General features: G+C 53.5%; 3 protein-coding genes across 3 annotated transcripts in view; all 3 read left to right on the top strand.

Annotated features, from left to right (window-relative positions):
* Positions 1–837, top strand: part of LOC135326236 (olfactory receptor 14A16-like) — a gene marked incomplete at its 3' end in the record, with an annotated part of 903 nt that extends 66 nt beyond the window's left edge. The window contains exon 1 of the mRNA XM_064504086.1: positions 1–837. This exon is cut by the window's left edge and continues 66 nt beyond it. Within this exon, the coding sequence (XP_064360156.1) occupies positions 1–837 (837 nt within the window).
* Positions 838–6051: 5214 nt separating this feature from the next.
* On the top strand, positions 6052–6987 carry LOC135326228 (olfactory receptor 14A16-like). Its single transcript, XM_064504077.1, has one exon. The coding sequence runs from the start codon at positions 6052–6054 to the stop codon at positions 6985–6987; it is 936 nt and encodes a 311-aa protein (XP_064360147.1).
* Positions 6988–54495: 47508 nt separating this feature from the next.
* LOC135326227 (olfactory receptor 14C36-like) lies at positions 54496–55455 on the top strand. Its single transcript, XM_064504076.1, has one exon. The coding sequence runs from the start codon at positions 54496–54498 to the stop codon at positions 55453–55455; it is 960 nt and encodes a 319-aa protein (XP_064360146.1).
* The last annotated feature ends 14807 nt before the right edge of the window (positions 55456–70262 follow it).

Below are 70262 nucleotides of genomic sequence, written 5' to 3'. Positions count from 1 at the left end.
CTCTTGCACTTCTCGCTCTTCCTGGGCATCTACCTACCTGCCCTCCTGGGCAACGGCCTCATCATCACAGCCATAGCCTGCGACCACCACCTCCACACCCCCATGTACTTCTTCCTCCTCAACGTCTCCATCCTCGACCTTGGCTCCATCTCCACCACTGTTCCCAAATCCATGGCCAATTCCCTGTGGGACACCAGGGCCATTCCCTACTCAGGGTGTGTTGCTCAGGTCTTCTTCTTCTTTTTCTTATTTTCAGCAGAGTATTGTCTCCTCACAGTCATGGCCTATGACCGTTTTGTTGCCATCTGCAAACCCCTGCACTACGGGACCCTCATGGGCAGCAGAGCTTGTATGAAAATGGCAGCAGCTGCCTGGGCCAGTGGTTTTCTCCATGCTCTCCTGCACACTGCTAACACATTTTCAATACCACTCTGCCAAGGCAACACAGTGGACCAGTTCTTCTGTGAAATCCCCCAGATCCTCAAGCTCTCCTGCGCAGACTCCTACCTTAGGGAAGTGGGGATTCTTGTGATTACTGCGTGTTTATTCTTTGGGTGTTTCATTTTCATTGTGCTGTCCTACGTGCAGATCTTCACTGCTGTGCTGAGGATCCCCTCTGAGCAGGGCCGGCACAAAGCCTTTTCCATGTGCCTCCCGCACCTGGCCGTGGTCTCCCTGTTTGTCAGCACTGGCATGTTTGCCTACCTGAAGCCCCCCTCCATCTCCTCCCCAGCTCTGGATCTGGTGGTGTCTGTTCTGTACTCGGTGGTGCCTCCAGCAGTGAACCCCCTCATCTACAGCATGAGGAACAAGGAGCTCAAGGAAGCACTGAAAAAACTGATTCAAGTGGTACTAGTTCAGCAGGAATAAGCTGCCCATCCCTCTTCACAGCTGATTTCTAATTTTCTCAGACAACTCATGTGCTTTGGGCACCTATGTTTGTTCAGAGGTATTTAAATTCATCCCACTTCTCCAGAGGCACAAACCAAGTCTGTCTGACCCAGAGGCCTTCTGTGAATGTGTCTGTCACTGTGTCAGAGCTGGCCTGTCTCTAATAAAAGGGGATTTCCTCAGTGCTGTGTTTGAAAGTTGGTTTCTTCTTCCAAAAGCTGGAGCAAAGAATGCACTCAAGGACTTTCACCATGAAAAGGCCTCTTCCTTTTCAGACTCTCCATGGACCCAAGGCGATGAGCTCATGGGGTGCTGTGTTAGGGAATGAGGGCTGCATTCAGCTCTCACTTGTGGGTGCCCAGTGCTGTTGGAGGTGCTGAATGGTCAAGCGCTATCTGCCTGGGACTGTCTGCCCTGTGACAGGACTGGTGACAGATGTCCACAGTGGGGACCCTGCAGGCAGAGGGAAGGGAGCCTGCAGAGTGGTTCATGCCACCTTCATGGAAAAAACATATGCTGCATCTCGGGACACACCTGAACACAGCCTGAGCCATTTGAAATGTCCTGTGATTGTTCAGAGCATCATCTGCAGCCACAGACCCCTTGGTAGGGGGTTGTCAGGTGCAATGATGCCCGTCCAGCTGGGTCTGCTTCTCACCCCAACCACCACGGCCAGTGCAGAGTCACCCCGTGGCCCTGGGGCACCACAGCCCGCTCGCTCTGCAGAGCAGCACCACCAGCTCGGGGCCCTGCGGGGAGCACAGGGGAGGCTCCAGGAGTGGCCAGGCAGGCCAGCACTGATGCACTCCCTGGGTGAGGACACACAGCGGTGGGTTTGTGGGGCAGAGCCAGGTCTCGTGGAGGGGAAGCAAGACATGCCGGGTGCAGGAGAGTGGAGGCCATTTGCAGCCCTGGCTGCACAGCCCAGGTTTATGGGCAAGTCTTGCTGTGCGGCCAGCTCATTCCTGCTGGGCTCAGTGCCTGTATGGAGGGGAAGAGCCAGGCCTAGGCAGCCTCTCTCCTGGCCCAGACCCCAGCAGGCCCTGGGGACGGCTGTGTGCTGACCCCTGTGTGGGACATGGCCAGGGCTGGGCAAGGTGCAGAAACTGTGGGGGCTGCCAAAGCAGGAGGGCTGTGGGGAGATGGGGCACCAAAGACTGTCGCAGGGACTGTGCCAGGGGGATGTTGGCCTGGCCCATGAGCTCTTGTTCTTGCTCCAGCTGTTGCTGGAGCAGAGGCCGAGGACCACGAGGTCCCTCAGGCAAAGCTGTGCTCCTTGGGGAGCTGCCCTGAGCACCACAACAGGCAGAGCTGTCAAGATTTGTCAGAGGAGAACATGTTACCAAAGACCTCATGTATGCAAAGACTTTGATTGGAAGTGGTGACATGCTGGCATAGATAGCAGGTGGCAATGTAATGGTGAAACGAGGTTCCCCCTAAGAAAGCAAACCCTGCAGTGCCCAAGGCCAGGGAGAAACAGAGCTGGGCCATGCAGGAATGCCAGGAGAGGGGTTTGCTGCCTGAGCTGCCTCTGCAGCACCTTAGGGCCTGTGGCAGACTTGAACCAATCTCCAGGTAGAACAGGGTGTGACTGAAGAAGCCCCTGGGCCTGGGCAGCTTGTGATCCAGCCACCCTAAGGACACCGTGAGCCCAGTGCCTGTTCTTATCATATTGAGGAGTGAGAAGACATTCAGGGAGAGGAGAGCTAGAAGGGTTGGAGAGGGTAGAGACTAGAGCAGAGACCTTGCTGTGATGTGCCTCTCCCATTTAGGAAGTGCACTTGGATGCAGACAGTGCAGATTTTGCCTAAAGACAGTGCTGGGATTCATTTGTTTGGGCACAGGCAGGAAACCTGAGATGCCCTGGGACACTGGCCCGGCAACCACTCTGAAGGGGCATGCTTTTCCTGTAGGTCCCATGCTGTATCTGCTAGGGACACGTGGTTGTCCTGGACATCCCAGGCATCTGAAATGGCCCCACAGGCCTATTTCTGTGTCATTAAATGAAGTGTCTGCACTGAAGCACAATAGCTGTTTTTAACATTGGGATCTTCAGGTGTCTCAGCTTCCTAGTGAGATGAGCTGTGGTTGTAGTAGGTATCCAGGGTCATTTGAGACGACCAAGAAGATTCCTCACCTGGCCCCCACCTGATGCTCCAGAAGGATGTGGGTCTCATAGTTGCTCCATCAGAGCAAGCAGACACTGGCACATGCCTGGGACCACCTCTGCCTCTTCAGCTGTCCCCAGGTGTTTGTATGTGTCCAGCTGACTCCCACCCTCCATCTCCAGTGATTCCAATGGGAGCATAGACAAGGAGCTCCCATGCAGACACCTCTGTTGTGCTCACTTTGGCTTGGTAAGGGGAATCTCACCTCCAGTATGTTTGTGGGGTTCACAGGAGGGATCTGAATCCCACTGCATCCCAGAGGCTTCTAAACTGGCATGAGATACCCAGGGAGACTCATCTGCAACAACACCTGAACCATGTGTCCATGAGCTCCCTTCTTGTCCCTTTTCTAGGTGTCCTGCCTAGTTAAGAGACAGGAATAGGGCCTTGCAGAGTGGGACATTTCCACTATCATAGGTAGTCATCCTCTGATGAAATAAACTGCAGTGTTGGAATCTGTCTTTCTCCACTCTTTACCAAAGGAGAATAAGTGATTATTTTAGTCTACCTGAGTGAACATTTCCCAGGAGGAGGGAGCACAAGGGACAGAGAAATTGAGGACATCTGCCGGCCCCCTGCCCTTGAGCGGGGCCAGACTCCTGGGATGGAGGGAGCTCATGGCAACCTAGCAGCACTGGCCAGACACAGCTGTGTGCAGGAGCAGCTCCTCTGCCAAGAGCAGCAGGGCTGCGGGCACTGCCTGCTGCTGCTGACATGAGCTGAGAGAAGGCAGAGAGAAGTGGAAGGCAGTGTGGAGTGGGAGGACAGAGGAGAGCTCCTTGTGGGAGGAACCTTCACAGCCCCTGACACGGTAAGCGTCTGGCTTCAGGGCAATGCTACTGAGGTTCCTGGAGGGATTTTCTGAACCCAGTCCATCCTATAACTGACAGATTCATACATGAATTCAGTGACCTGTGGCAGGACAGGTTCATTCTCCTGTTGAGAAGGTGCTGCATGGATCAGAGGTGTCAGCAGTGCGAGCTCATGCACAGGTTATGTCCAAAGGGTCTTTTCAGAGGAAGGTCAAAAAAAGGCTAATGGAAAGGGAAGGAGCTTTCCTTTTAGTAAAAGCTCATTAGTACTACTAAAACTAGAAAAAAATATATCCTAATTTTGGCAGGGAGAAAAAAGGAAAGAGCCTTCTGGTTTGGCAAGGAACATGGACTCTGAAACCTTCACTCTCAGAGATCAATAGGTCTGTGAGAAACTCCAGCAAACCCCTTCAACCCCACCTCAGCCGACAGACAGCACTGGCAGCACCTTTATTGCCTTTTAAGAGCTTTTCTGACCTGCTCCTTAGGACCTGTGAGAACAGAGATACCTGTGCCCAGTGTCCTGTCCTGGGCAGTTTCTGTAGGGCAGAACTGAGCACACAGAGGGTGGGAAGGGGTCTGGGAGCACTGGCAGGGAAAAGATGTTGGGACAGAGAAAGAGCTGCCAGCAAGGACAGTGCCAGGCAGCAGAGATGGGCAGGGAAGGAGAGGGAACTGCTAACAATCATTATGGCAGGATGGATTTGAGCAAGTCTTGGTCAGTCCCTGCAATGCAGACGGCTTCTTCCGAGCAAGCCTCCCATGTCTCCTCTCCCACCCAGCAGAGTCTCTGCCTTGACAGCCATGGGGTGCAGGGCATGAGCTGCCTCCTCTGCAGCCAGACCTCTGGCAGAGGAGAGGGGCTTCTCTCCTACCATGGGCAAGTTTACTGCTGCCCAACAAAGGGGCTGAGAGTGACTGCCCTGCGATGTCACCGTCTGGGAGGCAGCATGCCCACCTGGGTAAGGTGAAGGCTTTCCCGAGTGCCTGTCTGTCTCTCTCCTTGCCTCCCTTGGCAGCAGGATCATGGTGTTGCTCCTTCTTTCCCCTCCTCTCCATGCTGCTCCTGTTCTTCTCTCGGGCTCCCTGGGGTTGGGGGTTTTTCAGCTGCAGTTGAGACACCTGCCCTGCGAGTTGTGCAAGAGAGGGGTCTGCACTGGAGCAGAGTGTCCGCAGCCCCTTTCTAGCCTGTGCAGCTCCAGGAAATGCAGTCTGTGGGATTAGGAATTGAGCTGACTGTCCCTTAAGGAGAGCCCATCGTCAGTCCTAATGGTCCTTTGACTGTTTCCCTGTTGGGTCCTGCCAGGCTGCGAGCTGCCCTCTAGAAAGGCACTGCTGTCTCACAGCATCTCTGTGATATCTGAGAGGCAAACAAAGAAGCTGCAGAAGTGCTGAGAGCATGGAGATTGTGGTGGGAGGCTGTATATGGGCATCTGAAAAGAGCCCTGTGTGTCCTTGGCTAGAAGGGGAGTGTAGAGACCTCCCTCTGGTGCCCTGAGAAAGGCGGAGAAGATTGGAGATCTGCTCTTTGAAACTGGACTCATCTGCTCCCAGATGTGGCTAGTTTCTTTTTAGGGCAACATATGAGTGTGATCATCCCCCAGCTCAAAGAGGTGGGAGCACAGGACAGCTGGGAACAAGACTAATAGACAGACAAGCTGTCCTCGCTCTGCACCAAGTGGCAGTGAATCTTTTTGTTTTTAAAGACTCATAGTAGAAATGCTGAGAATTTCTACCTTTGAGGAACACTCCTCAGGGGTAACAGGGGCATCTAAAAGAAAATAAACCCCATTTAAAAAATCCCTAAAACTCTGTTTATCAACCCTCATTCTTTAGAGCAGGTACTGAAGACATTGAAAAGCCCTTCCACAGGATGAATAGATTTTATTTGACAGAAATTATGAGACTCAGAGCTGTTTACCTGCATTCCCATGTTCCCACTACTGTCCAGAAGGACTTACTCCTCTGCAGCCCATGGACAGAGGCTTCTGCTCCTCACAGCACACTCAGGCAGCACAAATCAGAGCTCAAGCAAAGTACCTGCCCAGTGATCCTCCCAAAAAAGAGAGACGCAAAGTAGTATTTTCAATTAGATTTTTTTTCTTTTTCCTTGGAAGGTCTCCCCTAACTTGCCAATGTCTTTTCCTCCTTAGACAATCCCCAAAGCCCAGTGGGACCAAATGACCAACAGCAGCTCCTTCAACGAGTTCCTCCTCCTGGCATTCGCAGACACACGGGAGATGCAGCTCTTGCACTTCTCACTCTTCCTGGGCATCTACCTGGCTGCTCTCCTGGGCAACGGCCTCATCATCACAGCCATAGCCTGCGACCACCACCTCCACACCCCCATGTACTTCTTCCTCCTCAACCTCTCCCTCCTCGACCTTGGCTCCATCTCCACCACTCTCCCCAAATCCATGGCCAATTCCCTGTGGAACACCAGGGCCATTTCCTACTCAGGATGTGCTGCCCAAGTCTTTTTCTTCTTTTTCTTATTTTCAGCAGAGTATTCTCTCCTCACAGTCATGGCCTATGACCGCTATGTTGCCATCTGCAAACCCCTGCACTATGGGATCCTCCTGGACAGCAGAGCTTGTATGAAAATGGCAGCAGCTGCCTGGGCCAGTGGTTTTCTCAATGCTCTCCTGCACACTGCTAACACATTTTCAATACCACTCTGCCAAGGCAACACAGTGGACCAGTTCTTCTGTGAAATCCCTCAGATCCTCAAGCGCTCCTGCTCAGAATCCTACCTCAGGGAAGTCAGGCTTCTTGTGGTTAGTGGCTGTTTAAGCTTTGGGTGTTTCGTTTTCATTGTGCTGTCCTACGTGCAGATCTTCACTGCTGTGCTGAGGATCCCCTCTGAGCAGGGCCAGCACAAAGCCTTTTCCATGTGCCTCCCGCACCTGGCCGTGGTCTCTCTGTTCATCAGCACTGTCATGTTTGCCTACCTGAAGCCCCCCTCCCTCTCCTCCCCAGCTCTGGATCTGGTGGTGGCTGTTCTGTACTCGGTGGTGCCTCCAGCAGTGAACCCCCTCATCTACAGCATGAGGAACAAGGAGCTCAAGGAGGCACTGAGGAAACTGTTCCAGTGGGTCCAAGATCAGCACCAATAACTGTCCCATGTGCATCCACTTATCATTCCCAGGATATTTGGCCTCAAGACTGTATTGTTCAGAAAGTTCAAGAATGTGTTGTTCATTTCTCTTTTTTCTTACTTTTCTTTGATACGCTCTTGCAAAAAAAAAAAAAAAAAAAAAATAGGTTCATGCCACTCGTCCTCAGGAATCTCTTCTTTCAGTCTCACCCAGAGACTGTGTTGAAGCAGGAAGCCAGGCTTCCTCCTTCACCAGCAGAAATGGGGAAACCTCAGAGTCCCTGGTTTGAGTTGCCTTGGATGCCCTCAGGGCAATGAGGAGAGTTTTCCTTTGCAGTATCTCTTTCAGCACTGACACCAAGAAACCTCAGGGGCACAGAGTCAGGCTCAGACAAGTATAGTCAGGGTGAGACCACGGGTCCGGTGTCCATTAGGAGAGCTCAGCTCCCCTGGCCACAGTCAGGGTGTGATCTCACACCCCGTTTCTGCGAGGGTGGCAGCCAGCTGTCACCGTGGGCTGGTCCCTTCCCTCTCCTGTGCCCCAACACTACAAGTGGAGGGGGAGGGGAGGGGAGGGGAGTCAGGCAGCAGCTTGTGGGGACAGACTCCGTGCTGGACAGTATCATCCCCCCCACTGCCACAGCAGGCATTTCCTCACTGCAGCCTTCCCATGGGGGCTGCAGCTTTCCTGGAGACACATCCCCGCACAGCAGCAGGACTTCTTCTTTTTAGAGTTGTTTTCTTCATTTCCATGCTGACCTTCTGTGCTCTGTGGATATGGCCCAGGAGTTCTCATGACCTGGTGGTGGTAGGCTTGTGTTTCCATGTGCATGTGTCCTGGAAGTACAGGCAGGAGCAGGCAATGGGCACCCTTATGTCAGTCCTGGCCTCCAGAATAACATTTCCACAATAAAAGGGGATCTCCCCTGTGACGTGCCTGAAATCTGGCCTTTCTTCAGGAGATGGAGTCAACAATATGCTTGAGGGGTTGGATCACTAAGAGGTCTGGTGTTCTACTTCCGTACTCCATGGGCTCAAGAGGATGAGCTCAGAGTCCCTGGGTGATCTGTTAGGGACCGAGGGCTGCACTCAGAGCTCATTTCTCAGTGACCAGTGCCAGTGGGGATGGGGAATGGTGTCTGAAATGTCTGCCTGGGGCTGTCCCGCAGGTGACAGTGCTGATGAGAGATGCCCATCCTTCTGGAGGGGAATCTGAACCCCCAGGAGAGCTCAGGGGATCTCCAGGGTCAGCGTGTACCTGGGGGAGGGCAGTGAGTGGGGCCTCACAAAGTGAGGGATGGTCCACAGTGGAGTAACCAGAAGGTAGAGCACTAAATCCAGGTATGCATGGGGAAACGAGGGCTCTGCAATTGCAGGAGAGGCAGTGGGGACCCAGGAGTCCCAGGGAAGGGGCCCTGGAGAGTGATTCCTGCACCCTCAGTGAAACACCACAGGCTGGAGCTAGTGTCCCCCCAAACACATCTCCTGCTATTGCCAACATCTTGGGGTCCCTCTGAGCACTGTCCATGGGCACAGACAGGTGCCAGCAGTATCAGTGGTGGTGACCCCTGTCCAGCTGGGTCTGCTTCCCACCCCAACCAGCACGGTCCATGGCCCCACAGCAGGGCTGCTCCATGTGGGAAGCGGAGCCAGGAGCCGAGGGTGTCAGCAAGGCAGGTGGGGCAGGGACCCACTGATGAGAGGTGCCGTTCTGCAGAGCCTGGACAAGAGGAGCAGAGCAGGCTTGGGGATCCTAACCAGGGTCAGGCACAGTCCAGTGATGGCCAGATGGGACTGGAGGGCTCCTACAGCCCTGCTTTGTGTGGGAGGTTGGACTGGAGACCTCCAGAGATCCCTTCCCACCAGAACTCCTCTGTGAATCCATGAATTCTCAGCCTCTACTCTGGCACCACTGGCACGGGGACGAGAGCACCTGGGGCAGAGCAGAATGACCTCGTCTGGGAGAGCAGCAGGGGGAAGATCCCAACGCCCCTCCCTGGCTCAGCCTTGGTGTTTGGAAAACTCCCTCATGAACCCTGAGAGGCTCCATCTGCCTCTTCCAACCTCCCTCTGCTCCTCTCCCATCAGCCAAAGTGGAGTCCAGCATTGCCTGGGGACTCTCTTCCCCATAGGGAGCAGAGGGAGGATCTTCACCAGCCCCACGCTGACTTTTCCACCCCCAGCTTTTGCAGTTGCCTGTGCCTGGGTCTGCCCACTTGCCTTCACCATGGTCACAGCTGCACTGAAGCCCATGAAAATCTTGGTGCTCCCACCTTCGAGCTGGCATCCACCCTGAACCTGGAGCCTGATCAGCCACAAAGGCATCACCCCTCCAGTGCCCTGGCCCTGAAGCCGAGAGCAGAGGTCTTTGCCCCAATTTCCCTGCTCCTCCCCTGCTCCCAGCACTGCTACTGCCGTGCCCATGTCAAACCCTCCTGTCACCAGACTGCTCCAGGCCTGAGGCAGCTCCAGCTCCCTCCAGGGCTGCGCTGGAGCCTTTCAGGAGCAGGCTGAGGTGGGGCTGGCACTGCCAGGGTGGGTCGGGAGAGGGCAGCTCCCCTCTGCCACACTGGGGCTGGGGCTGAGGCTGGGGCTGGGGCTGGGCACAGCGTTGCCCTGGGGAGCTCCCTGAGGAGCCGCTCCGGGGGATCCTCCACCTCTGCCCTGGCAGCAGCACCAGCGCTCAGGGTGCCGGGGTGGAAGTGCACAGAGGGTGGAAGGGGCATGGGCTGCCCAGGGGGAGCATCAAGACCTTGTCCATGCATGCAGGGATGGAGTGAGGAAAGCCAAAGCTCGACTGGACCTGGAACCACAGACCTCAGATGTGGAAACGGCTAGGGTATTATTAAATGACTCTTAAATGATCCCCTGGAGTCTGAGGGGTCAAAGCACCCAGCCCCTGCCCAGCCCAGGCTGTGCCCAGCGTGAGGGTCAGCAGACTGCTGTGCTTCAGCGTCTGCTGCGTTCTGGTGCAGAAGAGAGGCCATGCAAGGCTGGTCTTTTCCCCTCCATCGGGATACGGAGACCTGCAGGAGGACGGAACTGGCCATGGACCACCTCACAGCTGGGTGAGCAGCCAGTGCTGGAAAGGGGTGATGTGAGGGGCTGCTCTGGGACGATGGCCCTGGGGCAGCTTCCCCACTGTGTCCGTGAAACACAGGGAACAACCTGGGCTCTTCTCTCCTGCACCCACCATGTCCTGCTGCCTTTCCCAGCAGACCTGCATTTGCCTGCAAGCACATGGCTGTGTGCTCCCACACTGCCCTTCACACGCAGGAGCTGCCTGCTGGCATTTGTCCTCTCCTGGGCCCTTTCCAGACCAGACCAGCCCCTCCCCAGCTCTCCCCACCTCCCCTGCCCTCTCCCCAGCCCACCCAGCAGAGCAGCCCAGGCTGGGGTGGCCCCACAGCAGTGCCTGTGGCAGGGGGCTGCAGAGCTCTGGGCACTCACCCCACTGCCCCAGCCCCTCTGCAGGGCACAGCAGCTGCTGGGGGGCAGAGAGGGGTGTCAGCCTCCCCATCAACCCCACACCTGGGGACCAGCAATGGCACAAGGCAATGGAGGCCAGGCACTCCATGTCTCCACTGCTCTCATGACCAGAGATCCTTCACCCTGGCTGCCTGCAGCCCCTCTGGGCAGCCCCTCTCCCCAGCACAGCACAAGAGTCCTGGCCCCGGGGCTCCTCAGGCAGCTCCAGTGACAGGGCAGCCTGCCCGGAGCTGACACACACAGAAACAGGTTTTCGTTTATTCCCCCCTGCCCAAGCACACAATTGCTCCTTTGCTCTTCTCTGGAGATGTCCCTGCTGCCCAGAGAGCCTTTCCCCAGCTGAGTGTGTCCGTGCTGTCCTGGCCATTCCTGCACCCCTGTCCTGTACTGCCCGCAGGGTCCCGGGCTGGCGGTGCTGGTTTGCAGGGTGACTGGCCATGCTGGTGAGGGCAGAGCCAGCTGGACCAGCATCAGTGCACACGACAAGCCCCTCCCCAGGGTCTGTGGCTGTGGAGGATGGATGGAGCAATCACAGGGCATTTCACATTGCTCAGGAGATGTTCAGGGGTGTCATTAGACCCAGCCTACTCCCTGTCCTGAGACTGCAGAGCCCTGATGTGGTGCATTCCCTGGTTTGGCCCTTTACTTTGTGTGACTCCACTTGGTTTGGGGAGTCTCCACTCACTGCCCATCCCAGGCACATGATGCCCTGGAGATGCCCTGTGCTCTCCAGTGGCTCCATATTCCCTTCCAGAAGGATGGGCATCTGTCAGCAGCCCTCTGGTATGTGGGACAGTCCCCAGCAGATATGTCTTGACCACTCACCCTCCCCAGGGGCACTGGGCACCCACAAGTGACAGCTGAATCCAGCCCTCATTCCCGCACATATCACCCAAAAAAGCTCATCCCCCTTAGCCTATGGAAATCACAGGCACAGCAACAGGGCCTTTTGGGGTGCAATTCCCTGAGCTCATTCTTGGCTCCCGCTTGGGAAGAAGAGCCCAAACTTCAGGCACAATACTAAGAAGATCTTCTTTTATTACAGAGATGATACTTGGGAGGCCAGCTCTGACACAGTCATAGCCAGATTCACAGAAGGCCTCTGGGTCAGATAGATGGGGTTTACACCTCTGCAGAAGCAGGATGAATTCAAACATTTGTGCACCAACATGGCTATCACAGACAGAACTCCCAAAGCACAAGAGCTGTCTGAGATTAATGGGGAATTGCTTGTGAGGAGAGATGGGCAGGTCATTACTGCTGAACTAGTACCACCTCAATAAGTTTCTTCACTGCGTCCTTGAGCTCCTTGTTCCTCATGCTGTAGATGAGGGGATTCACTGCTGGAGGCACCACCGAGTACAGAACAGCCACCACCAGATCCAGAGCTGGGGAGGAGAGGGAGGGGGGCTTCAGGTAGGCAAATGTGCCAGTGCTGACAAACAGGGAGACCACGGCCAGGTGCGGGAGGCACGTGGAAAAGGCTTTGTGCTGGCCCTGCTCAGAGGGGATCCTCAGCACAACTGTGAAGATCTGCACGTAGGACACCACAATGAAAATGAAACACCCAAACCCTAAACAGGCACTAACCACAAGAAGCCCAACTTCCCTGAGGTAGGAGTCTGAGCAGGAGAGCCTGAGGATCTGGGTAACTTCACAGAAGAACTGGTCCATGGTGTTGCCTTGGCAGAGTGGTATTGAAAATGTGTTCCCAGTGTGCAGGAGAGCATAGAGAAAACCACTGGCCCAGGCAGCTGCTGCCGTTTTGACACAAGCTCTGCTGCCCATGATGGTCCCATAGTGCAGGGGTCTGCAGATGGCAGCAAATCGGTCATAGGCCATGACAGTGAGAAGAGAATACTCTGCTACGAACAAGAAGAGAAGCAGAAAGACCTGGGTAACACATCCTGAGTAGGAAATGGCCGTCGTGTTCCACAGGGAATTGGCCATGGATTTGGGAACAGTGGTGGAGATGGAGCCAAGGTCGAGGAGGGAGAGGCTGAGGAGGAAGAAGTACATGGGGGTGTGGAGGTGGTGGTCGCAGGTTACGGCTGTGATGATGAGGCCGTTGCCCAGGAGGGCAGGTAGGTAGATGCCCAGGAAGAGCGAGAAGTGCAAGAGCTGCATCTCCCGTGTGTCCGCAAATGGCAGGAGGAGGAACTCATTGAGGGAGCTGCTGTTGGACATTTTGCTCTCTCCTGGCATGGGGGACTGTCCAAAGGAGAAAACACATTGAGAAGTTAGGAGAGACTCTTCAAGCAAAAAAAAAAAAAAATACCCAGTTGTTGCAGTTCTTATACAACCCCACACACTGCCTCTCTCTGTACTGAGAGCATCTTTGTGCAGCTCCCTTGCTTGAGCTCCACTTTGCACTGGCTGAGTGTGCTGCTGTGAGGAGCAGGTACCTCTGCCTGTGGGCTCCAGAGGAGTCAGTCCTGCTGTGCAGCAGTGGGAATTGGGAAATGGGGGTAACTAGCTCTGACATTCACCATTTCTGTCAGGTGAAATACACTCATTGTGTAGAAGGTATTTTAACCATCTTCACTCCCCATTCTAAAGAATGAGGTTTGAGGAACAGAATTTCTGGGATTTTGTATTTTAGTTTAGATGTCCTTGTCACCCCTGGGCAGTGTTCCTCAAAGGTAGAAATGCTTGGCATGTCTACTGTGAGTCCTGAGAAAAATGGATTCACTGTCCCTTGTTGCAGAGTGAGGAGAGCTAGTTTGCTATTAGGCTTGTTCCCAGCTGTCCTGTGCTCCCACCTCGTTGAGCTGGTGGATGATCACACTCATATGTTGCCCTAAAAGAAAACCAGCCACTGCTGAGAACAGAAGTCCAGTTTCAAAGTGCAGATCTTCAGCCTTCCTCCCTTTCTCCAGGCACCACAGGGAGGTCTCCACACTCCCCTTCTAGCCAAGCACACACAGGGCTCTTTTCAGATGCCCATATACTGCCTCCCACAACCATCTCCATACTCTCTGCATCTCTGCACCATCTCCATTTGTCTCTCAGCTATTACAGATATGCTATGAGACAGCAGTACCTTTCTGGAGCTCTCAGCCTGGCAGGACACCCCGGGGAAACGGTCAAAGGACCAGGAGGACTGCAGAGGGGCTCTCCTTAAGGGAGGATCAGCTCATTTCCGAACCCAACAGACTGCATTTCTTGGGGCTGCACAGCTTAGAAGGGAGCTGCAGACCCCTCACTTCCATGCAGACCCCTCTGTTGCCCAACTCGCAGTGGTGGTGTCTGAACTGCAGCTGAAAACCCATCCACCCCGGAGAGCCCGAGAGAGGAACAGGGGCAGCATGGACAGAAGAACCAAGGAGCAACACCATGATCCTGCTGCCAAGGGAGGCAAGGAGAGAGACAGAGGGACACCCAGGAAAGCCTTCACCCGGGAAAGCCTTCACCTTACCCTGCGGGGCATGCCACCTGGCAGAGGGTGACATCGCAGGGCAGTCACTCTCAGCCCCTTTGTTGGGCAGCACTAAACAGGCCCCTGGCAGGAGGGATGCCCCTCTCCTCTGCTGGAGGTCTGGTTGCAGAGGAGGCAGCTCATAGCCTGGATTTCACAGTTCTCAGGGCAGAGGGTCTGCTGGGTGGGAGCAGAGACATGGGGGGCTTGCTCAGTGCAATGTGTTTGCATTGGAGGGACTGACCATGACTTGCCCAAATCCATCCTCCCACGATGATTCTGTTAGCAGTTCCATCTCCTTCCTTGCCTGTCTCTGCTGCCTGGAGCAGTCCCTGCTGGGACCTTTCTCTCTCCCAACATCTTTTCCCAGGCAGTGCTCACAGACCACATCACAACTTTTGTGTGCTCAGATCTGCCCGACAGAAACCTCCCGGGACAGCGCACTGTCCAGAGGAATCTCTGTGCCTGCAGTTCCTAAGGAGCAGGTGACATAAACCCCAGGGAGACCACACAGCTGATGCTGATGCTGTCTGTAGGTGGAGGTGGGGTTGAAGGGGTTTGCTGAGCTTTCTCACAGACCTCCTGATCTCTGAGAGGGAAGGTTTGTGAGTCCCAGTTCCTTGCCAAAACAGAACACTCTCCTTTTTCCTCCCTGCTAAAATTAGGGAGAAAACGGAAAGCACAGACACCAGAAGGAAAGCTCCTTCCCTTTCAAGTAGCCCTTCTCTTGACCTGCCTCTTGCAAACACCCCTTGGACATGTCCTGTGCATGAGCTAGAGCTGTGCGCAGCCTTGACCCATGCAGCACCCTCTTGATGGGAGAACGAACCTGCCTGGCCAGGGGTCGATCCTCCCACCCAGAGCTTCTCCCTGCAGCACCGTGGGGAGCTCCCCAGGCAGGCTGAGTGCTGACCGTCGCAGGCGGCAGAGTCATTGCCCTCAGCACACAGCACCCTGGGGCACAGGGATGCCACTCTGAATCACTGCCCTGAGCAGACCTGGGTGCCCACCCCAGCAACACACTGCTGCAGTATCTCTGGAAGAAGGTAGCAGGATGCCCTGTCCCTGTGATACTGAGGCAGGGAATCCCTCCTCTGAAGCATCTCCTCCTCCTGCTATGCCCTGGAGAATCCAGGAGAGAGAGCGTTAAAATGCCTATCACCCCATGTTACGGGCTGCGTTCAGAAGATCCCTCCAGGAACCTCTGTAGCATCACCCTGCAGCCAGAGACTTACCGTGCAAAGGGCTGTGAAGATTCCTCCCACAGTGAGCTCTCCTCTGTCCTCCCACTCCACACTGCCTTGCACTTCTCTCTGCCTTCTCTCAGCTCATGTCAGCAGCAGCAGGCAGTGCCCGCAGCCCTGCTGCTCTTTGCAGAGGAGCTGCTCCTGCACACAGCTGTGTCTGGGCAGTGCTGCCAGGTTGCCATGAGCTCCCTCCATCCCAGGAGCCTGGCCCCACTCAGGAGCAGAGGCCCAGCTGAAGACACAAATTTCTCTGTCCCTCGTGCTCCCTCCTCCTGGGAAATGTTCACTGCAATAAACTAAAATAATCACCGATGGTCCCTTTCTAAACACTGAAGGAAGACTGATTCCAGCATTGCAATTTGTCTCATCAGAGGATGGTTATTTGCAAGAGGTGGAAACATCCCATTCTGGAAGCCCCTCTTCCCATCTCTTCAATAAGCAGGACACCTAGATGGGGACAAAAAGGGAGTTCACTTACACATGGTTCAGGTATTGATTCAGATGAGACAATCTGGGCATCTCATGATGGTTTAGAAGGCCCTGGGCTGCAGTGGGATTCAGATCCCTCCCATTATATCCACAAACACACAGGAGCTGAGATTCCCCTTGCCCAAGTTGAAGCGTGCACAACAGAGAGATCTGCCCATGAGCTCCTTGTCTATGCTCCCTTTGGAGTCACTGGAGATGGAGGGTGGGAGTCAGTTGCCCACACACAAACACCTGGCAAAATTTGAAGAGACAGAGATGGTCCAAGGCATGTGCCAGTGTGTACTTGTTCTGTTGTAGTGATTGTGTGACCCCCATCCTCCTGCAGCATCAGGTGGGGCTAGATGGGGAATTTCCTTGGCCATCTCAAAGGGCACTAGATGCACACTACTGTTAGAGCACCACTCACTATGAAGCTGAGACACATGGAGATGCCTACAGTGCAAACTGCTAATGTAATTCAGTGCAGACACTTGGTATAATGACATCAAAATAGTCAGGCAGGTCCATGTCAGATGCCTGGGTTTCTAGCACAACTGCATGGGTGGGAGCTATGGGAAAACAATGCCCTTTTGGAGTGGTTGCTGGGCAAACCCCCCAGGTTATCTCCGGTTTTTCTACCTATGCCCAGACAAATGAATCCCACCACTGCCTTTAGGCCAAGTCCATCCCATCTGCATCCAAGCGTGCTGCATAAATGGGAAAGGCACATCACACCAAGGTCTCCACTCTAGTCTCTGCACTCGCAAACCCTTCCTGCTCTCCGCCCCATGAACATCTTCTCACCCCCAGATGATATGAACAGGGAATGGGCTAATGATGTCCACAGAGTGCCTGGATCTCAGGCTGCCCAGGCCCAGAGACTTCTTCAGAGGCACCTTGTCCTGCCTGGAGATGGATTCACTTCTGTCACAGGCCCCATGGTGCTGTGAATCAGCTCAGGCAGCAAACCCCTCTCCTGCCATTTCAGCACAGCCCAGCTCTGTTTCTCCCTGGCCTTGGGCACTGCAGGGTTTGCTCTCTTAGTGGGAACCTCCTTTCACCATTACATTGCCACCTGCTATCTATGCCAGCATGTCTCTGCTCTGAAGTGGGGCCATTGCACACATGGTGTCTTTGGCTCTTGGTAACAAGTGTCACCATGACCAGTCAGGGTACTAGGGCAGCATACAGCAGGGGGAAGAAGGGAGAGGCCAAGGAGGAATTTAGAAATATTGTCCAACATCATAGGCTTGGTGTTAGGGAAGAAAAAGCTCCCCAAGGATTGACCCTCGCAGGGGATGTCAAGGGCATGAAGATAAGCTGCTACTGCTCCAGTAAGAATCAAAGAATAAAAAGGAAAATGTGGCCTCACTGCTAAATAGGACGGGGAATCCTCTAGCAGCAGATGCAGATAGGTCTGAGGAACTCAACCCATGGAACCCAGCTTCCATTTCCACAAGCAAGGTCTCCCGGGCTGTTGTGCCTTGAGTCAGGGCTCCAGAGGAGAAAAAGAGCCAATGGTGGATGAGGTTAGTGAGGGATTCCTTGTGAGAACTCAAACTATACCGGTCAGTGGGGCTGGATGGGCTGCATATGAGGATGCTGTGAGAGCTGACTGCTGTCACTGCAAGGCCACTCGCTACCATCTTTGCAAGGTTGTGGAGATGGGGCGAAGTCCCAATGACTGCAGAAAGGCAAATGTTGCATCCATCTTCAAAAAAGGCCACCAGGGCAACCTGGGAAGCTGCAGGCAGTTCAGCCTCACTTTGGTGAGGAGTGAGCCATGGAATGAATGCTCCCAGGTCACATTTCTGGGCACATGAAGGAGAATAAGGTGCCTGAGAGCACATAGCATGGATTTACCCAGGGAAGATTGTGCCACACCAACCTGATTGCCCGCTATGAAAAAATAATGGTATTTGTGGATGGAGAAGAGTAAATCTCTTCTTCCTTGACTTTAGCAAGGTGTTTGACACTGTCTCCCTCAATATTCTTGCATGCACGTTAGAATGTTATAGGCTAGAAGAGTAGACAACCGGATGCGTAGAAGCTGCTTGGATGGTCAGGATCAGAGGGCAGTGGTGAATGGGTAGCACTCTTCCTGGAGGCCAGGGAGAAGTGGAGCATCACTGATCTCTCCAGAAGCTTGTCTTGTTTATCATCTGTACTAGTTACATGCAGGAGGTAACACTCATCACGCTTGTGGATGACCCCAAAGTGGAGGCGGGGGGCCCAGTCATATGCTTGAGGGCTGCCATTCAGAGGGAGCTAGACAGGCAGGAGGAATTGGCTGTCAGTAACCTCATGGAATTCAACAAGGACAAATGCCAGGTCCTGCACCTGGGAGAAACCAACACCCCACAGTGTTACAGCCTGGGGCCTGAGTGCCTGGGGAGTAGGTCTATGGAAAAGGACTTGAGGATCCCTGTGGACAGAGGCAAAACATGAGCCAGCAGTGTTGCCTGGCAGCAAAGAAGGCCAGAAGCATCGTGGGCTGTCTGAGCAGGAGCACAGCCAGGAGGTCAAGGGAAATGTCACTCGTACGGTAGTGCTGTGGTGCTACAGGTCACCCAGAGGGAGTCTGTGATCAGCCCCTGGCTTTGTGTTTCAAGGAGAAGCAAGTGAGGACAGGGAGACATCAGGAGAGATCAGGAGATCCCAGGGTGAGAGCAAGGTGGAGAAGCAGGTTGAGTGTCTAGAGTCTGCAGGGAAACAGGCACAGGTTGGGGAAAGCATAGCACAGCCTGTGGTGGAGATGGCCTGGGGTACTACCAAGGCTGAGACCTCCCAACACAGCTAGGACTTTGTCCTCTTCCTATGGCTGGAGTCTCTGCCAACGAGGCCCATGAGAAGACACCATTCCTCAAAGCACTGTGGCCTTGCTGCCTCCTTGTCCCTTGGGAGCCCAGGAGGTGCCGTATCATGGTCTAGCTTTGGCACTGCACACCCCCACCTGCACACTGCCCCCAGGAAGAGCCCTGAGCAATGCAGGATGGAAAGGATCACCCTACCCAGGCGCTGGCTGTCAGTGCCTGGCTGCTCTGCTTGATAACACGCATCCAGGCTGACTTGGCATCACAGCCACCTGCACATTGCCTTTGCCTGCCTGCAATCAGGGCCTCCACCTTTCTGCTCTAATCAGCCCCTGGGGAGGCTTTGTTGGTAATGGCCCTCAGTGGGACCTGTTATCACTCCAAGAAACCTGGGATTTGCTTCTGACTGTAACTTCTTGAGCAGTTTGTTGAGTCTCTTCTCAGCAACTGTGTTTCATGGGCTCAGCACCAGATACACCCAAAGGGTCATTAAAAACCCTTTAAGGAGTCATGCCTCTTTCCATAATTCCCTTCAGTTTTTCAAGTCTTGTGTGGCTAATTAGAAAGATTTCAGGTGAAATTAGGCAGATTTCAATGAGCACCTGAAAACAAAAGATGTCAGCTTCTGAAGCTTTCTTTATTCTTCAGTTTTCAGAGTAAGCGATACCCACATTTTCCAATTCAGACTGACCCACTGGGTCTCCGAATGAAGTCTGGGCATGTAGGAGAAGCAGTATTTTTGATAGGAGACATGTATGGACAACCTTCCTCCCCAGCTCCTCAGCCCTGCCAGTTCCCTCATCAGCCACTGGGGACTTAGAGCACTCTGGTTAAAATCTAACCTTTTTCCTCTCAATTCTGTAGCTGAAGGTTACAGCTCATATGCACCTATTCCTACCTGCTTTCCTTAGAGAACTAGCTGCAGAGACACAGAAAGATTTGTCTTAATTGTGATCAAACAAAAATCAAATTTGAAACAGTTTGATAAAAGATAAAAGACACTCCTCAACTGTATGTCCAAGCTACCTCCAGTGAGCTCCACTGCCCACAAGACATAACCTTCCTTGAAATGGTTTTGACAGATAGATAGGAAGGGATAGACAAGAAGCAGAACAAAGGAGGTGGCTAAAGAGACAATGAGACTGCTGAAAGACGAGGCAAGCTTCAGGCTTCCAGAAGCTCAGAGCAGCAACTGGAGAATTGAGAGGTATCTGAATGAGTAAAGAGCAAGGGGAGGAGGGAGGAAAATTGGAAAACTATGGAAAGTGCATATGCCCAGATCGTCTGATGCAAAGATGACTTTAGAAATGATCAGTTTAATCAGGACATGTGGAAATATGTGAGAGATCACTGATATTTCATCCACAGCCTAATAGACAGAGCAGTGGAAACACAAAGTCAAGGGCAGATCAATATTTCTTCTCCCCAGGTTAAGACCCTTCCTGAAGATTTCTACCGTTTCATGACAGGAAAACATTGACTTTAAATTAGCCAATCATTTGAGCTGATGAAAGTGGTGTCATATTTTTGAAATCTTGAAAACAGTTCTTCACCTTTCCAGGCAGAGCTCAGGTGTCCAACCACAAGCACCCAGTGGCACTTGGAGAGGCCCCCGTGTCTCTGAGGCACCTGCCTGGGCCTGGCAGCTCTCACAGGGGACCTGCGGGAGACCGGAGCCCCTTGGAGCTGCAGAGGGAGACTGGGCAGAGGGGACCAGGGCACCTGCAGTGGCACCACATGTCCATGACCAAGTGACTGCTTCCCACCCAAGCTCTGAAAATTACTTTCCTTCTGAAAACAAAAAAAAACAAAGAAAAAACACGAAGTCCCCATAAAACACCACTATATTAAAGAAATCAAAGCGAAGGACCATAAGAACACAGAGAAGGTTAAAACCTGGAAACTGCAACCAAACATTCCTTCTCTTTGGATCATCCTCTTAATTTCTTCCTTGTTTCATTTTTTATTGACTGTTTCTAGACCTTTCTCTTATAATCAGGCCTGCACCATTAAAACAGATATTTTTGTGCCTCGCACAGAGTCCAGTGCACCAACCCCACCCCCAGCCCAGGGCTGTCCATGCCACTCCTCACTCTTTGCACAGAGTGAGTCACACTCTGAGGTGTCGGGCTCTCTCGACTGATAGAGGCAAGCAGGGTGACAAGCTTCAGTGAAATGCTGCATCTTTGGATGGCCAAATCTGCACAAACTTCAACATAGCTGTGTTAGAGTGATGTCCAAAAGCAGTCCCTAGTCATCTAGCCACACTGCCGTTTCCTTCCCTGCACAGTAAATGACATGCTACTGCATTTGAGGTGACATAGAGATGAGGCTGATCTCACCCAATGCCAGGCCATTTTAGTGCACATGTCTAATGCAATTGTCTGGACTTCCCTTTCTAGTCAAGGGAGAGAAATAAGTTGTCTCACTGAGAGGTCTTGAGAGACTTCTTCTGGTGACCACCTAATGCTCCAGAAAGATTCTCGTAGGTCCTGGTTCACATTTCCCAGCTCCCCATGGGCACACAGCCACCCCAGGGCATCTCAGGCAGCAATAGCCTCTATCTGTGGGCAAATGAATAAAGGCCTGAACACTGACTACTAGTCATAAGGTGAAACCTATTCAAAAAATAACTCTATGCAATTTTATCAATTGGAATGGATTTTTTATTTCTTTTTTTATTGTATATGTTACAGAAAATAGGCTTGTCGGCCACCATAACAGGGCCCGACCCTAGGTTCCCGCAGAAAAGTTTGGAGCCAACTCAAAACAAAATAAATAATTAAATATTAATGATGCATATGCAGTAATTACAGCTCAAGCTGGGTGCCTCCGAAGAGGGACCCTAACATAAACAAATCCTGGGCAATTATAGTTTTTTCAGCTTACATTTCCCACCCCTCATGCAGTAGTTAGATCAATAGTAATTTTTTGGTCTGGGGTCTCCTGCTCCTCATTGGGTCTCATCGTCATTCTGAGGTAAGCTGTTTTTCTCCTTATTCTTGGTTTTTTGCAGTCTCTGATGATGGTTGTACCTCTGTTTTTCTTGGGTCTTACTGTTGTGTCTTAAGGTCCTGAGGAGGAGGAGGAGGAGGAGATTCTAAATCATAACAACACTGCCCCAGCAGTGAGCTAAGGCTTTGTCCCTCAAGGTCCTAATGCCCTGCACTGGTCTTATTTCAAAGCCTTGACACCCTCCCTTTGGGAGTGTGAGACGCATTCCTGCAGACACCCTCCCTTTGGGAGTGTGAGACGCAGGAATGCAGACTGCTTGTAACTTCCTTATCTTCCCAGCTGGAACCAACTCTGAGGGCCTTTTCTTACTGGACTAAGTAAAAGTTCATTATTTTATCTAAGTGCGGCCTAAGACTTCAGCAAATTTAGCGCCTCATGCTAAGCAAGTTTTATAAAAGTTGTGCTAAGCGGCTACCTCTAGATAGTTTCAGTTCGCTATTCTTTAACACTGGTGAAGGCCCTCCCTCTCCTCCCCATGAGGAAGAGAGTGCCCAGGCAATGCTGGACTCCGCTTCGGCTGAGGGGAGGGGAGCACAGGGCAGGGTGGAAGAGGCAGATGGAACCTCTCGAGGTGCATGAGGGAGTTTTCCAAAGCCCAAGGCTGAGCCAGGGGCCGTTGGATCTTCCCCCTGAAACTCTCCCAACCAGGCTCGTTCTGCCCTGCCCCAGGTGCTCTTGTCCCTGTGCCACCTGTGCCAGAGCAGAGGCCAAGGAGCAGGAATGCATGGAGTCACAGAGGAGTTTTGGTGGGAAGAGATCTCTGGAGGTCTCCAGTCCAACCTGCCACACAAAGCAGGGCTGGTTGGAGCCCTCCAATCTTATCTGGCCTTTGCTGGACTGTGCCTGACCCCAGTTACCACCCCCAAACCAGGTCTGCTCCCGCTCTTGGTGCTCCTGACAACATACTCTTCCCGGCAGGAACCCTGTCACAAATGGTTCATGAACACTTGAGCTGTCATGCAGAAAAACCTGTTGTCATAACTATGCATCATAAAATCAGGCCCAAGTGCCTGGCTCACTTTTTTGCCCAGCTAAGACTTTCTGTGCAGTGTTACCTGGGTACAGGTCCCAAATCCAAAGCTCTCCTTACACTTTTAAATTGGCTGCCAGGCAGGAGTTGCTGCTATGGAGCTAGGGTCACCTTTTGTACCTACAACCTTCCCGGGGATCTGCTCAGGTCACAGCTTTTCTTGCCAAGGCTTTCCTGACTGTAGTGAGGGGGCAGGTCTGAGGCAGAGACAGGGAGTCAGGTCAGCAGGAGAGGGACAGGGTCAGGTCAGCACCTGAGAGGTGCAGGGCCAAGGACAGGCATGTCCACAGCTGTCGCGGCCTGAAAGGAGTCGTTCAGGACGACCTCCCTCCCCTTGGGGCCAAACGACCAAGTTCGTGATGCCCTTGGACTGAATTAAGGTGAAACGACACCAGCCAACCAGTTTTAAGATTTATTAACACAAAGATAGGGTATGTGGTCAAATAGGATAATTCAATGGCGAATACTGCAACTAGCTAGACAAAAACAGATCTTACCAACATTAAACAAAAGAGAGGGGGAAAGAGAGAGAGAGAGAGAGAGAGAGAGAGAGAGAGAGAGAGAAAGATATCACCACCCGTGGATCCAGCGGCGTCCTGTTGGTCCTCTTCCTTTGGGAGTCTCGGCAGTGGGGGGGGCTCCCGTCTGGTGGTAGGTGGGTCCTCTTCACCCTGGGTGTAAGTTTTGGTGGTGCGCGTGCAGTAATTACAACTCGAGTTGGGTCCGACCCTAGGTTAGCTCGGAATGACACGCGCGCAGTGGTTACAGCTCGAGTTGGGTACCTCCGAAGAGGGACCCTGAACAAAGAGATCCCTGGGCAATTATAGCTTTTTCAAATTAAGTTTCCCACCCCCCCACGTGGTAGTTCAGACCAATAGTAATTTTTGAGTCTGGGGTCTCCTGCTCCTTATTGGATCTCATCGTTGTTCCTAGGCAGGCTGTTTCTTTTCTCCCTTATCTTTTCTGTTGCAGTTTCTGCAGACAGGTGTGCCTTCCTTCCTCGGGTCCCACCATCATCTCTCAAGGTCTTGACAAAGAGGTGGTAACTCCAGCAATTAGCACCGTTTCAGCAGTGCACAGGAATGCAAATTGCTGGTAACGCCCTTATCATTCCCGCCTGCAGCAGCTCTGGGCCCTTTCTCACTGTACTAGGGAGTGCGGCCTAAGGCTTCAGCAAATTTAGCCACTCATGCCAAGCAGGTTTTATAGAAGTTGTGCTAAAAACGGACAATAATTTACAGTCCAGATCCCAAAGTCTCTGCCCGATTGCGGTCTCGTTCAGTGCAGGCTCGGTGTGTTCTGGGTGGTCGCAGGGAGACCATCTCGGGGGTCGCAGCAGCCCAGTCCTGTTTCCGCCAGGGACAGATGGCTTGTTCGGGGTTATGGCCTGCCTGCACCCCATGCACCAAGAAATGTTTAAGGCAAAAAATTCATTCATCTGTCCGCCACAACAGCACAGCTCAGGCATGGCCCAAGGACAAGGACAGCAGATCCCCAACATGGAGGAGGAGGCCCCGCAATGACACAGGACACTCTCTGTCTCCCCTGCTCTTGTGCCCAGCAGATCTCCCTCCCTCTCTGCCTGCAGCCCCTCCATGCCCACCCCGCTGCCCAGCACAGCACCAGAGCCCTGGCCCTGCAGCCCCTCCAGCAGCTCCTGCTGCCCCAGGGACAGAGCAGCCTGCCCCAAGCTGGTGACCAGAGAAACCTGCTTCTCCTTCTCATTTTCTCTGGATGCTGCCCTGCTTTTCTCCTGGGACATCCCCGCTCCCCAGAGAGCCTTTCCCCAGGCAAATGTGTCTGTGCTGGCCTGGCTGTTCCTGCACCCCTGCCCTGTGCTCCCTGCAAGGCCATGGGCTGGCGGTGCTGCTCTGCAGGGCGAGTGGGCTGTGGGGGCACAGGGTGACTCCTGACTCTGCACTAGCCATGCTGGTCAGGGCAGGAAGCAGACTCAGCCAGACAGGGCTCAAAACCACTGACACTGCTGGCGGGTGTCTGTGCTCAGAGTGACCCCAGGTGTTTGCAACGGCAGGAGATGTGTTTGGGTGGGCACTAGCTCCAGCCTGTGGTGTTGCACTGAGGGTGCAGGAATCACTCTCCAGGGCCCCTTCCCTGGGACTCCTGGGTCCCCACTGCCTCTCCAGGGATTGCAGAGCCCTCGTTTCCCCCTGCATACCTGGATTTAGTGCTTTCCCTTCTGGTCACTCCACCATGGACCATCCCTCATTTTGTGAGGCTCCACTCACTGCCCTCCCCCAGGTACACGCTGTCCCTGGAGATCCCCTGAGCTCTCCTGGGGCTTCAGATTCCCCTCCAGAAGGATGGGCATCTCTCATCAGCACTGTCACCCATGGGACAGCCCCGGGCAGGCAATTCAGAGACCATTCCCCATCTCCACTGGCACTGGTCATCAAGAAATAAGCCCTCAAACCAGCAATCAGTCCTTAACAGATCACACTGGGACTCTGAGCTCATCCCTTGGAGCCCACAGAGTTCACAAGCAGAACAACAAGCCCCTTTGTGGTGCAATGTTTTTGTGGTGCCTATTTTTGACTCCATCTTCTGAAGAAAGGCCAGACTTCAGGCACAGCACTGAGGAGATCCTCTTTTATTATGGAAATGTTATTCTGGAGGCCACGTCTGGCATAAGGATGCCCATTGCCTGGTCCTGCCTGAGCTCACAGGAATGCACAGGGAAGCACAACCCTACCACCACCATGTTAGGAGAGCGCTTAGGCCATATTCACACATGAGAGCGCAGCAGAGCAGTGTGGAAGTGAAGAGAGCAGCCCTGACAGGAGAAAGTGCTGGTGTGGTTGGTGGGCATGTCTCCAGGAAAGCTGCAGCCCCCACAGGAAGGCTGCAGCAAAGAAAACCTTGCTGTGGTAGTGGGGGAATGGTCTTGAGGAGCAGAGGGGCTGTCCCCAGAGGCTGCATCCAGACTCTCCTCTCCTCCACCCCTGCTCTGCTGTGAGCATTGGAGCACTGTAGGGAGAAGGGACCAGCCCACAGTGACAGCCAGCTGCCACCCTCGCAGAAGAGGGGTGTGAGATCACACCCTGACTGTGTGCAGGGGAGCTGAGCTCTCCTAATGGGCATGGGACCCATGGTCTCACCCCGTCTCTATTTGTCCAAGCCTGGCTCCATCCCTCTGAGTTCCCTTGGCGTCAGTGGCGAAAGAGGCACTGCAAAGGGAAACTCTCCTCATTGCACTGGGGGTGATTCAAGGGAGCTCAGACTAGGAGGCTATGAGGTTCCCCCATCTCTGCTGATGAAGGAGGAAGCTGCTTTCCTACTTCCACAGGGTCTCTGGGTCAGATTTAGAGGAGAGATTCTTGAGAAGCAGGATGAACCTAAGTATTTTCCTTTTAACACGAATATAACATAGAAAAGAGAAAGAAACGAAGAACCCATAGCCATGACCACAAATACCCTGGGAATGATGAGATGATGCACATGGGATAGTTATAGGTGCTGACATGGTACCCATTGGATCAGTTTCTTCAGTGCCTCCTTGAGCTCCTTGTTCCTCATGCTGTAGATGAGGGGGTTCACTGCTGGAGGCACCACCGCATACAGAACAGCCACCACCAGATCCAGGTCCAGAGCTGGGGAGGAGAGGGAGGGGGGCTTCAGGGAGGCAAACATGACAGTGCTGATGAACAGGGAGACCACAGCCAGGTGCGGGAGGCACATGGAAAAGGCTTTGTGCCGGCCCTGCTCAGAGGGGATCCTCAGCACAACACTGAAGATCTGCACGTAGGACACCACAGTGAAAACAAAACACCCAAAGCCTAAACAAATTCTAACCACAATGACCCCAACTTCCCTGAGGTAGGAGTCTGAGCAGGAGAGCTTGAGGATCTGGGGAAGTTCACAGAAGAACTGGTCCACAACATTGCCTTGGCTGTTTTGGATATAGGGTCCCCTTTTGGACCTACAAGCTTCTTCTCTTTGGATCCCAGAGTCCCTTGCCCGGACCTTCCTCACTGTAGTGTGGAGGCAGGTCTGAGGTAGAGATGGGGAGTCAGGTCAGCACTCCAGAGATGCAGGGCCAGGCACAGGCATGTCCACAGCATAACTCAGGCCAAGTCCAAGGACAAGGGCAGCAGATCCCCAGCAAAGGGGGGGAGGCCTTGCAATGATACTGGTCACTCTCAGTCTCACTCTCTGTCTCCCCTGCTCTTGTGCCCAGCAGATCCCCCTCCCTGTCTGCCTGCAGCCCCTCCATGCCCACCCCGCTGCCCAGCACAGCACCAGAGCCCTGGCCCTGCAGCCCCTCCAGCAGCTCCTGCTGCCCCAGGGACAGAGCAGCCTGCCCCAAGCTGGTGACCAGAGAAACCTGTTTCTCCTTCTCATTTCCTATGTCTGAATGCTGCCCTGCTTTTCCGCTGGGACATCCCCGCTCCCCAGAGAGCCTTTCCCCAGGTCACTGTGTCCATGCTGGCCTGGCTGTTCCTGCACCCCTGCCCTGTGCTCCCTGCAGGGCCCCTGGCTGGTGGTGCTGCTCTGCAGGGCGAGTGGGCTGTGAGGCTACGGGGTTATTCCACACTGGCTGAGCTGTTGGGGCAGGAAGCAGACCCAGCTGGACAGGGATCACCACCACTGATACTGCTGGCACAGCTCTGCGCTCATGGACTGTGCTCAGAGTGACCCCAGGGTGTTGGCAATGGCGGGAGATGTGTTTGGGTGGGCACCAGCTCCAGCCTGTCGTGTTTCACTGAGGGTGCAGGAATCACTCTCCAGGGCCCCTTCCCTGGGACTCCTGGGTCCCCACTGCCTCTCCAGGGATTGCAGAGCCCTCGTTTCCCCATGCATGCCTGGATTTAGTGCTCTACCTTCTGGTCACTCCACTCTGGACCATCCTTCACTTTGTGAGGCTCCACTCACTGCCCTCCCCCAGGTACACGCTGTCCCTGGAGATCCCCTGAGCTCTCCTGGGGCTTCAGATTCCCCTCCAGAAGGATGGGCATCTGTCATCAGCACTGTCACCTGTGAGACAGCCCTGGGAAGGTAATTCAGACACCATTCACCATCTCCACTGGCACTGGTCACTGAGAGATGAGCTCTGAATCCAACCCTCAGTCCCTAACAGATTACTGGGGACTCTGAGCTCATCCCCTGGCTCCCATGGAGTTCACAAGCAGAACACTGGATCCCTTGGTGGTGCATTGTCTTGAGCATATTTTTGACTCCATCTTCTGAAGAAAATCTGGACTTCAGGCAGGTCACATGGAAATGTTATTTTCATATTTTCATATAACATATAAATGTTATTTTTCATATTTTCAATCCAGATCTGGCATAAGGGTGCCCAGGGCCTGGTGATGCCTGAGCTCACAGAAATGCACAAGGAAGCACCATGTTACAAGAGCACTGAGGCCATATACACACATGAGAGCACAGCAGGACAGTGTGGAAATGAGGAGCAAAGCTCTGAAAAGAGAAAGTCCTGCTGCTGTTGGTGGATGTGTCTCACAGAAAGCTGCAGCCCCCATGCAAAGGCTGCAGCAAGGAAATGCCTGCTGTGGCAGTGTTGGGACGGTCCTGAGAGGAAAAGGGTCTGTCCCCACAGGCTGCATCCAGACTCTCCTCCCCTCCCCTCCTGCTCTGCTGTGAACATTGGCGCACTGGAGAGGGAAGGGACCAGCCCATGGTGACAGCCAGCTGCCACCCTCACAGGAGACGGGTGTGAGATCACACCCTGACTCTGGCAGGGGAGCTGAGCTCTCCTAAAGGACACGGGACCTATGGTCTCATCCCGTCTATACTTATACAAGCCTGACTGACCCCTTGAGGTCCCTGGGTGTCAGTGCCGAAAGAGACACTGCAAAGGGAAACTCTCCTCATTGCCCTGAGGGCATCTGAGGGAGCTCAGACTAGGAGGCTCTGAGGTTCCCCCACCTCTGCTGATGAAGGAGGAAGCCTGGCTTCCTGCTTCAACAGGTTCTCTGGGTCAGATTAAGATGAGAGATTCTTGAGGAGAAGCAGGATGAAGCTAAGTATTTTCCTTTTAAAATGAATATAACATAGAAAAGAGAAAGAAATGAACAACCTATAGCCGTGACCACAGATACCCTGGGAATGATGAGGTGATGCACATGGGATGGTTATTGGTGCTGACATTGGACCCATTGGATCAGTTTCCTCAGTGCCTCCTTGAGCTCCTTGTTCCTCATGCTGTAGATGAGGGGGTTCACTGCTGGAGGCACCACCGAGTACAGAACAGCCACCACCAGATCCAGAGCTGGGGAGGAGAGGGAGGGGGGCTTCAGGTAGGCAAACATGCCAGTGCTGATAAACAGGGAGACCACGGCCAGGTGCGGGAGGCACATGGAAAAGGCTTTGTGCCGGCCCTGCTCAGAGGGGATCCTCAGCACAGCAGTGAAGATCTGCACGTAGGACACCACAATGAAAATGAAACACACAAAGACTAAAAAGACACTAAACACAAGAATCCCCACTTCCCTGAGGTAGGAGTCTGCGCAGGAGAGCTTGAGGATCTGGGGGATTTCACAGAAGAACTGGCCCACTGTGTTGCCTTGGCAGAGTGGTATTGAAAATGTGTTCCCAGTGTGCAGGAGAGCATTGAGAAAACCACTGCCCCAGGCAGCTGCTGCCATTCTAACACAAGCTCTTCTGCCCATGAGCATGCTGTAGTGCAGAGGTCTGCAGATGGCAATAAAGCGGTCATACGCCATGACTGTGAGAAGGAAATATTCTGCTGAAATTAAGAAGAGAAACAAAAAGACCTGGGCAGCACATCCTGAGTAGGAAATGGCCCTGGTATCCCACAGAGAATTGACCATGGATTTGGGGACAGTGGTGGAGATTGTGCCAAGGTCGAGGATGGAGAGGTTGAAGAGGAAGAAGTACATGGGGGTGTGGAGGTGATGGTCGCAGGCTATGGCTGTGATGATGAGGCCGTTGCCCAGGAGGGCAGCCAGGTAGATGCCCAGGAAGAGCGAGAAGTGCAAGAGCTGCAGCTCCCGTGTGTCTGCGAACCCCAGGAGGAGGAACTCATTAAGCGAGCTGCTGTTGAACATTTGCTTCCTCTGGGCTGTGGGGGACTGTGCAGGGAGGAGAAGATATTGACAAGTTAGGACCGACTTTGAACAAAACCCACACCGTTTCTCTAAGCAACTGCCCACATGTCCTTTCTCCTTAACAGCAGGACCTTCCTTCACCTCCTCTACTTCTGCTCTAGTCTGTGCTTTCGGAGTCTGCCATGGGGAACAGGGTCCTCTGTCCACGGGCTCCAGAGGAGTCAGCCCTGCTTGTTACACACACACTCAGAATCAAAACAGGATGGTCAGTCATTGTGCAGTGACAAAGTGACCTTGCAGTGCTGTCAGCTGGAGTAGGTGAGACTCCTGAAACCCTGGTTAGCTTAGGTCTAATCCAGTTGGCTGGGGACCCACGTGACCACCCAGCACATGCATAATTCATTGCTCTTGATACACCTTAACTGCATAGTATGTGACTGCAGGAACACTTTGTATTTGACTCTTTACAAATGTCTTAGCTATGCACAATCAGATCACTGTTGCAGCAAGGATACTTTGGGACACTCCACCCAGGATATTTATCAACACATTTCGGCATACAAATTGGACTAGACACAGCAGGATTTGCCATGGGGCGGATTTCTAGAACCTTCAGAAATTCCCACCTGCAGGGCTGCCATAACTATTTAATTGTCTAGGTCCAGTCAATCATCTAGCTTCAAGCTGGTCCATCCTCTCATGAAAACCTGTCCATTTGTGCAGATGACTGGCCAGGAAATTCTCGGGCCAGGCAAGGAGCTAATGACCAAAGTGCTCTGGGTGTGCACACAAGTGTAGTCCTGATACGCAGCCAAACCACAAGTATGACTCCAGAACAAAACGGATTTTTCATATCTGAAACTCACCTGTAACTGCAGTTCCTTAGCTCTCACCAGATGATCTGCCACACTGGGTACATGGAGATAGCAAACAGCAGCATGTATTTGGACTGGGGTGGTGGGACAGTTTCTCACCACACATGGGGCACATCTATTGAAGGGATAGAAATCCTTGGCTTTTTCCATTCCTAGAGAATCCTGAGGGGCAAAAGTGTTTCTGTTGCATTGTCCAAAAGGGGATGTCTCCTTAGGGAGACTTGGCGCATTCCCCAGCCCTACAGACTGCATGGCCCAAAGACCCACAGGCTAGGAGGGGTCTTGGACCCCTCACTCCCATGCAAACACCTCCAGATGGGCACGCAGGAAAGCCTGCATCTTACTCAGCTGTGCAGTACATCCCCCTGCAGAGGAGGTTTTGCTCTCAGCCCCTCTGTCAGGCAGTGGTAAAGTGGGCACCTACAGGAGAGACGCACATCTGCTCTCCTGGAGGCTGGACTGCAAAGGAGGTGTCTCCTGCCCTGGATGCTGTGGCCTTGAGGGCAGAGGCTCTGCTGGGTGGCAGAGGGGACACAGGGGCTGGCTCAGCGCAAGGCATCTGCATTGCAGAAGCTGTCAGGGAATTGCCCACATCCCCCCTCCCACAGCCTTTCCTGTGAGAAGTTTCCTCTCCTTCATGCATCATCCTGCTGCTGCCTGGCACTGTCCCAGGGGCAGATACCTTCAGGTTTGCAGGTGCTAAGGAGCAACTAAGCCCAACCCTGAGGAGGCTAATAAAGATTATGGTGGTGCTGCTCATAGGCAGAGGGGTGGCTGAAGGGATTTGCTGAGGTTCCTTGCAGACCTTTTGATCTCTCTGTGAAACAGTTTAGGAGTTGCAGTTACTTTAAACTAAACAACTCTGTTTCCATTCCAGCCCTGTCAAAAGATGAGGAGATTAAGCACAGACTGAGGAAGGAAAGCTCTGCCCTTTGCAGGTATGACCAGCATAAACTTTCCTTGTGAAAAGTCCTCTTCAGAAAATGTGCTGGGGGTGAGCTGGAGCTGAGAGCAGCCCTGACCCATGCAGCACCCTCTCAAGAGGAGAAGGAACCTGCCCTGATGGGGGTCACTCCTTCCACCCACAGCTTCTCCCTGCAGCACCATCATGGGGAGTTCCCTGGGCAGGCAGAGTCACTGCCCCAGAAACACAGCACCCTGGGGCACAGGGACACTGCTCTGAAATGCAGCATTGGGCAGACCTGGGTGCACTCCCTGGCTTCACACCCATGCACTGTTCCTGGGAGAAGGTAGCCATGATGCCCTGTCCCTGTGATAGTGTGGAAGCTAATCCCTGCTGTAAAGCACCACCTGCTCCAAACAGGAGAAGCTGGCAGAGCCACCCTGACAGACCCTATCAGCTCTGGAAGGTGCCAGCTGCAGAAGAAACCTCTGGGAACCACAGCAGTGTTGCCCTGCAGCCAGAGACTTACTGTGTCAAGGGCAGTGAGGATTTCTGCTCAGAGTGTGCTGCTCTCAGCTGTCCTCCTGTTGCTGACTGTCTTTAACTTCTGAGTCGCTCATCTCATCCTGGCACCTGCAGACAGCACCCTGAGTCTTGCTGCTCCTTTAAGAGGAGCTGCACCAGGACAGAGCTGTGTCTCTGCAGCGCCTGCCAGGTTGCCATGGGCTCCCGCAGTCCCAGGAGCCTGGCCCCACTCAGGAGCAGAGGCCCAGCTGAAGACACAAATTTCTCTGTCCCTCGTGCTCCCTCCTCCTGGGAAATGTTCCCTGAAGTAGACTAAAATGATCACTGAGGGTCCCTCTCTAAGCACTGAAGGAAGACTGATCCAGCATTGCAATTTGTCTCGTCAGAGGAGGGTTATCTGCAAGAGGTGGAAATATCCCACTCAGGAAGCACCTATTCCTATCCCTTCACTAGGCAGGAACCTAAGCTGGGACAAGAAGGGAGTTCATTTACCCATGGTTCAGATGTTAATTCAGATGAGTCAGTATGGGCTTGGTTTAGAAGTCCCTGGGCTGGAGTGGGATTTAGATCCCTCCTGTGAACTCCACAAACACACAGAAGGTGGGATTCCCCTTCCCCAAACTGAAGTGAGCACCACAGAGGTGTCTGCATGGGAGCTCCTCGTCTAAGCTCCCATTGTAATCAATAGTGATGGAGGGTGGGAGTCAGCTGCTCACACAAACACCTGAGGACATGTGAAGAGACAGAGGTGGTCCCAGGCATGTGCCAGTGTCTGCTTGCTCTGATGGTGCAACTATGACACCCACATTTTCTAGAGCATGAAGTGGTGGCCAGGTGGGGAATTGCCTTGGCCATCTGAAATGACCCTAGATGCCTACTGCAACTAGAGCTCCACTCACTAGCAAGCTGAGACACAAGCAGATCTGTGCAATGCAAATAGCTAATGCAATTCAGTGCAGACAGTAGATTCAGTGACATAAAGGTAGGCCATAGGCAGGGCCATGTCCCGTGCCTGGGGTGTCCAGCACAACCACAGGTCTCTAGTAAATTCAGCATGGGACCTACAGGAAAGCCATGTCCTTCTGGAGTGGTTGCTGGGAAAGCACCCCAGAGCCTCCCAGGTTTCCTACCAGTGCCCAAACAACTGGATCCCACCATTGCCTTTAGGCAAAGGTCCATCCTGTCTACATCCAAGCACACTGCATAGACAGGAGGCACGTCACACCAAGGTCTCCACTGTAGTCTCTGCATTGTCAAACACTTCCAGCTTTTCTCTCCATTCTTTTTCTCTCATGCCCTCAGATGATATGAACAGGGACTGGGCTAGTGATATCCACAGGTTGGCTGGATCACAGGACATCCAGCTCCAAGGAATTCTTCGGTGACACCTTGTCCTTTCTGGAGATCGATTCACCCCTGTCACAGACCAAGCGGTGCTGCAGAGTCAGCGCAGGCAGCAAACCCCTCTCCTGCCATTTCAGCACAGCCCAGCTCTGTTTCTCCCTGGCCTTGGGCACTGCAGGGTTTGCTCTCTTAGTGGGAACCTCCTTTCACCATTACATTGTCATCTGCTATCTACACGAGCATGGCTCTGCTCTGAAGTGGGGCCATTGCACACATGGTGTCGTTGGCTCTTGGTAACATGTTTCACCATGACCGGTCTGTTCTCTGTGCCACAGCTGAGGTCTGCAGCCCAAGTATACACAAGTGCATGCAGCCTGGGGCACAGACAGGAGCAGATGGAGATGGACAAGCCAGAAAAGGGTGATGCTTTCCTGCATCTGGAAGCTGGAAATAAGGAGAAACTGATCAGGGATAGGATAGTGCCAGCTTTTCCTACAGTGACCATGAAAATGTGCAGTCAAAATCCTGGAGGGAGTGAGGAAGGACAGTAGCAGAGTACAGACTCTGGACTTCAGAGGAGCAGACTTCCTGGCCTGTTCAGGGGACTGGTGGGGGATCCCAGGGGAGGCAGCTCTGAAGGGCCCAGGAGCTCCGAAAGCCAGCAGGTCTTTAAGGACAGACCTGCCAAGCACAAGGATGGGCCATCCCGATACTTGCTAAAACTAGCAGACACTTCAGGGGACCAACTTGGCTAAAGAGGGACCTCACAGCTGAGCTCCAGGGTAATAGGGCAGCATACAGCAGGGGGAAGAAGGGAGAGGCCAAGGAGGAATTTAGAAATATTGTCCAGCATCATAGGCATGGTGTTAGGGAAGAAAAAGCTCCCCTACGACTGACACTTACAGGGGACGTCAAGGGCATGAAGATGAGCTGCTACTGCTTCAGTAAGAATCAAAGAATGAAAAGGAAAATGTGGCCGCCCTGCTAAATGGGACAGGGAATCCTCTAGCAGCAGATGCAGAGAGGTCTGAGGAACTCAAGCCCTTGTTAGCTTCCATTTCCACAAGCAAGGTCTCCCGGGCTGTTGTGCCTTGAGTCAGGGCTCCAGAGGAGAAAAGCAGCCAACAGTGGATGAGGTTATTGAGGGATTCCTTGTGAGAATTCAAACTACACCAGTCAGGGGGGTTGGATGGGCTGCATGTGAGGATGCTGTAAGAGCTGGCTGCTGTCACTGCAAGGCCACTCTCTACCATCTTTGCAAGGTTGTGGAGATGGGGTGAAGTCCCAACGACTGCAGAAAGGCAAATGTTGCACCCATCTTCCAAAAAGGCCACAAGGGCAACCTGGGGAGCTGCAGGCAGTTCAGCCTCACTTTGGTGAGGAGTGAGTCATGGAAGGAATCCTCCCAGATCACATTTCTGGGCACATGAAGGAGAAGAAGTTGCCAGGGAACACTTAGCATGGATTTACCCAGGGAAGATTGTGCCTCACCAATGTGATTGCCTGCTATGAATAAATAACTGCATTTGTGGATGGAGAAGAGTCAATGTCTTTTACCCAGACTTCAGCAAGGTGTTTGACACTGTCTCCCACAATATTCTTGCATGCACGTTAGAATGTTACAGTCAAGAAGAGTAGACGACCTGATGGCTGAAAAGCTGCTTGGATGGTCAGGCTCAGAGGGCAGTGGTGAATGGGTAGCACTCTTCCTGAAGGCCAGGGAGAAGTGGAGCACCACTGATCTCTCCAGAAACTTGTCCTGTTTATCATCTGTATTAGTTACACGCAGGAAGCAACAGTCATCATGCTTGTAGATGACCCCAAACTGAAGGTGGGAGGGCCTAGTCATATGCTTGAGGGCTGCCACTCAGAGGGACCTGGACAGGCAGGAGGAATGGGCTGTCAGGAACCTCAGAAAATTCAACAAGGACAAATGCCAGGTCTTGCACCTGGGAGAAACCAACACCCCACAGTGTTACAGGCTGGGGCCTGAGTGCCTGGGGAGCACCTCTGTGGAAAAGGACCTGAGGGTCCTGGTGGACAGGAGGCAAAACATGAGCCAGCAGTGTTGCCTGGCAGCAAAGAGGGCCAGAAGCATCGTGGACTGTCTGAGCAGGAGCACAGCCAGGAGGTCGAGGGGAATGATGATTGCCTTCTAGTCAGTATTCATTAGACCACGTAGAGAACACTGCATCTAGTGTCGGCTTCCCAGACCAAGAGAGAGGCTGATAATTGGGAGCAAATTCAGCTGAGGGTCTTCACAGTAGTCAGGGAGCTGGAGCACTTGCTCTGTGAGGAAATGGGGCTTGTTCAACTTGCAGAAGAGATGGCTTTGGAGGGACCTCATAGCAGCCTTCCAATGGCTACGAGGAGGTCATCCAGAAGATGGAGACAGGCTCTTCACCAGGGTGCACGGTGGGAGGACAAGAGACAATGGGCATTAGCTGAAAGAAGAGTCATTCATGCAGGAGATAAGAAAAAGCTTTTCCACTATGTGGATGGTCAAGCATTGGAAGTGGTTGCCCAGAGAGGCTGTGCAGTCTCCTGCCTTGGAGGTTTCCAAGACCAGACTGGATGGCTGCCGGAGCAACCTAGTCTGACCCCAGAGCTGACCCTGCTGTGAACAGGGAGATTGGGCCAGAGGCCTCCTGAGGTTCCCTCCTCCACCCTGAAGGAGTCTGTGATTCTTCCCACTCTTAATCTTCTCTTATTGATGTCAGGCAAAGCACGCAGGTTCCCTGTGACAGTGGAAGTAGGCCAGCTTTCTTGTCCTCCTCCAGGCAGAATTATTCAGATGCAGGGCATCTTGGCAGGAATCCCCCAAGCAGCTGTGAACCATCATTTGCTTCACTTTTAATTTCATTTTTTTTCCTGTTTTCTCCCCTTCTTAATTTGTATCTTTTACCATTCTGATTGTTCCCATACAGCCCACCACACCCCTGCTTACCCTTAGCTCATTGGCACTGTTTTGGTTTAGTTTGGGGTTTTTTGCTTTGTTTTTTCATTTTGACACAGATGAACTTTAGTCCAGAAGACTCTTGAGAAACTCAGGTGATTCGGACAACAGATACCTCATGAAGATTTACAAGAGAAGTGTCAGGTCCTGTGCCTAGGTGGGAATAATCCCATCCGTGAGGAGAGGTTGAGGGACCTCAGCTTCTTCAGCCTGCTGAAATGGAGGCGAAGGGCAGTAGAGTAGGAGCCTGTGACTGCTTGAAGGGTGGTTTCAGAAATGCTGGAGCTTTTCTTGGTAGTGGGAAACAGCATGAGAAAGAGACAAAGCCGCAAGCAGCAGCTTGTGGGGTTTAGATGTGACATTAGGAAAAGAAAATGTCACTCGTAGGGTAGTGCTGTGGTGCTACCGGTCACCCAGAGGGAGTCTGTGGTCAGTCCCTGGCTTTGTGTTTCAGGGAAAAGCAAGTGAGGACAGGAAGACATCAGGAGAGGTCAGGAGATCCCAGGGTGAGAGCAAGGTGGGGAAGCAGGTTGGGTGTCTACAGTCTGCAAGGAAACAGGCACAGGTGTGGGAAAGCATAGGATGGCCTGTGGTGGAGATGGCTGAGGGCACTACCAAGGCTGACACCTCCCAACACAGCCAGGTCTTTGTCCTCTTGGCTATGGCTGGTGTCTCTGCCAGCCAGGCCCATGAGAAGACACCATTCCTTAAAGCACTGTGGCCTTGCTGCCTCCTTGTCTCTTGGGAGCCCAGGAGGTGCTGTATCATGGTCCTGCACTCGGCATTGCACACCCCCACCCGCACACTGCTCCCAGGAAGAGCCCTGAGCAATGCATGATGGAAAGGATCACCCTGCCCAGGGGCTGGCTGTCAGTGCCTGGCTGCTCTGCTTGATAACACACATCCAGGTTGACTTGGCATCACAGCCACCTGCACATTGCCTTTGCCTGCCTGCAATCAGGGCCTCCAGGTTTCTGCTCTAATCAGCCCCTGGGGAGGCCTTCTTGGTAATGGCCCTCAGTGGGACCTGTTAACGCTCCAGGAAACTTGGGATTTGCTTCTGACTTTAACTTCTTGAGAGGTTTCTTCAGTCTCTTCTCAGCATCTGTGGTTCATGGGCTCAGCACCAAATACACCCAAGTGGTCATTAAAATGCAAAAAACCCTAAGGAGCCATGACTCTCTGCATAATTTGCTTCAGTTCTTCAAGTCTTGTGTGGCTAATTGGGAAGCTTTCAGGAGAGTACTGAAATTAGGCATATTTCAAAGAGCACCTGAAAATGAAAGATGTCTGCTTTTTAAGCTTTCTTTATTCTTCAGTTTTCAGAATAAGCAATACCCACATTCTCCAACTGATCCAGAGTGTCTTCTAATGATGTCTGGGCATGTAGGAAAATCAGTATTTTTGATAAGAGAAATGTACGGACAACCTTCCTCCCCAGCTCCCCAGCCCTATCAGTTCCCTCATCAGCCACTGGGGACTTAGAGCACTCTGGTTAAAAATCTAACCTTTTTCCTCTCAAGTCTGTAGCTGAAGGTTACAGCTCACGTGCACCAATTCCCAACTGCTTTCCTTAGAGAAGTAGCTGCAAACAGGCACAGAAGGATTTGTCTTAACTGCAATCAAACAAAAATAGAAATTGAAATAGTTTAATAAAAAAGATACTCCTCAATTGTATGTTCATTTCAATTTAATCAGGACATGTGGAAATATGTGAGAGATCACTGAGATTACATCCACAGCCTAACAAACAGAGCAGTGGAAAGACAAGGTCAAGGGCAGATCAATATTTCCCCTCCCGATATGCAGACTCTTCCTCAAAATTTCCATTATGTTATCATGGGAAAACACTGACATTAAAATTAGCCAATCATGTGAGCTGATGAAGGTGTGCTCATATTTTTTCTAATGTTGAAAACAGTTCTTCACCTTTCCAGGCAGAGCTCAGGTGTCCAACCACAAGCACCCAGTGGCACTTGGAGAGGCCCTGGTGTCTCTGAGGCACCTGCCTGGGCCTGGCAGCTCTCACAGGGGACCTGCAGGAGACCGGAGCCCCTGGGAGCTGCAGAGGGAGCCTGGGCAGAGGGGACCAGGACACCTGCAGTGGCACCACATGTCCATGACCCTGTGACTGCATCCCAGCCCAGGTCTGAAACATCACTTTCCCAGGGCAATAAGAACACAAAGAAGTTTCAAAAGCTGAAAGGTGTAAGAAAACTTTTTTTTTTTTGCTTTAGATAATTTATTAAATTTCTTTCTTCTTTCATTTCTACTGACCGTTTCTAAAGATTTCTTTTCTAATAAGGCGTACATTATTAAAAATGATATCTTTGTGTCTTGCACAAGTCCAGTGCCCTCAAATCACTCCCTGCCCAGGATCATCCTTGCCGCTCCTTGCTCTTTGCACACAGCGAGTTGCACCATGAGGTGTGGAGCTCTCACAGCAGATAGAGGAAAGCAGGCTGATCAGCTTCAGTGAAAATGCTCTATTTATCCATGGCCTAATTTGCACCAATCTCAATGTACCTGTATTACAGTGACATCTTAAAGGAGTCCCTAAATATCTAGCCACTCTCCCTTTTCATTCCCTGCATGGTCTATGAAGTGTGACTCCATTTTAAGCGACAGCAGGGATGGGACCCCTTCAGTGCAGATGTCTCTGGCTAACCCAGTTGTCTGGACTTCCCTTTCTAGTCAATGGAAAGAAAAAAGTTGTCCCACTGAGAGGTCGGGAGATGCTTCTGGTGACCAGCCAATGCTTCGGAAAGGTTCCCATAGTTCCTGGGTCACATCTCCCAGCATCACACAGGAACACAGCTACACAGGGCATCTCAGGCAGCAGTGGCCTCTGTATATGGCTAAAAGAGCCTTTGTGTAAAGTTCTTGTCATTGCTGAAATCTATACAAAAAATAGCTCTATGCAAGAACTGAAAAAAAATTCTTCATTTTCAGAACTTTGAACATTCTTTATCAATTCTAATGACTACTTTCTTTCTTTTTGATTGGCAGCACCATATGTATGCACTACAGAAATTACCCTATGTGAGTTTACATGTTTATATCTATGTATATGTTATTCTTCATGATACACTTCCTGGCAACACTCTCAATGGAGAAACTTTGTTCTGAGAAACTACTGTATTCAAATTGACATGTCTCCTCTCTCTTCCTCTGCCTCTCTGTCCTCTCTTCCTCTGCCTAGTCTCTCTTTACAGAGGCCTCATGGCCCCTCTGCCCTCCAGGGAAGTCTCCTGTCGGATCCTGCCAAGCAGATCCTGAATTAGCTGAAACACCTACCAGAATGTCACCCAGACTGCTGTGTCCTCTTCTCCTTCCTACAAGGTCTCCACTGGCTCATCACCTGCTCCAAGGCAAAGCCCTGTGCACTCCAGCCACCCCTTTGCACAGAGCACACCTGCACCTCCTCGCCATCCCAGCCTGCCTTCCTCTGGAGCCCAGTTTCATCCTGCCACGTGAGCTGTCCCACCCCGTGTGTGTAAATCCACAGGGATAGGGGAGAGTGTGGTGCCAGTAAAGGGGACACGGCTGGGATGTTGAATGTGGGGCCCAGAAAAGAGGACGACTCAGAAGAGGAGCAGGGAAGAAAAACATGGAAGTGACACCTTTGCAGTGTTGATGGTGAGGTCACCTCCTGTAGAGGAACCTCATGGGCTGGATTCTGGTAGGAGGCATTGTGAGGACAAGAAGAGAATCACACCACCTCTCATCCCATCAGGGATGATATACGGGCAGGAGGATGGGGAGAGGCAGGCAAAGGGGACATGACTACAGTGTTGATTGTGAGGTCACTTCCACTGCAGCAGCCTGATTGGCCCTCAGCAGATGTGCTGGCCAGCAGGCTTTGTGATGTCACCCAGTGCCTCAGAGAGCCCACCCAGCAGAAGTGACTGCCCTGGGGAGGGGAGGAGGTGATGCAGGTGACAGGGACCCATCTGGGTGCTGATTGTGAGGGCACCTCTGCTGCAGCCACCCCACCAGCCTACAGCCGGCAGGCAGGCAGGCACGGCTCACGGCCACCCTGCTCAGGACTCGCCCCTCTGCAGCGGACCTGCCACCAAGCAGTGCACAGCTCCTCGCCCAGATCTCCTCCAAGCTCAGTGTGCTGCCCCTGTGGACCAGAGACACCATGGACATTATCTGGAGGCTTCCTTTGGCAGCTCAACCTTCCCAAAGTAGTGTGTGATGTATTAATACCAGCCAGAGGGGTATTTTATAGTGTGCTACCAAGAAGGAACCATCTTGCAAGCTCCAATGTACAGTTTGATGATGGGTGGGTTAGATGAACTGTGCAAGGCCTGCTGCAAGACCTCTGGACCACTCTAAAAGGAACTGACCCTCACTTGCTTTTATCCACACCTCACTGCCAAGAGGGCACCTCTGGCCAAATTAGCCTCAGATGCACACTTGGGATTTCATCTCACAGGGGGTTCACTTGCAAAGAAGAGTCCCCGAGTGAGCTAAGACCCAGGCTGTGCCCGAAGTGATTGGGCAGGAGGTTCGGAACCTGCAGGCCTCAATCAGCTCAGTGACACATTACAGAATGTGCTCAGCTGAGTTGGACACCTGATCTGTCAGGTCAGAAATGACTCCCTTAGAGCAGACAGGAGCATGTGGAAAGGCGAGGAACATAATTCTGAGGGGACTTGCAAGTTATCTGCACAAAACAACTTCAGCTTTACAAGCTGGTTCTCAGCTATGACCCCTGAGGTATTTCCTGCTGACTTGCAGGAAAGTGCTTGAGCATCACGACTCACTGTGGTCTCCATCTGGGAGAAGTGGTTTTAAAGACCAATTATCTTCTGAAGAAATACTTTGTCTTTGGAAGTTTCCCTTGTTTTGGCCATTTTAAAAGCTAATGACTGTGGCACTGCCACGTTAAAGAGCGCCTCTGAGTGCTCCACTGTGGCAAGACATTTTCCATGTAACCGTGTGGGTGAAAAAAGTCCCACACGATCCAAACTGCTCTCTGCGGCCTCCTGCTAGATGTCAGCCCCTGGATGTCTGGTGTCAGAGCCCAGAGCAGTGCGCAGGGTGCAGGGAGCAGCAGAGAGACCTGAAGCAGCTTGGCCTTTGGCAGGAAGAGCTCAGGACCCTCTCTCCAGATATATTTCACTGGATTGGAGAGGGGGTTAATCAGAAGGTTAGATAAGGGCTAATTGGGGGATACTACTGCATTATAAGCAAAGAGTTTCTAGCGTCCTGGCGCATAAGAAAAGAGTGCCTGCACCAATTATGCATATGGGTCATATCCCCCCTTAGCCTTTGCTAATAGGAGAGGGAGGCAACTGCAGTGCCTCTAGCCTAAAAAAAACACCTGTGGTTAGACAGATCCCAGAGGTGATAACTTCAAAAATCTCCAACAAGGAACCCTTTCTGAAACACGACCTCTTGTACTCCAAACACTCTGAACTCCATATTTCTATGTATTTCAAAGTCTGTGTGGGATGTCTGGCTGCAGATCCTGGCAAGAGCTGAGGAAACTCAAGGCCTGAACCTCAGCGCACAGAAGGCAGCAGGTTGCCAGCATCCCTGGCTCTCGCCACCAGGGCAGCCTGGGCCTTGCGAGCCAAGTCACCTCCTCCCCTCCAAGGGCTCCCCCAGCTCCCCAGCCTGGCAGCACTCCCCACGCACAGCATTGCTCTCTCCAGACACCTCCTCCCACGCAGAGCAGCACCAAGACCCTGGGGCCACCACTCGTTCCCACCACAGGGCACCCCACCACTGTGACACACCACACCACCTGCCCCTCGCCTCATAGACGGTTGCCAGCCAACATGTGCCTCTGCATCAGAGACACACAGGGGACAGGACTAGACGTGGCAGCAGCCAGGGGACACACAAGGGCCCCAAAACACACAAAGGCCACCTCTCCAGCCCTTCCATTTGCTTCTAGTCCTCCAAGGCCTTGCAGCAGGGAATTCCTCTGCACATCCACAGCCCTGGTCCTCTTCACTTCCCACCTCCAGCAAGCAGAGTGGAAGTGCTCTCACAGGGGCTCAGCAGGACAGCTCTTGCCTCTCTTTTTGCCTCAACTTCTCTGGACAGAAGGCCTCTGTACGCATGTGGCCCAGGCCTTTTGGGTGGGGGGGACATTCTGTCTGTCTCCTGCTAGAGCCTTTGCAGCCATCTGATAGGTGCCACACAGGCAAGCGTGGCACTCAGGATGGTGCAGCCCACAGAAGAGGGGTTTGCTCTGGGGTGCTCCCCAAGAGTTCAGGAACCCTGGTGGCACCATGGCTGGAGTCACCACACTGTGCAGTTGCTGTAGCCTAGTGGCACACCCTCCAACGACCCCATGATCACTAAACAAACCTAGTCAGCAAAGGGGAAGTGACACCACAGACTCACACCACAGGCATCGAGGTACTGTGGAATTCTCCACTGAAGGACCTGTTGATGTGCGTACTGTTATCGACTGAGTATGGTTGTCTGTTGAGTATACATACTGTTGTCAACTGAGCACTGGGTTTTCTCTTGGTATGCCTGTTGGTATTGACTGGGGCCATACAGCTGTTGTGTAACCGTGGTCTGGCATTGTTTTACTGGATGATGAACTAAGCCCGAGGCTCCTGCTGGCCTATCAGCTTCTCACCCAGAAGGCACCTCACAGGCACCTTTACAGCCAGGTGCCTGCTGCAGCCCTGGAGGCTGCTGGGACAGGAGGGACCTCAGAGTCAGTTCCCAGCCAGGGGCCAGCTGCTGGCCTGCCAGCTGCTCTGCCTGCAGTGACCTCACAAGGCACTTCCCAGGCAGGGGCCTGCTGCTGGCCTATCAGGGACTCAGAAGAGATGACCTCACAGTCCCCTTCACAGCCATGTGCCTGTCACCGGCCTACAAGTCTCTGAGACAGCAGTTACCGCACGATAACTTTCCCAGCCGTGAGCCCAATCCTGGCTTATCAGCTGCTCAGGCAGAGTGATCTCCAAAGCACATGTCCCAGCCATGGACCTGCTGCTGCCCCAACCACTGCTCAGCTGGAAGTGACCTCACAGTCACCTTTCCAGCCACAGCTCTGCTGTTGTCCAATCAGGTAATCGGTCACAAATGACCTCATCATCAACATCCAAGCCTTGCTCCTGCTGCTGGCCTATCAGCTACTCCACCACAAGTGACCTCACCATCAACAGCTGAGCCACAGGTCTCCTGCTGGCCTGGCAACTACTGACTAAGAGCTGATGTGACACTGGGGATCTCCTGGCCCAGCTCTCGCAGACAGCCGTGACCTCCCTGCCCACAGCCCGGCCACATGGCTATTGCCGCCTGCAGCTGCCCCTGCCTCCCCCAAGGCTCAGCCAGCTCCTGAGCGGCCACCCGGACTCACCCCGGGGCCTCGCAATGCTCATTGGGCAGTGAAACACCCGCTACGGACCAGTTACTGCCCCCAAAGCAGCTGGTCCAGGAAAGGCTGGACAAGGGGTCTGCGACCCAGGGCAGGGGCAAAGCTTCCTGCCCCCAAACCCCCCCAGCCGCCCCAGCCCAGCTGCTTGGGGGCAGCCGGCACGTCTGGCTCGCAGGGCAGCTGCCCCGGGGCCAGGGTGCTTTGTCCCGTGCTCCTGGCCCCACCAGCCCCTGCTGCAGCTCCGGGAGGAAAGCAGCACCGGGGCAGCACCACTGCCCCCACCCCGGCGGGAGGGCACCTGCCACCATCGGGACGCGCTCACAGCCCCGCCAGCCCCGCTTGCACCTGCTCTCACCCTGCCTCTCGCTCCCGCTTTGGTCTCACCCTGCTCCCAGGGCTGGGTTTTTCCACATGCTGCACTCCGATTGGCTGACAGAGCCACCAGTCAAACCCAGCCCAGCCCTCCTCCTCACAGCAGCCAATAGGAGGCAGCACTGGGGCGTTGCCGGGGAAACATTGCAGCCTCCTGCCCTGGTGGTCAGCTCTGCCCCTCCCCTCCCCCCCCCCCCGCAGTTGGGCGCCATGTTGTGGGCAGCAGCGCGGGGTGCGGCAGGGCCTGGGGGCAGCCCGTCGCCGTGTGCCCGGGCAGTGCGGGGCCCTGGGGCCCAGCCGCTGCCCTGCAGGGTCTGGGCTCTGCCGCAGGGGTCCCGCGGGGTTCTTGGCTGCCCTGCGCCTGGGGGCCGTGCCGGGCGCAGGGGAGCAGTCCCGGAGCCGGTGCTGGTGCGGGCCCTGGTGCCGGTGCGGGGGCCCTGGGCATGGCTGGGGTGCCGGAGCCTGCGGGCAGTGTCCTGCTGCCCCAGGGCAGGGCCGGGTGGGGCAGGGCAGTATCCTCTGTCCCCTGGGGCCCGGACACCCTGCTCTTGGCAGCCCGGGGCTCGGCAGCCCTCACGCTGCACCCGGCAGGGCTGGGCCGCAGCCAGGCAGGGGCTGCTCTCTGCAGGGCTGGGCTGGGCCCTGGCAGGTCACTCCATAGGGCTGAGGAGCCCATGGGGGCACGGGGCAGTGATGAGGGGGCAGCGATGGAGAGAGCAGCTCTGGGCCTGCCAATGGCTTAGGGCCCGTAGGAGGGCTGGGGTAGATGGCCCTGATGGACTCACCTCGGCACTGCCCAGTATGGCTCAAAGAAGAATGCTTGGGATCAGCCAGGGCTTATGGAGTGGCACTGGCACCACTACTTGTTCCCAAGCTGCTCTCCCAAACAGGCTGTCTTCTAGGTGCAGAGGTTTGACCCCGTATTTGCAGGAGGACAGGGGCTGTAGCCATCTGAAGATGGCATCTCCTTGCCCAAAACATGCTCTGCCAAAATGAAGGCAGAAGAGGATCCATGGGGAAGAACAGAGGTTCTCCCAAACAAGTAGACTACTAGGATTTCTTACAAGGTGAAGGTTCCATTTCCAGCAAGGGCATTTCCAGAAGGCTCTTGAAAGCCCCATGGAACTGCAGGCCACCCCAGCCTCTGGGATGCAGCACCCCTTTCCTGCCAGAGCCAGATCCCAAAGGGGGACCCACTCCCAGGGAAACCTGGACCTGGATTGCCCCCACCCCCACAAGATCCTGGGGGCTTAGGGCCAAGCCCCAGGACCCAGGAGTCCTCGCTGCCACATTGTCCCTCCAGCCAGTCAGGACTCTACAACAAGGCTCTCACGGCAACCCACAGCCCTGTGCAGCCACTCCCACAGCCCGGGATCCACAGCCCTTTTTGCAGTTGACAGTCTCTGTGTGACCCCTCAGGAAGGAGCTCCCAAAGCCCTTACCCTTGATGGAGAGCTGCAGGAGAGTTGGGAAGAAGAAACTGCAGTCTGGGCTGATGGTGGTGGTCCATCAGTCCTCCATCCTGCTTGTCCCTTTGCCCCTGTCTCGCCTCTTCAGACGAGGAGGAAGGATGCTCTTCCTGTCTCATTACACAAAACTCTCTGATGTGCCCCTGTTCCTCTGCCTGTTGGTGAGGGGCCCCAGGGTGGCTCCCATCCCCTCTCCTTGCCATGGAGTGGCTCCAAAGGGCAGTGGCAGGCAGCACATGAGCGGTGCCCAGCAGTGACCAGGCCTTGCAGGGAAGTGAGGGTACCCCTGTGACACCGGGGAGACCTCTGTGTGAGGTGGCACATCCCACTGTGACCTCAGCTCGTATCATCTGGGGACTCGGGAGGTCACTGCCATGGAGATGGCACAGCCAGGGAGAGAGCAAACAGATTTTTCCTCACAACCTGGAAAGCAGTCACTTCCCTTCACCCCAGTTATTTTCCAGAACTTGCTGATAAATCCTTTAGGAATGTCTCCAGATGGTGGCAAAGGCTGTGAAATATCTCAGATGAGGCACTAGAGAAGTCACTTCTGCACTCCTGCCCTGACAGGTCTCTGCACTGGGCAGACCTGTGTGGGAAGCCAGGGCTTCAGGGCTGGTTTAAGGTTTGGCATTTTTCAAAGCCAGGATCAAAGTCATGTGGGATGAAACAGCACAAAACGTGGCCACAGGCTGAGATGCTTTGGTGAGCTTCAAACCTGGTTTCTGTTGTGGGTCGCTGTTTTTGTCAAAGTAGGATGTAGGACAATATGGGAGAGGACATGGCCTTCCTCCTTTAGGCACCAAAGTTTTTAGAAGTCCTCGGCAAGGTTCCTCCATCTGCAGTGCTGAAGATAGAGAGAATATGCCAGAGAAGAGCAAACGTTCCCTTAACACACCTCATCCATGGGGCTTTCTCCAGGACCCTGGTCCCTGCCAGGCTCCAAAGCCATGGGCCAGCCCAGGTAGCAAATTTGGGGGTTTTCCCATCTCCCATGAATTTTGCCCTGCTCTCCTTTTGGCTGAGCCTGGGGAAAGCTGTTTCTCATCTTTGACGTGAGTTGGTCCATGGGCTTTTCTGTGTCACCTCAAGGTAGTGCTTCTCCCTTGGGTACATTCCCTGGCACCCTGGACCCCCTCCAGGACATTGTCTCACTTGGGGGATGTGCAGCCCTGGCATCCTGCATCTCCCACATTTTTGACCCTGGGCATCTCAGGACATGCCCACACACAGCAGTGCTGCTGTCCAGGCTCCAGTGCAGAGCCTGTAAGGTGGTGCAGTGCCTCAGGACCTGCATTTGGGATCATTCAGAAGTCTGTGAGGTGACCAGCTCCCACCTTTGCAAATCTTGCAGAAGGGGGACTCCATCCCCCTTGAATACTGTCAGAGATGTGGCTTTCCAAGTCCCTGCAAAAGGAAGGACTTGTTTGCTTCTTTGGGTTGCTTATTCAGCCTGTGGCACCCGCTCTGTGACGCTGTGAGCCCAACTGTTGAGCCCAAGGTCTCTGCCCTTTCTCTGCCCTGTCTCCTGGGTGTCTTCTCTGTGCACCAGGGCCATGGGAAGTGTTGCTTTAGAGAGCTCACTTGAAGCTGTGACACATTGTGGAGCTGAAGGCCTGATGGAGACTAGTCTGGGATGTGGCCATGCCCCCGCACCCCCTCCTGCTCCTGGCCCCAGGGTCCAAGAAGGTGTCTGGGGAGAGCAGGGGGTTTGGTGTGGGTGGGATGGGTTTCCCTTGACATGCCTGAGTCCTGCCTGGGTTGCTCTGAATGCCCAGGAAAATCCCTCTTCTCTAGCAGCTTGCATAGAGTGTTTTCCAGACAAAAACACAGCCTGGTCTGGGATCCCCAAGAGCAGCACAGCCCCTGGCACAACCCAGGACCACCAGGAGCCACGTGGCTCTCTCTCGTATGTCCACATGTCCTGATTAAATTAACATACCCTTTACAGCACACTATCCGGGCACTGTAACATTGCAACTCCTTTCATCACTCTGTTCATTCCCATACCCAGCTGCTGATTTCCATTTCCGTGAGTTTAAAGCTTTCTCTTTCAGTAGTTTGTTCCTCTTGGGAACAAAAGTCCCTCAAGACAGTGAAACCCTGATGTCTACTCATAGGCCTCAGTGGCAGAGACAACAGCTATAGGGGACAAAGACATCAGGTCTGTCGGAGGCTTTCAGCCTGTTTCAGGCAGTTGGCCTTCCTTGCTGCCTGGGCACACTGCTGTCTGACTAACTTGCCTACTAACTTGTATGCAAGTTTACTGTGGGAGAAAGTGTCAAAAGCCTTCCTAAAGTCGAGGTACACAGTGCTTTTAACACAGAAGACCATCAGGTTGGTGAGGCATCATTTCCCCTCAGTAAATCTATGCTGACTGTTCCCTGTCACCTTCTTCTCCTTTGTTTACCTAGAAATGGGATCAGAGAAGACTTGGTCCATGACACAGGGACCTTGGGAGGTTTCTTGTCCGACCTCCTGCTCACATGGTGATCAACACTGAATTCAAAACAAGTTTCTTGGGACTTAGTTCAACAGTCCTGAAAACCTCTGAAAACAGAGAGTCCATAACCTCTCTGGACCCTTCTTCAAATGCTTCGTTATCCTCGGTGAATTTTCTTCCTTATATCCAATTTTGACTGCACTTGTGTCAGCTTATACTTGTTGCCTCTCATTGTGCTGCCAACTCAGCAAAAGCCTGGTTCTTTATTGATGATAACCTTGAATTGGAAAGCTACTATGAGTTCACTCTAAAGCCTCTCCCTCTCCAGGCTGAACAAGGCCTGTTCCCTCAGCGTCTCCTCACAGGGCAAGTGCTCCAATGCTGACCACCTTGGAGGCCTGCCACTGAGCTCACTCCAAGCGATCAGCAGTGTTCTTCTACAGAGGGCCCCCAATGGATGCAGTATCTGGAAGTGCTCTAGCGAGTGTTGAGTAGAGGGCAATAATCACTTCTCTTGATCTCCTGGCTGTGCTCTCCCTCAGGCAGCCCAGGATGCTGTGGCCTCCATTGCTGCCAGGGCATGCTGCTGGCTCATGCTTAGTTTGCTGCCCACAAAGACTCCCACGTCCTTTTCTGCACTGCCGCTGCCCAGCTGGGCACTGCTCAGCTGTATCACTGCAGGGTGTTGGTGTGTCCCAGGTGCAGGGCCTGGCATTTCTTTTGCTTTTGAATTTCACAAAGTTCCTGACAGCACATTCCTCCTGCCTGCTGCGGTCCCTCTGAATGGCAGCCCTTGGGCTTATGACTGTTTTCCTGATGAGGTGCCATCTGCGAATGTGATGAGAGGTGTGTCCTCCAGGTCACTGATGATCCTGTTAGACAGGACAGGTCCCAGTATAGAGCCCTGCATCCTCCACTTGTCACTGGCTTCCCGATAAAGCCTGACCCATTCATAAAAACCCTCTGAGCTCAATCATCCAACCAGCTTTTCACCTCTCTGGTTGTCTACTCAGCCTATCATAAGGCCTTATTTGTATCCAAGAATATAGTGTGAGACAGTGTCAAACACCTTGCTAAAGTCATGGCAAATGACAGCCACTACTCTCCTCTCCTCCACAAGTGCAGGTCTTCTATCACAGCAGGCAATTAGGTTGCTGAGGAATGATTGAACCTCAGTAAATCCATGCTGAGTGTTCCCAGGCACCTTCTTCTCCCTCTTGTGCCCAGAAATGTGATGCGGGAGGATTCACTCCATGAAACACTCCTCACTCAAATGAGGCTGAATGGCCTGCAGCTTCTTGGAGTGTCCTTGTGGCCTTTCTGAAGATAGGCAAAAAATATTCCTTCTGCTCGTTGGGACCTCCCTTGATCTCCACAGCCTTTCAAAGATGATAGAGACTGGCCTTGTGGCAATAGCGGCCTTGTGGCAATAGCGGCCAGCCCTCTCAAAGTCCTCAGATGCAGCCCATCCGGTCCCATAGACTTTTGTGGGTTGAGTTCTTGCAAGTCATCTCTCACTGAACCCTCATCCACCTTTGGTTGATTTTTTTCCTCTGGAGCATGGACTATGGCCCAACAACCCGGGAGACTTTGCTGGTGAAGACTGAATCCAAGAAGGCACTGAGCTCCTCAGACCTACCCGTGTCTTCTGTTACTAGATTCCCTGCCCAGTCCAGCAGTGAGCCAACATTTTCCTTTATATTCTTCTACTGTAACTGAACCCTTAGCAGCTCTTCTTCACGCTCTTGATGTTCCCTGCAATTGTCAGTCCTAGGGGAACTTTGGCTTCCCTAACACTATCCCTGCTTTGCTGGACAATATTTTTGAATCGCTCCATTGCAGCCTCTCCCTCCTGCTTCCTGCATGCTGCCTTATTGCCCTGGGGCTGAGGTATGAGTTCCCAATGCAGCCAAGCCGATCTCCTGAGATGTACATTAGTTTTACTGAGTATTGGGATGGACCATCCCTGTGCGTGGCAGATGCTGTCCTTAAAGACCTGATGGCTTTGCAGAGCTCCTGGACCCTTCAGAGCTGCCTCCCTTGGGATCCACCAGTCCCCTGAACAGGCCCAAGTCTGCTCCTCTGAAGTCCAAGGTCTGCACTCTGCCACTATCTTTCCTCACTCCACTGAGGATCTGGAACTCTACTTTTTCATGGTCACCGTAGGCAAGGCTGCCACTGCCTGTCCCATCCCTGATCAGTTCCTCCCTGTTTGAAATTTCCAGATACAAGAAAGTATCATGAGTATTGTCCCATCATACACCTGTGCTAAGAAGTTCTCCCTGATGTCCTCCAGAAACCTCCTGGCCTGCTTGCACTCTGCTGCTTGCCCTTCCAGTTAACATCTGGGACATGAAAATCACCACCACCACCACCCTAAGAACCAGGGCCTGTGATCCACAGACTTGTTCACATTGCTTAAAGGAGACTGCAGCCAAGCACTCACCGAAAGCCTTGCTTCTTCCATGGAAGAGCTCCACACATCTGAGCTGCCCCTTAACACAAAGGGCATCCCCCCTCCCCACTGTCCCTGACAGTCTATCCTGAGGAGCTTGTACCCTACAAGGAGAGCCCTCCAGTCATGTGGGTGATCCCACCACATCTCAGTTCTTCCAATGATGTTGCAGTCCTGTGACAGCTTGTGCTCCTGGCTGTGCCCCAGGCTGCAGGCATTTGCATCTATTTGGGCTACAGAGCCAGAGCTGTGGCACAGAGAACAGATTGGCCATGGTGAGACCTGTTACCAAGAGCCAAGGACACTGTGTGTGCAATGGCCCCACTTCAGAGCAGAGATATGCTGGCATAGATAGCAGGTGGCAATGTAATGGTGAAAGGAGGTTCCCACTAAGAGAGCAAACCTTGCAGTGCCCAAGGCCAGGAAGAAACAGAGCTGGGCTGTGCGAGAGGGGTTTGCTGCCTTAGCCGACTCTGCAGCAGTTTGGGGCCTGTGGCAAAGGTCAGCTGATCTCCAGGCAGGACAAGGTGTCACTGAAGAAAGTCCCTGGGCCTGAACAGCTTGTGATCCAGGCACCCTGTGGATATCATTAGCCCATTCCCTGTTCATAACATCCAGGGGTGAGAAGAGGTTCAGGGAGAGGAGAGCAAGAGGGTTTGAGAGTGCAGAGACTACAGCGAAGACCTTGGTATGATGGGCCTGCTGTTTATGCAGAACACTTGAATGTAGCTGGGATGGACTTGGCCTAAAGGCAGTGGTGGGATCCAGTTGTTTGGGCACAGGTAGGGAACCCAAGATGCCCTGGGGCACTTGCCCAGCACCACTCCAAAGAGGCATAGTTTTCCTGCAGGTGCCATGCTGTATGTGCTAGAGACGTGTGGTTGTGTTAGACATCCCAGGCATGGAACATGGCCCTGCCTACGGACATGTCTGCACTGAATTCTGTTAGCTTTTTGGGCTGTAGAGGTCTGCCTGTGTCTCTGCTTCATAGTGAGTGGAGCTCTAGTAGTAGCAGTAGGCATCAAGTGTCATTACAGATGGCCAAGGAAATTCCCCATCTGGCCCCCACCTGATGCTCCAGAAGGATGGGGGTCTTACAGTCACTCAGCCAGAGCAAGCGGACACTGGCACAGGGCTGGGACTACCTCTGTTTCTTCAAGTGTTACAAGGTGTTTGTGTGTGAGCAACTAACTCATTCTCCCTCTCCAGTAATTATAATGGGCGCTTAGACAAGGATCTTACTTGCAGACCTCTATGTTGTGCTCACTTCAGTTTTGGCAAGGGGAATCCCACCTCCTGTGTGTCTGTGGAGTTCACAGGAGGGATCTGAATCCCACTCTAGCCCAGGGGCTTCTAAACCAGCGTGTGATGTCCAGATTGACTCATCTGAATCAACACCTGAAACATGTGTCAATGACCTCCCTTCTTGTCCCCATCGAGGTGTCCTGCCTAGTGAAGGGATAGGAATAGGGGCTTCCAGAGTGGGACAATTCCACTGATCATAGATAGACAGCCTCTGATGAAATAAGTTGCAATGTTGGAATCAGTTTCTCTCCACTCTTTAGCAAAGGACAATAGGCGATTATTTTAGTTTACTGCAGTGAACATTTCCCAGGAGGAGGGAGCACAAGGGACAGAGAAATTCAGGCCTTCAGTTGGGCCCCTGCTCCTGAGCGGGGCCAGGCTCCTGGGACAGAGGGAGCTCATGGCAACCTGGCAGCACTGCCCAGACACAGCTGTGTGCAGGAGCAGCTCCTCTGCCAAGAGCAGCAGGGCTGCGGGCACTGCCTGCTGCTGCTGACATGAGATGAGAGAAGACAGGGAGAAGTGGAAGGCAGTGTGGAGTGGGAGGACAGAGGAGAGCTGCCTGTGGGGGAAACCATCACAGCCTTTGACATGGTAAGTCTCTGGCTGTATAGCAATATTATTGAGGTTCCTGGAGGGATCTTCTGAACCCAGCCCATCCCATGACTGATAGGCTTTTTAAGAATTGCTCTCCCTGGTCTTCTAGTGCATAGGAGGAGGAGATCCTTTAGAGCAGGGATTCCCTGCCTCAGCATCAAAGGGACAGGACATCCTGCTCCCTTCTCCCAGGGGCAGCTGCATGGGGGTGAAGCTTGAGTGTGCCCTCAGGTCTGTGCAGGGCTGCAATTCAGAGAAGTTCAGAGCAGTGATTCTGCTGCCTGTGAGGGTCAGCACTCAGCCTGCCCAGGGAGCTCCCCATGGCACTGCAGGGAGAAGCTCTGGGTGAGAGGAGCGACCCAGCAGGGCAGGTTTATTCTCCTGCTGAGAGGGTGCTGTGTGGATCAGGACTGCTCACAGCTCTAGCTCAGGCACAGCACATGTTCTAGGAACCTTTTCAAGAGGAATATCAGGAGAAGGGCTTCTTGAAAGAGAAGGAGCTTTCCTTCTGGTATCTGCACTTTCAGTTCCCTAATTTTGGCAGGGAGAAAAAAAGAGTTTTCTGCTTTCACAAGGAACTGGGACTCCTAAACCTTCACTCCAAGAGATGAACAGGTCTGTGAGAAATCTCATCAAGCTGCTTTAGCCTCACCTTAGTCTACAGACAGCATTAGCATCACCTTTGTGGCCTCATGGGAGTTTATCTCACTTGCTGCTTAGGACCTGCATGCACAGAGATGCCCCTGGCAAGTGCCCTGTCCCAGGAGGTTTCTGTAGGGCAGAACTGAGCACACAGAGGGTGGGAAGGGGTCTGGGAGCACTGACCGGGAAAAGCTGTTGGGACAAAGAAAGAGCTGCCAGCAGGGACAGTGCCAGGCAGCAGCGATGGGCAGGGAATGAGAGGGAACTGCCAACAGAATCATCATGGGAGAATGGATTTAGGCAAGTCATGGTCAGTACTTTTGATGCTGATGTCTTCCTCAGAGCAAGTCCCCCATGTCTCCTCTCCCACCCAGCCGAGCCTCTGCCCTGAAAGATATGGAGTCGAGGGCATGAGCCATCTCCTCTGCAGCCAGACGTCTGGCAGAGGAGAGAGGCCTCTCTCTTGCCACAGGCCAATTTTATGCTGCCTGACAAAGCAGCTGAGAGCGACTGCCCTGCAATGTCACCATCCATGAAGTGGCATGCCCACCTGGGTAAGGCTTTCCTGAGTTCCTGTCTATCTCTCTTTTTCCTTGCCTCCCTTGGCAGCAGGATCATGGGGTTGCTCCTTCTTTCTCCTCCTGTCCACACTGCTCCTGTTCTTGCTCTCAGGTCTCAGGGGTGGGGTTCAGACATCAGCACTGCAAGTTGTGCAACAGAGGGCTCTGCATGGCAGTGAGGTTTCCCCAGCCCCTTTCTGACCTGTGGAGCTCTGGGGTTGGGAAATGAGCTGACTCTCCCTTAAGCAGAGCCCATCTTCAGTCCTAATGGTCCTTTTACTGTTTCCCTGTTGGGTCCTGCCAGGCTGTGAGCTGCCCTCTAGAAAGGCACAGCTGTCTCATAGCATCTCTGTGATGTCTGAGAGAAAAAAGAAGAGGGTGCAGAGATGCTGAGAGTATGGAGACTGTGGTGGGAGGCTGTATATGGACATCTGAAAAGAGCCCTGTGTGTCCTTGGCTAGAAGGGGAGTGTGGAGACCTCCGTCTGGTGCCTGTAGAAAGGCAGAGAAGGTTGGAGATCTGCACTTTGACACTGGATTTGTCTGCTCTCAGCAGTGGCCAATTTCTTTTTAGGATAGCACATGAGTGTGATTGTCCATGAGCTCGAAGAGTTGCAAGCACAGGACAGCTGGAAGCAAGAATAATAAACAGACTAGCTGTCCTCACTCTATACAAAGGGACAGTAAATCTGTTTTTCTCATGACTCACAGTAGAAATGCCAAGGATTTCTTCTTTGAGGAACAATCCCCAGGGGTGACAAGGACATCTAATAGAAAATAAACACCATTTAAAAATCCCTAAAACTGTGTTTCTCAGTGCTACTTCTCTATAATACAGAGTGAATATGCTGAAAAGCTCTTGCACATGATGGGTGGATTTCACCTGGCAGAAACTGTGAATGTCAGAGCTAGTCACCCCCATTCCCCCGTTCCCACTCCTGCACAGCAGGACTGACTCCTCTGGAGCCCACAGGCAGAGGCCCCTGCTCCTCACAGCAGCACACTCAGCCGGTGCAAAGTGGAGCTCAAGTAAGGCAGCTGCACAAAGATCCTCTCAGTAAAGAGAGAGGCAATATGGGAGGCTGATTGAAAACTGCAACATTTTTTGGTGGGGGGGAGGTGGCCTGAAAATTCCCTCCTAACTTCTGAATGTCTTTTCTTCCTTTGACAGTCCCCCATGCCCAGAGATAGCAAAATGTCCAACAGTAGCTCCTTCAACGAGTTCCTCCTCCTGGCGTTCACAGACACGCGGAAGCTGCAGCTTTTGCACTTCGCGTTCTTCCTGGGCATCTACCTGGCTGCCCTCCTGGGCAACGGCCTCATCATCACAGCTGTAGCCTGCGACCACCACCTCCACACCCCCATGTACTTCTTCCTCCTCAACCTCTCCATCCTCGACCTTGGCACCATCTCCACCACTGTCCCCAAATCCATGGCCAATTCCCTGTGGGACACCAGGGCCATTTCCTACTCGGGATGTGCTGCTCAAGTCTTCCTGTTTGTCTTCTTGTTAGCAGGAGAGTTTTCTCTCCTCACAGTCATGGCCTATGACCGCTACGTTGCCATCTGCAGACCTCTGCACTATGGGACCCTCATGGGCAGCAGAGCTTGTGTCAAAATGGCAGCAGCTGCCTGGGGCAGCAGTTTTCTCAATGCTCTCCTGCACACTGGGAACACATTTTCAATACCACTCTGCCAAGGCAACACAGTGGACCAGTTCTTCTGTGAAATCCCCCAGATCCTCAAGCTCTCCTGCTCAGACTCCTACCTCAGGGAAGCGGGACTGCTTGTGGCTACTCTTTCTGTTGTCTTTGGGTGTTTCATTTTCATTGTGGTGTCCTATGTGCAGATCTTCACTGCTGTGCTGAGGATCCCCTCTGAGCAGGGCCGGCACAAAGCCTTTTCCATGTGCCTCCCGCACCTGGCCGTGGTCTCCCTGTTTATCAGTACCTCATTTTTTGCCTACCTGAAGCCCCCCTCCATCTCCTCCCCAGCTCTGGATCTGGTGGTGTCTGTTCTGTACTCAGTGGTGCCTCCAACTCTGAACCCCCTCATCTACAGCATGAGGAACAAGGAGCTCAAGGATGCCCTGAGGACAGTGATTTCATGGACATTTTTCAGTAGTGGTGACATTGCCATTGCTCTCCAGAAATGACTCCTCCTGTGTCCCATACCAGGACTGATCTTTTTTTGTTCACTTTAATTTTATTATCACTATTATTACTAATATTAGTAGTATTTGTAATCATGTTGCTGCACAAATGCTTGGATTCATTCCACCTTTACTGACACTGCTCTGTCTCCCCTGGTGCCCACATAACATTTTGTCCAACACTAGGTCAGAGCTGACTCCCTCACAGTATCTCTGAATTAAAGTAGGTTCTTTCTGGTGTAGAGCTTGAAGGCTGGCTCTTCTTCCAAAGCTCATGTCAAGCATAGGCCCAAGGAACTGCACCCCAAAATGGCCTACTGCGCATTGTTCTCCGTGGGTTCAGGAGCAAAAAGCTCGTAATCATGTAATGATCTGTTAGAGACTAAGGGCTGGATTTAGGACTCACCCATTGGTGTCCAGTGGCAGTGGAGGGGATGAATACTCATGGATTTACATACCCGGAAGAGGTGTGCCACATTTTAAGTCACAGTATCAGACGTCCATCCTTCTGGAGGGGAAGATGGAGCTGCCAGGAGAGCACAGGGGATCTCTTGGGACAGCGTGTGCCTGGGGTGGGCAGTGAGAGGAGTCTCACAAAGGGAGAGATCCTCCAAGGTGGAGTCACCTAAAGGTAAAGTGCTAAAGCCTGGTATCCGTGGGCAAAGGAGGCCTCTGCAATGCCAGGAGAGGCAGTGAGGAGCCAGCTGGCACAGGGAAGGGAGACTGGAGACTGATTTACGTCATCGCCAATGAAATACCAGGGGCAGGATCTAGAGGCACCCCTAGACACAGCTAGCACCCTTGGAAATGCTCTGTAGTCCCTCCGAGCATCTGCCACATCCGCATCCCCCTGCAGGGATTAGAGGACCTGATCCTCATTTGGTTGGGTCTGCTTCCCACCCTGACCAGCATGGCCACTACAGAGTCACCCCATGGTCCCATGGCCTCACAGACTGCTCACTCTGCAGAGCAGCAGCACCAGCTCAGGGCCCTGCAGGAGAACAGGGGCAGAGGTGTGGGAATGGCCAGTGTGGGGGGATGCTCCTAGCTCCCTCTCCCCCCTCCCATCTGGTGCCAGTTAGAAGCAGTCTGCATTCCTGTGCTTCAGACTCCAAAAGGGAGGATGGCAAGGCTTTGAGATAAGGCCTGCTTGGCATCGGGAGGATGTCAAAGCTTTGAAATAAGGCCTGCTTGGGCGCCAGGACCCTGAGAAACCAACCTCCTCTCACTGCCGGGACAGTGTTAATTAGGGTGGTCTGGACTCTTTCTTCCTCCTCAGGACCTTGGGAGATAACACCTACTCTCACTGCTGGGGCAGCGTTAATCATTGCGGACTGGAATTAACTCCTTCTCACACAAGCTATGGGATCTCTCCTTGGGACCACCCCTGCAAGAGTAAAGCAGTCATTTGCAGTCACTCAAACTCCTTTCTCCAGTGCCAAAGAGTGCTCAAGGCAGCTACCCTGCCATTGGGGGTGTTCGGCTATTCCCCCTGCCCCATGACTGTGGATGCGATCGTCATAACAACAACGGAGGAGTTGAACCCTGCAGCATCCAGGAGCTAGGGACTGCGACTGCGTGAAGAGAACTGCAACTGGCCTAGCGACTCCACCTCCACCTTCCCCTGAAGGGTATAAATAGGTTGGCCCCACAGGCTGTCTTTGGCTCTTTGTGGGTGACAGCAGGTCTGCCAACTTGCAGATCCCCTCAGGACAGGGACGCCCTCCCACAGTTATTTCCCTGGGATTGAGTTTACGTTGGCTGCTCAGGCAACGCATGGGTAAGTGTGCACATTGGCCACTCAGGCAACGCGTGGGTCAGATCAATGAGGACTGGAAAATAAGTATGCTAGTTGAGTGAAGTTTCTGCTGATAAGAATTGTGCTTTGTCTTGTAACTTCTGTAGTAAATTTAGATCTATAAAATAAGTTGTGGAGTCATACAGTAAATCTCCTTCCTCCCCTCCTCCCCTCCCTCATGCGACACGAAACCCTCACAGTCGGGGACTGTAAAGATAGTCAGTCGTCCTGTGACATGGCCTCACTGCAAAATGGGACAGGGAATCTTGTAGCAGCAGATGCAGAGAGGTCTGAGAAACTCAAGCCCTTGTTAGCTTCCGCTTCCACAAGCAAAGTCTTCCGGGCTGTTGGGCCTTGAGTCAGGAGTCCAGAGGAGAAAAACAGCCAATGGTGGATGAGGTTAGTGAGGGATTCCTTGTGAGAACTCAAAGTACATGAGTCAGTGGGGTTGGATGGGCTGCATACGAGGATGCTGTGAGAGCTGACTGCTGTCACTGCAAGGCCACTCGCTACCATCTTTGCAAGGTTGTGGAGATGGGGTGAAGTCCCAATGACTGCAGAAAGGCAAATGTTGCATCCATCTTCAAAAACAGCCACAAGGGCAACCTGGGGAGGTGCAGGCAGTGCAGCCTCAGTTTGGTGAGGAGTGAGTCATGGAATAAGTCCTCCCAGATCACATTTCTGGGCACATAAAGGAGAAGTTGCCAGGGAACACTTAGCATGGATTTACCCAGGGTAAATTATGCCAACCTGATTGCCTGCTATGATTAAATAACTGCATTTGTGGATGGAGAAGAGTAAATGTCTTTTCCTGGACTTTAGCAAGGTTTTTCACACTGTCTCCCTCAATATTCTTGCATGCACGTTAGAACGCTACAGGCTAGAGAGTAGACAACCGGATGGGTAAATAGCTGCTTGGATGGTCAGGCTCAGAGGGCAGTCCTGTTTACACACAGGAGGCAACACTCATCATGCTTGTAGATGACCCCAAACTGGAGGCGGATTGGGCGGGGGGAGGGGGGAGTCATATGCTTGAGGGCTGCCATTCAGAGGCACCTAGACAGGCAGGAGGAATGGGCTGCTGGGAACCTCCTGAAATTCAACCAGGACAAATGCCAGGTCTTGCGCCTGGGAGAAACCAACACCCTGCAGTGTTACAGGCTGGGGCCTGAGTGCCTGGGGAGTAGGTCTATGGAAAAGGACCTGAGGGTGCTGGGGGACAGAGGCAAAACATGAGCCAGCAGCGTTGCTTGGCAGCAAAGGCGGCCAGAAGCATCGTGGGCTGTCTGACCAGGAGCATAGCCAGGAGGTCAAGGGAAATGTCACTCGTAGGGTAGTGCTGTGGTGCTACAGGTCACCCAGAGGGAGTCTGTGGTCAGCCCCTGGCTTTGTGTTTCAAGGAAAATCAAGTGAGGACAGGAAGACATCAGGAGAGATCAGGAGATCCTGGGGTGAGAACAAGGTGGGGAAGCAGGTTGGGTGTGTACAGTACGCAAGGAAACAGGCACAAGCGTGGGAAGGCATAGGACAGCCTGTGGTGGAGATGGCTGGGGCACTACCAAGGCTGACACTTCCCAACACAGCGAGGTCTTTGTCCTCTTGGCTATGGCTGGTGTCTCTGCCACTGAGGCCCATGAGAAGACACCATTCCTTAAAGCACTGTGGCCTTGCTGCCTCCTTGTCCCCCGGGAGCCCAGGAGGTGCCGTATCATGGTCTTGCATTTGGCATTGCACACCCCCACCCACACACTGTCCCCAGGAAGTGTCCTGAGCAATGCAGGATGGAAAGGATCACCCTACCCAGGGGCTGGCTGTCAGTGCCTGGCTGCTCTGCTTGACAACACACATCCAGGTTGACTTGGCATCACAGCCACCTGCACATTGCCTTTGCCTACCTGCAATTAGGGCCTCCAGCTTTCGGCTCTAATCAGCCCCTGGGGAGACTTTGTTGGAAATTGTCCTCAGTGGGACCTGTTAGCACTCCAAGAAACTTGGGGTTTGCTTCTGACTTTAACTTCTTGAGAGATTTCTTCAGCCTCTTCTCAGCATCTGAGGTTCACAGGCTCCGCACCAAATACACCCAAGGGGTCATGAAAATGCAAAAACCCCTGAGGAGCCGTGCCTCTTTCCATAATTTTCTTCAGTTCTTCAAGTCTTGTGTGGCTAATTAGAAAGTTTTCAGGAGTGTACTGAGATTAGGCAGATTTCAATGAGCACCTGAAAAAGAAACATGTCTGCTTCTTAAGCTTTCTTTATTCTTGACTTTTTGGAATAAGCGATACCCACATTCTCCAATTCAGACTGACCCACAGTGTCTCCTAATGAAGTCTGGGCATGTAGGACAAGCAGTATTTTTGATAGGAGACATGTATGGACAACCTTCCTCCCCAGCTCCCCAGCCCTGCCAGTTCCCTCATCAGCCACTGGGGACTTAGAGCACTCTGGTTAAAATCTAACCTTTTCCCACTCCAGTCTGTAGCTGAAGGTTACAGCTCATGTGCACCAATTCCCACCTGCTTGCCTTAGAGAACTAGCTGCAAACAGGCACAGAAGGGTGTCTTAATTGTGAAGAAAACAAAATAAAATTCGAAAGAGTTTAATAAAAGATAAAAGACACTCCTCAACTCTATACCAAGTCCAAGCTGCCTCCAGTGAGCTCCACTGCCCACAAGACATAACTTTCCTTGAAATGTTCTCGACAGATAGATAGGAGAGGATAGACAAGAAGCAGAACAAAGGAGCTGACTAAAGAGACAATGAGACTGCTGAAAAATGAGGCAAGCTTCAGACTCCCAGAAGCTCAAAGCGTCAACAGGAGAGCTGAGAGGTATCTGAATGATAAAGAGCAAGGGGAGGAGGAAAACTGGGAAATTATGGAAAGTGCATATGTCCAGACAGTCTGCTGTAAAGATGCCTTTAGAAATGACCAATTTAATCAGGACATGTGGACATATGTGAGAGATCACGGAGATTTTATCCACAGCCTACTAGACAGAGTAGTGGAAACACAAGGTCAAGGGCAGATCAATATTTCTTCTCCCCAGATTAATACCTTTCCTGAAGGTTTCCACTATTTCATCACAGGAAAACATTCCTATTAAAATTAGCCAATCATTTGAGCTGATTAAAGTGGGCTTCTATTTTTGAAATGGTGAAAACAGTTCTTCCCCTTTCCAGGCAGAGCTCAGGTGTCCAACCACAAGCATCCAGTGGCACTTGGAGAAGCCCTGGAGCCATTCTGAGGACAAAAAGCACATCACACCACCACTTATCCCAGCCAAGAGGAGATATGGGTGGAAGGATGGGGAGAGGCAGAAAAAGGGGACACAGCTGCCGTGTTGATTGTGAGGTCCTACCTATGAGACTGTTCCTTGCCCATCACTGGCAGAGACAGGAGTGACCTCACAGTCACCTTCACAGCCATGTGCCTCAAACTGGCCCTTGAGAATGTGAGAATATCAGCCTGTCAGAAACCAGCACCCTCACCATCATGTTCCAAACCCAAGTGGCTGCTGCTGCCATGTCAGCTTCCTGGGTGGACATGATCCATCTATGCATGTGCTGCCATCCAGTCAGGTACTAAGTGAGATCAGAAGTCACCTCACAAGGGAAATGCAGTGTCTTGCACCTGAGGAAGAATAACACCAAGCACCAGGGCATGCTGGGTGCTGACTGGCTGGAAAGCACCTTGGCAGAGAAGGGCCTGGGTGTCTTGGTAGACAACATGAAGCAGCATGAGGCAGAAAAGTGTCCTTGTGGCAAAGGCTGTCCCTGGGCTGTAATCGGAAGAGCGTTCCAGGAGGGTGAGGGCTCTGTGCCTGCAGGCTCCGTGTCAGCAGGCTCTGTGCCTGCTCTCTAATCAGCCTCAGGCAGAAGTGACCTCACAAACACCTGCCTTAGGCCTGAGCCACAGGCTGACCTATCAGCTGCTCAGACAGAAGTCACCTCACAATCATCTATCAAGCCAGGGGGCCTGCTGCTGACCCTTCTGCTTCTCTCATGGACATGACCCAGCTATTTGCTTGCTGCTATCCAATCAGGTATTACAGCAGAGGTGACTTCCCAATCAGCATCCGAGCCATGTGCCTCTCGATGGCCTATCAATAGCTGAGACTGCAGTCACCTCACAGTCACCTTCACTGCCAGGTGTTTCTTACTGGCCTATCAATCAGTTGCTCCATCATAGATGACTGCACAATAAGCATCCGAGCTGTCTACTTGCAGCTGGCCTAGAAGGGAGACCCCAGAGGCCCCTAGAAGGCCCCAGAAGTGTTAAATTCAAGAATTTCCAACAAGGAACCCTTTCTGAAAGATGACCTCTTGTATTCCAAATACTTTAAGCTCCATATTTCTAGGTATTTCACAGTCTGTGTGGCATATCTGGCTGCAGATCCTGGCAAGAGCTTTGGAAGTTCAAGGCCAGAACTTCAGTGCACAGAAGGCAGCAGGCTGCCAGCATCCCTGGCTCTCGCCACCAGGGCAGCCTGGGCCCTGCGAGCCAAGTCACCTCCTCACCTCCAAGGGCTCCCAGCTCCCCAGCCTGGCAGCACTCCCCACGCACAGCATTGCTCTCTCCAGACACTTCCTCTCATGATAAGTACAAAGACACTGGAGCCACCACCCATCCCTAGCACAGGGCACCCCACCACTGTGACACACCAAACCTCCGACCCCTCGCCTCCCAGAGCCAACACGTGCCTCTGCAGCAGGGACACACAGGGCACAGCACCATACGTGGCAGCAGCCAGGGCATCCCCAGGGCCCCTAAACACACACAGACCAACTCTCCAGCCCTTCCATTCCCTTCCAGTCCTCCAAGACCTTCCAACGGGGACTTCCTCTGAACAGTCCCGAACAGCCCTGCCCTGCTCACTTCCCATCTCCAGGAATCCAAGGACAGAGATATCCTTCAGATCTGGAAGAAAAATCTCGGAAGCCCCCTGGTATTTTGATGTGGAAGAACATTCCGCAGCACACTAACACATAAAATCAGAGATTGCCAATGTCACTGCTCACACCAGCACTTCACTCATTTAGCAGTGTAAAAATTCTAGCTGGACTCCCTCGCCCACCGGCAGCAGGCTGTAAGCCTGTACTTAGGAAGAAGTGCATGGTTAAAGTCCACGTCTACATTCACCAGTGAACATCATCCACATTTTAAATGTAGCAGTACTAATTCATGATGAGGCAGTGGGATAACATTTGTGACAGATGGTGTGGAATATTATCTGCTTCTGCTTGATTTACTAGTTGCGTCTCTATACTGCTGTAGAGCTCTGCAGGTGTCAATCCCTCCTCCCGGCACACTCACCAAACCCAGGAGTGACCTCACCACCAACATCCAAGCCATGGGCCTTCTCCTGGCCTAGCAGCTGCTCGGAGAGAAGTGAGCTCACAAGTCCATACCCCCACCAGGTGCCTGCTGATGGCCTATGGGCTTCAGAGACACAAGCTGCCTCAAAATAACTTCCCCTGCCATGAACATGCTGCTGCCCTGCCAAGTACTCTGACCCAGGAGCCCTCACAGTCTGCTTCCACACCCATCTGCCTGCTGCTGGCCTATCAGGGACTCAGGCAGAAGTGACCTCATCATCAACAGCCGAGCCACGTGGCTCCTGCTGGCCTGGCAGCTACTGATCAAGAGCTGATTTGACACTGGGGATCTCCTGGCCCAGCTCTCGCAGACAGCCGTGACCTCCCTGCCCACAGCCCGGCCACGCGGCTATTGCCGCCTGCAGCTGCCCCTGCCTCCCCCAAGGCTCAGCCAGCTCCTGAGCGGCCGCCCGGACTCACCCCGGGGCCTCACAACGCTCATCGGGCAGCAAAACACCCACTACACACCAGTTACTGCCCCAAGAGAACATCAGCTTCTGCCTAGGTAGCACCTACACCTGGCCTGTGAAACTTAGCAATTGCAGAAAGGCCTGCAAGTAATTCTGGGCAACATCTCCTAACAGGAGGATTGCATGGGAGCAGCGACCATGGAGCTGCAGACAGCGGGGCCTCATGGCCCAGGCAGAGGGAGAAGCCTTCCCACTACACACCAGTTACTGCCCCAAGAGAACATCAGCTTCTGCCTAGGTAGCACCTACACCTGGCCTGTGAAACTTAGCAATTGCAGAAAGGCCTGCAAGTAATTCTGGGCAACATCTCCTAACAGGAGGATTGCATGGGAGCAGCGACCATGGAGCTGCAGACAGCGGGGCCTCATGGCCCAGGCAGAGGGAGAAGCCTTCCCACAACTCCCAAGTCTGGTTCCTGCCCCAGTGCTGAACACACCCAGCAAATCCTCCGCACCCCCAGGACAACAAGCACTCTCCTGCTTGGGGCCCTGACACTCTGAGACACGGGCAAGGACTGCGGCCAGGGCATCTCAGCGGGGGAAACCAGCAGAGCCGGGATTCAGCAGCTCTGCAGCCTGGCCTGGGAGCAGGGCTAATGGCACCGGCCGGGACAGCACTGGCCGCCCAGCAGCTGCCAAGGCCCTGCAGGAGCCCAGCAGCTCCCAGCACAGAGCTGCTCTGCAAACAGCCTCCCGGCTGCTGCCAGGGCCGCAGGGCTGTGGCCCAGCAAGAGGCCCGGAGCAGCCGCAGCGACTGGGGCCCGGCGGGACCTGCGGGGACAGCCTCTCTGCGAGCCCTGGAAACGCCCTGTTCAGGACAAAAGGGAGCCTGGGGCAGGGCCCTGGCGAGGCCCCCAGCAGCCTGCTGCACTCCCATTGGCTGACGGAGCCAACAGTCAAGGCCAGCCCGCCCTCCTCCCCTTGCTGGCTGATTGGAGGGCAGCACTGGGGGTGATGACATGGCAATGCTGTGGCCTTTGTGTGACCTTGCGGGCAGCCCCTCCCCTTCCCCGCAGTGGGGTGCCATGTTGTGGGCAGCAGCCCCGGGGCTCGGCAGCCCTCGCGCTGCACCCGGCAGGGCAGGGCCGCGGCCAGGCAGGGACTGCTCTCTGTGGGGCCGGGCTGGGCCCTGGCGTGTCGCTCCACAGGGCTGAGGAGCCCTGGGGCCCCGGGGCAGCCAGGGCCAGAGCAGCTCTGGGCCTGCCGGTGCTGGGCAGTGAAGGTGTGGGGCCGGGAGGGGGTGGGGAGATGGCCCTGCTGGGCTGCCCCCAGCACTGCCCCCCACGGCTCAGAGAAACAGGCTTGGGGTCAGCAGGGACTTGTGGGGTGGCCATGGCACCCCCACCTCTTCCCAAGCTGCTCCCCCAAACAGGCTGTCTTTTGGGTGCAGAGGTCTGACCCCCATTTGCAGGAGGACAGGGGCTGTGGCCATCGGAGGACAACATCTCTGAGCCCAAAACATGCTCTGCCAAGTTGGAAGCGTAAAAGGATGCAGGGGGAAGGAACAGAGGTTCTTCTAAATGAATAGGTGCCCTGGGATTATTACAATGTGGAGGATCCATTTCCCATATGGACATTTCCAGCAGGCTCTTGAGAGCTCCACAGAAGCTGCAGGATACCCCAGCTCCAGGACACAGGACCCCTTTCCTGGCAGAGCCAGATTCCAAAGGGGGACCCACTTCCAGGAACCTTGGGGCTCAGGGCAGCTGCAGCCCCAGGACCCAGGAGTCCCGGCTGCCACATTGTGTCCTGAGCCAGACAGGACCCTCAGGCAGGGCTCTTGTGACAGCCCCAAACCCTGTCCAGTCACCCCTGCAATGCAGGACCCACAGCCACTTTTTGCAGTTAACAGTCTGTGCGACACCTCATAAAGGAGCTTCCAAAGCCCTTACCCTTGGTGGAGAACCCCAGGAGCACAGGGAACAAGGAACTGTGGTCTGGGCTGATGGTGTTGGTCCAGCAGCCCTCCATCTCACTTGTCGCCTTCTCATCAGCGTGCCTCTCCAGACGGGGAGGAAGGATGCTCTTCCCATCTTGTCATGCAAAACTCCTCTCCAACATATCCCTGCACCTCTGCCTGTCAGCGAGCAGCTCCAACATAGCCCAGCTGCCTCCTGTCCCTCCTCTTTGTCATGGAGCGACTCCAAGGGACAGCAGTGGGGAGCACATGAGCACTGCCCAGCAGTGCCCAGGTCTCACAGGCAAATGAGGACACTGCCATGGCAGCACCGGGGAGACCTCCCTGTGATGCAGCACATCCCACTGTGACCTCAGCTCGTGTCACCTGGGAGCTCAGCAGGTCACTGCCATGGAGATGGCACAGCCAGGGAGAGAGCAGAGAGATTTTCCCTCACATCCTGGAAAACAGTCACCTCCCTTCACCCCAGTTATTTTCCAGAACTTGCTCATAAATGTCAGGAATGTCTCCAGATGGTGGCAAAGACTGTGAAATATCTCAAATGGGTCACTGGAGAGGTCACTTTTGTGGGCCCACACCAGCAGGTCTCTGCCTTGGGCAGACCTGTGTAGCAACCTGGGGCTAGAGAGTTGGTTTGGGGTTTGGCATTTTTCGGAGACAGGAGAAAAGACATGTGGGATGAAACAGCACAAAGCGTGGCCACAAGCTGAGATGCTTTGGTGAGCCTCAATGCGGATAACTACTGTGGGTTGCTCTTTTTGTAGAAGTAGGGTGTAGGACAGTATGGGACACGATGTAGCCTTCCTCCCTGAGACCCCAAAGCAGGCTCTTTGTTTTTAAAAGTCCTCAGCAAGGTTTCTTGGTCTGCGGTGCTTAAGATAGAGGTGATGCACCGGGAAAAGAGCAAATGTGCCCTTAGCACACATCATCCAGAGGGTTTTATCCAGGACCCTTGTCCCTGTCATGCTCCAAAGGCATGGGCGAGGCCAGTTTTCCCATGTCCAACGAATTTTGCCCAGCTTTCCTTTGGGCTGAGCCTGGGGAAAGCCATTTCTCATCTCTGGGGCTCAGCTGTTCCTTGGGCTTCTCAGCATGACCTCAAGGCAGTGCTTCTCCCCTGGGTACAGTCCCTGGCACCCTGGACCCCCCATTGGACCCTAGCTCTCTTGGGGGCTGTACTGCCCTGGCATCCTGGATCTCCCATATTTTTGACCCTGGGCTTCTCAGGACATGCCCACACACTGCAGGGCTGCTGTCCAAGCTCCAGTGCAGAGCCTGTAAGGCAGTGCAATGCCTCAGGACCTGCATTTGGGATCATTCAGAAGTTTGTGAGGTGACCAGCTCCCAGCTCTGCAGCTGCTGAAGCTTGAGAATGTCCCTACAACCAGCCTTCCTGCTCTTCCTAGTCTTTGCACAGTCCTGAGTGACTCTTGCAGAAGGGAGACTCCATCCCCCTTGAATACTGTCAGAGATGGGACTCTCTTCCCCATGGGGAGGAAGGGGAGGGCCTTCACCAGCCCCATGCTGACTTTTCCACCCCTGACCTTCACAGTTGTTTGGGGCCTGGATCTGCCCACTTGCCTTCACCATGGTCATGGCTGTACTGGAGCCCATGAAAAACCTGGTGCTCCTACCCTCGAGCTGGCATGCACCCTGAACCTGGAGCCTGGCTGGCCAGAAAGACACCACCCATCCAGTGCCCTGGCCATGCAGCCGAGGGCAGGGGTCTTTGCCCCAGTTTCCCTGCTCCTCCGCTGCTCCCAGCACTGCTGCTGCTGTGCCCATGTCAAACCCTCCTGCTGCCAGACTGCCCCGGGCCCGAGGCAGCTCCAGCTCCCTCCAGGGCTGTGCTGGAGCCTTTCAGGAGGGGGCTGAGGTGGGGCTGGCACTGCCAGGGTGGGTCGGGAGAGGGCAGCTCCCCTTTGCCATGCTGGGGCTGGGGCTGGGGCTGGGGCTGGGGCTGGGCACAGCGTTTCCCTGGGGAGCTCCCTGAGGAGCCGCTCCGGGGGATCCTCCACCTCTGCCCTGGCAGCAGCACCAGTGCTCAGGGTGCTGGGGTGGAAGTGCTCAGAGGGTGGAAGGGGCACGGGCTGCCCAGGGGGAACATTGAGACCTTGTCCATGCATGCAGGGATGGAGTGAGGAAAGCCAGAGCTTGCTTGCAGCAGCCACCAGAGACCTCAGACATGGAAAGGGCTGGGGTATTATGAAATGACTCTTAAATGATCCCCCAGAGTCTGAGAGGTCCAAGTGCCCAGCCCCCACCCAGCCCAGGCTGTGCCCCACATTGGTATTAGCAGACAGCCATACTCCAGGATCTGCTGGGGTCTGATGCAGAAGAGAGGCCATGCAAGGCTGGTCTTTTCCCCTCCATCGGGATACAGAGACCTGCAGGAGGATGGAGCTGGCCATGGACCACCTCACAGCTGGGTGAGCAGCCAGTGCTGGAAAGGGGTGATGTGAGGGGCTGCTCTGGGACGATGGCACAGGGGCAGCTTCCCCACTGTGTCCAAGCAACACAGGAAACAACTACCTGGGCTCTCCTCTCCTGCACCCGCCATGTCCTGCTGCCTTTCCCAGCAGACCTGCATTTGCCTGCAAGCACATGGCTGTGTGCTCCCACACTGCCCTTCACACGCAGGAGCTGCCTGCTGGCATTTGTCCTCTCCCAGGCCCTTTCCAGACCAGACCAGACCCTCCCCAGCTCTCCCCACCTCCCCTGCCCTCTCCCCAGCCCACCCAGCACAGCAGACCAGGCTGGGGTGGCCCCACAGCAGTGCCTGTGGCAGGGGGCTGCAGAGCTCTGGGCACTCACCCCACAGCCCCAGCCCCTCTGCAGGGCACAGCAGCTGCTGGGGGGCAGAGAGGGGTGTCAGCCTCCCCATCAGCCCCACACCTGGGGACCAGCAATGGCACAAGGAAATGGAGGCCAGGCACTCCATGTCTCCACTGCTCTCATGACCAGAGATCCTTCACCCTGGCTGCCTGCAGCCCCTCTGGGCAGCCCCTCTCCCCAGGGCAGCACAAGAGTCCTGGCCCTGGGGCTCCTCAGGCAGCTCCAGTGACAGGGCAGCCTGCCCGGAGCTGACACACACAGAAACAGGTTTTCGTTTATTCCTCCTCACAAGCACACAATTGCCCCTTTACTCGTCTCCATAGATGTCCCTGCTGCCCAGAGAGCCTTTCCCCAGCTGAGTGTGTCCGTGCTGTCCTGGCCATTCCTGCACCCCTGTCCTGTACTGCCCGCAGGGTCCCGGGCTGGCGGTGCTGGTTTGCAGGGTGACTGGCCATGCTGGTGAGGGCAGACCCAGCTGGACCAGCATCAATGCACACGACAAGCCCCTCCCCAGGGTCTGTGGCTGTGGAGGGTGCTTGGAGCAATCACAGGGCATTTCACATTGCTCAGGAGATGTTCAGGGGTGTCATTAGACCCAGCCTACTCCCTGTCCTGAGACTGCAGAGCCCTGATGTGGTGCATTCCCTGGTTTGGCCCTTTACTTTGTGTGACTCCACTTGGTTTGGGGAGTCTCCACTCACTGCCCATCCCAGGCACATGATGCCCTGGAGATCCCCTGTGCTCTCCAGTGGCTCCATATTCCCTTCCAGAAGGATGGGCATCTGTCAGCAGCCCTCTGGTATGTGGGACAGTCCCCAGCAGCTATGTCTTGACCACTCACCCTCCCCAGGGGCACTGGGCACCCACAAGTGACAGCTGAATCCAGCCCTCATTCCCGCACATATCACCCAAAAAAGCTCATCCCCCTTAGCCTATGGAAATCACAGGCACAGCAACAGGGCCTTTTGGGGTGCAATTCCCTGAGCTCATTCTTGGCTCCCGCTTGGGAAGAAGAGCCCAAACTTCAGGCACAATACTAAGAAGATCTTCTTTTATTACAGAGATGATACTTGGGAGGCCAGCTCTGACACAGTCATAGCCAGATTCACAGAAGGCCTCTGGGTCAGATAGATGGGGTTTACACCTCTGCAGAAGCAGGATGAATTCAAACATTTGTGCACCAACATGGCTATCACAGACAGAACTCCCAAAGCACAAGAGCTGTCTGAGAATAATGGGGAATTGCTTGTGAGGAGAGATGGGCAGGTCATTACTGCTGAACTAGTACCACCTCAATAAGTTTCTTCACTGCGTCCTTGAGCTCCTTGTTCCTCATGCTGTAGATGAGCGGGTTCACTGCTGGAGGCACCACCGAGTACAGAACAGCCACCACCAGATCCAGAGCTGGGGAGGAGATGGAGGGGGGCTTCAGGTAGGCAAACATGACAGTGCTGACAAACAGGGAGACCACAGCCAGGTGCGGGAGGCACATGGAAAAGGCTTTGTGCCGGCCCTGCTCAGAGGGGATCCTCAGCACAACTGTGAAGATCTGCACGTAGGACACCACAATGAAAATGAAACACACAAAAGCTAAACAAAGACTAACAACAAGAAGGCCAAGTTCCCTGAGGTAGGCATCTGTGCAGGAGAGCTTGAGGATCTGGGGAACTTCACAGAAGAACTGGTCCATGGTGTTGCCTTGGCAGAGTGGTATTGAAAATGTGTTCCCAGTGTGCAGGAGAGCATTGAGAAAACCACTGGCCCAGGCACCTGCTGCCATTTGGACACAAGCTCTGCTGCCCATGATGGTCCCGTAGTGCAGGGGTCTGCAGATGGCAGCAAATCGGTCATAGGCCATGACAGTGAGAAGAGAATACTCTGCTACGAACAAGAAGAGAAACAGAAAGACCTGGGTAACACATCCTGAGTAGGAAATGGCCCTGGTGTTCCACAGGGAATTGGCCATGGATTTGGGAACAGTGACAGAGATGGAGGCAAGGTCGAGGAGGGAGAGGTTGAGGAGGAAGAAGTACATGGGGGTGTGGAGGTGGTGGTCGCAGGTTACGGCTGTGATGATGAGGCCGTTGCCCAGGAGGGCAGCCAGGTAGATGCCCAGGAAGAGCAAGAAGTGCAAGAGCTGCAGGTCCCGTGTGTTGGCGAATGCCAGGAGGAGGAACTCATTGAGGGAGCTGCTGTTGGACATTTTGCTCTCTCCCGGCATGGGGGACTGTCCAAAGGAGAAAACACATTGAGAAGTTAGGAGAGACTCTTCAAGCAAAAAAAAAAAAAAAAACCCAGTTGTTGCAGTTCTTATACAACCCCACACACTGCCTCTCTCTGTACTGAGAGGATCTTTGTGCAGCTCCCTTGCTTGAGCTGCGCTTTGCACTGGCTGAGTGTGCTGCTGTGAGGAGCAG

This window comes from Dromaius novaehollandiae, unplaced genomic scaffold, assembly GCF_036370855.1.
Source record: "Dromaius novaehollandiae isolate bDroNov1 unplaced genomic scaffold, bDroNov1.hap1 HAP1_SCAFFOLD_37, whole genome shotgun sequence".
Taxonomy (NCBI): Eukaryota; Metazoa; Chordata; class Aves; order Casuariiformes; family Dromaiidae; genus Dromaius; species Dromaius novaehollandiae.
This window is presented reverse-complemented; position numbering and strand designations above follow the sequence as displayed.

Coding starts and splice junctions, on each gene's coding strand:
- LOC135326228 (XM_064504077.1), top strand. CDS start 6,052: ATGACCAACAGCAGCTCCTTCAACGAGTTCCTCCTCCTGGCATTCGCA.
- LOC135326227 (XM_064504076.1), top strand. CDS start 54,496: ATGTCCAACAGTAGCTCCTTCAACGAGTTCCTCCTCCTGGCGTTCACA.